Source organism: Carassius gibelio, chromosome A13 (genome assembly GCF_023724105.1).
Source record: "Carassius gibelio isolate Cgi1373 ecotype wild population from Czech Republic chromosome A13, carGib1.2-hapl.c, whole genome shotgun sequence".
Classification (NCBI taxonomy): Eukaryota; Metazoa; Chordata; class Actinopteri; order Cypriniformes; family Cyprinidae; genus Carassius; species Carassius gibelio.
In genome coordinates, this window is record NC_068383.1 from 2,860,239 (window position 1) to 2,932,327 (window position 72,089).

The 72,089-nt window shown below is 33.6% G+C and overlaps 3 protein-coding genes across 7 annotated transcripts in view; all 3 read left to right on the forward strand.

Annotated features, from left to right (window-relative positions):
- Nucleotides 1-244: 244 nt before the first annotated feature.
- LOC128025877 (potassium channel subfamily K member 12-like) lies at nt 245-30,398 on the forward strand. Its single transcript, XM_052612459.1, has 4 exons — nt 245-1,216; nt 1,492-1,562; nt 1,650-2,080; nt 22,566-30,398. Exons 3-4 carry the CDS (start codon nt 1,741-1,743, stop codon nt 23,456-23,458), a joined length of 1,233 nt encoding a protein of 410 aa, XP_052468419.1. The 5' UTR covers nt 245-1,216; nt 1,492-1,562; nt 1,650-1,740; the 3' UTR covers nt 23,459-30,398.
- A 24,646-nt stretch (nt 30,399-55,044) lies between these two features.
- LOC128025879 (golgin subfamily A member 4-like) lies at nt 55,045-61,867 on the forward strand. 4 transcript variants are annotated; one of them, XM_052612462.1, is made up of 4 exons: nt 55,045-55,286; nt 56,685-56,762; nt 58,476-58,577; nt 61,772-61,867. In XM_052612462.1, the coding sequence occupies exons 1-4, from the start codon at nt 55,224-55,226 to the stop codon at nt 61,850-61,852; spliced, it is 324 nt and encodes a 107-aa protein (XP_052468422.1). In that variant the 5' UTR covers nt 55,045-55,223; the 3' UTR covers nt 61,853-61,867. The 4 variants fall into 4 exon arrangements, 2 of the variants coding, with proteins under 2 accessions (XP_052468422.1, XP_052468423.1); XM_052612463.1 differs by having other exon boundaries at nt 55,050-55,286; nt 56,688-56,762; XR_008186279.1 differs by lacking the exons at nt 58,476-58,577; nt 61,772-61,867 and adding an exon at nt 57,124-57,658 and having other exon boundaries at nt 55,054-55,286; nt 56,688-56,762.
- An 885-nt stretch (nt 61,868-62,752) lies between these two features.
- The window catches only part of LOC128025874 (golgin subfamily A member 4), a 30,869-nt gene continuing 21,532 nt past the window's right edge, over nt 62,753-72,089 (forward strand). Inside the window, exons 1-7 of one of the 2 annotated variants that reach the window (XM_052612450.1) lie at nt 62,753-63,118; nt 65,820-65,867; nt 66,015-66,071; nt 67,109-67,207; nt 67,289-67,430; nt 67,518-67,714; nt 70,856-70,939. In XM_052612450.1, coding sequence (XP_052468410.1) covers nt 62,768-63,118; nt 65,820-65,867; nt 66,015-66,071; nt 67,109-67,207; nt 67,289-67,430; nt 67,518-67,714; nt 70,856-70,939 — 978 coding nt within the window. In that variant the 5' untranslated portion in view covers nt 62,753-62,767. The remainder of the gene's footprint in view (nt 63,119-65,819; nt 65,868-66,014; nt 66,072-67,108; nt 67,208-67,288; nt 67,431-67,517; nt 67,715-70,855; nt 70,940-72,089) is intronic. The other variant, XM_052612451.1, reaches the window with a different exon arrangement.

Below are 72,089 nucleotides of genomic sequence, written 5' to 3' on the forward strand. Positions count from 1 at the left end.
TGTATCAATCAGTACTTTGTTACCTACGCTGTAGCATGAAAACAGTGAGCTACAGTGTGACCTAACAATTCAGAAAACTACTGATTTGTGTAATCAAGCACTTACTGCATGAAAGACTCTGGATTTTAAACATGCCAGCCATTGCATTGCAGTCAGGCTCATCCATTACTGCGTCAGGTTTGGGGCAATGCTGGACACAGGTAATTATGCCATCGATTAATTTTCAGAAAGAAAAAACCCCAGCCCCACCTCTTGCTGTAACCGTGGTGCGCTCGAGCAGCTCTAATAGTGTAGTAGTTGTAGAAACGCGTGCCGCATCGTTTCCTCGTGATTCCTGGGGAGTCTGTGCCAACGCGTGCGCGAAATGGACTTACTAGGGAATGGAAGCAACATTTACCACATTTGTCACGTTATTGTCGACACGTTTCTCTTCAAGGCTGATGGTTTTGGCGGTTCCTTAGGATTTCGAGAGAAAAAGAGCGTGAAAAAGTGTCCCGCGCGCTCTTCGATTCAACATCTTCGCGTTTCCCTCCAAAACAACAAATTTACGAGCCAAAACAAAGACGAAATAAAACAGAATAGGCTGTTTGCTGCTCGAATGAAAGGCTTAGGGTGGAAAAGAGGGGGGTTGAATATTAAAAGCACTTAAGTGTAAAAATACATCTTTAATTATTGATTTATTTTTTAAACGAACACTAGCTGTGGATTTCATATTTTAAATTTAAATTTGATTAAGGACCATTGTTGTAAATTAAAAAGCATTGGAGATCTTCACTGTACTACTGTAGTGTAAATCATAGTGCGCACAGATTTGATCTAAACCAGATCAGCTTCATTGGGACTGCGGGTATCAAACATCCCACAGCGGATAGACTGGAGATCTGCCTCACAAACAAGTGCAAAAAATCTCCCTCAAATGGTCGCTAAAATGGTTGCATTTAGCCCGCTGTATCTTTCACTGAAGCTTAAATTAATGTGATTCACGTGCGAGAGATTTGGCGCAGCGACCCAAAGGAAGAGCTGGATGCTTCACCCGCAACATGGAAAAGCAGGAGGACACACTGCTGCATCCCAGAAATATAACACAACCAGGAGCCTTTGGAAATTCAAAGGATTTTAGCGTGCATCTGAACACTTTATAGGTGGATTTATGCGGATAAACAATCAATGCGATGGAGACGGAGATGGACGGAGAACTACTTTATTGAGCACGAGGGTGAGTCTTGCTATTTAACGAACTAAATCTACTAAAGCGGATCCACAAGTGGTGTTTTAAAAGACATTTACCTTAAAAAAAAAACTTGAATGATTTGTGTAGGTTATTTAGAAAGTGACAGTTTACAAGTAAATACGTAATTGACGTTAATAATCGACATATTGAGTTTTCTAAAACAGAAAGAAGAAATTTATTAAAGTCCTAAATCAGTTCTTTCTCGTATCTTGCCTGTTTAATGCAAATGATCCTATTGTTAACGTGCAATATCCTTGAAGAGCGGAGTTTCCAAAGCAGCAGCTCGAGAGGATCCGTGCCTTTGATAATGAGAAATGGATCAAGTGAGCTGGTAAGTGTATTAAATGAAGTCATTATCTCATGTAAAACTTCTCTGCTGTGTTTGATACGTATTATCCCATTATTAGCATGATCCCAGGAGGTCTTGGATTGTCCTGAAGGCGCAGCTCTAGAGGGTCCATGTCATTGCATTGGTCGCTGTCCACTGCGCCCGTGGTGCTGAAATCTGGATGATGCCGGCGCAGCGACTGCATTGCTGCCGCTCCCTTCACATTAACGAAGACAATGGGCGCTTTCTGCTGCTCGCTGTGCTCATCATCGTGTACCTGCTGTGTGGCGCTGCGGTGTTTTCCGCCATCGAGAGGCCGTCTGAGATGCGAGCACACCGGCGCTGGAACCGGACTCTCCTGAACTTTAGCGATACGTTCAATATCAGCTTACAAGATCTGGGCGCTTTCCTGAAAGAGTACGAGGCTGCGATTGCTGCTGGAGTTCGGGTCGATGCCCTTCGACCCAGATGGGATTTTACAGGGGCGTTTTATTTTGTTGGGACAGTGGTGTCTACTATTGGTAAGTTACCAAATGCAGGATTTTCTTTTGTGGGAATAACTATTCTTGATTATCCATGGTCTACTATAATATGATTCCAGTGCTTTTCTTAAAAGATACAGTAGTATACTCAAAAATGAAAATTTTTGCTCATATAGTTTCTGCAGTAATTAGTGCATTACTAACAGAGAATGTTCTCATGTTGTCAAAACTTTGGCTAAGGTTCTGTTCCAGTGACATTAATAGGACTTTGGTCTTTAATCGTGTTCTCAAAACATTATTATTTTAATGTTTAATGGAATTATTTATGGAATTGTTTTTTTTTCCTGAAATAGTTTAGTTTGACATTCGACTAATGCTTTACAAATTTTAGTACTTGTTTTAGAAAATTCAAAACTAATGTTGCAGTGTTTGCAAAATGATGAAATGCAACATTCCATTAGCATATAATAATAATAAAAAAAAATTCTGGTCATTTTGAATGTTCATAGAACATTTAGAAATAATGTTTTCATAACCTAATAGGAGTGTTGGCAAAACGTTCTATTTTTTAGTTCTATTTGTTTTTTGTTTTTAGCTGGGTACTGTGAGTATGGCTTTGTTTCTTCAGTTGATTGCAAAGGTACTACAAAATTTGAGGAAAACGAGAGCTGTCGAAACTCATTGCCTGAAAATCGTTTCAAAATCTCCTTTGTGCTTTTAGGTTTCAAACCTTATAAGTCCTGATAGACCAAAATTGAATATACAAATATGCATATATGTTAATTATACGTGAGAACTCTTGCATATAGTAGTAATATTATCAATATGATTTGTTTAGTCTTTAATTCATTTAAAGCTGTTGTGTGACTTTAGAGGACTTAGGATGCAAATAATATGGAATACTTATAGTGATTTTGTTTTTCCCTTTAGAGCTTGGCAGTATAAATCACTGTCTTCTTTCATTTTATTCAAAAGACATGTGAGAACAATTGGTTTTGTATTATTTTTGGGGTGAACTATCTCTTTAAGAGCTGCAATCCACTCGTATTTCACTCAGTTACTATGTCTAAAACCCTGCACATAAAAGGTTTCCCCAAAGATAGATATAAAATGCAATCTGTATCTATTTATGTGTGTGTTTTTATAGGTTTGTCTCGTCTAGTTTGCTTTTGCAGCACTATTTACCACTATTTACTACTGGGCTTATAAATGCAAAGTAGTACAGCAGCAATACATGTGCTGATTTATTTTTATCAGCAATAGCCTCTGGCACCTTGCTTGATTCCCTGACCTTTCATAGAAACTCACAGTGCACTTTTGCCTTGCCGAGGCAACATTTCCTTGCTCTCTGCAGAGACTTCACTTTTCCATTGGCATTTCCCCAGCATAAGTCCTCTGAAGACCAATAAACACCCTCTAGTGTTGACTCTCTCACCGGTACCAGGCTGCGGCTAAGCCAAGCAAAGCCAAGCCAACTCCCTGCTGGACTTCTGCATTCAGGACCAAGCCTAAGGCTTGCAGTTTGCTGTGGGGCTCATGTCCCAAAAACCAAATGTGCTGATGCCCACATGTCCTGGATAACATTTACCCTGTTATAGGTCACTAAAGAGCAAGTATCCCTCCGAGGCAGCCCTCTGGTTATTGTGTATATTTGCTTCCTACGGACCTTGGCTCCTGTTTTACACTTTCCATCTGCAGTGAGTAATCAATAGCCGTGCACTTTGTAGTCCTGAGTAATGTATTCAGCAGTACTTTCACTGAAGCAGCTTCACGCAACCTCAGATGCTCTACAGATAGCCGATGACCGCCTCCACAAATGAAAAATAGGGTGTAGACTGACAGCGAGGCCATTCTCTGTCAGGTTTGAATGCTACTCTCCCTGGCTCAAAAGCATGTCAGTCTGTGTTCCTCTGATATTTCGTCCCAGCAGGCAGTGGTTTGCAGATGTTTACACTCCAGACAGTGAGATGATGAAGCTGTCTGAGACATGCAGATCCACGCTTGGCAAACCCTGAATGCTATTGAGATTCTGAACACTTAATTATAATTAATTACGGAGACTTTAAAATAAGCTCCTTAAATATGAATTTGCTCATTTACTCATCCGTTCCAAACTCGATGAGTTCCTTTCTTATGTGTCAACTAAAGATGTTTAGTAAGTAATTTCCTATACAGCAAAAACTCAAAAAAAAAAAAAAAAAGTACCAAAGATTTTAAGTATAATGCATGACCGATCTTTTTTTATTTTAAACAAAGCTTTATTGTAACTACTATTTATTCTCTAAATGCCGTGTAAAACAAATGTGGTTGATTTACAGTACATTCTCGCAGGCAGAACCCTCTGTGGGGCTTCTAAAAGGCAACACAGTCTAGCAAGTATAATGATACTTTATTTAGCAGCTAAGCTTAAATTAATGTGTGTTTTGTGGATTCTATTTCCATCTCAGTCTCCAACATACCTTTAATCTCAGTGTGAAGTCTCTATTTACCTCCCGCCTCCAGAAGAGCTTCAAAGTCAGTAAATGTGAGGTGCTCAGTCTTTATCATGACGGGGGTTTTCTAGGGATGACGCGGGCACTTCCTCTTCATCTAAGCCAAACACCTGCCATTTCACACACAGTGAGACATTATTATAGGGAACCATTTATTTGCCAGTTAATCACTGTTTTAATCCATTTAATACATGGTTCATGCATTATGTGCAGTACTGTTCAAAACTATGAGATCGTCTACGATTTTGTAATGTTTTTGAACATTAAAAAAGTATTAAAAGGAAACCATGATTGATTTTATTCTTCATGATTATTTGAAAATTAGAGAATTCAAAAGAACAGCATTTATATAACATTATAAATGTCTTTACTCTCATTCAATTTCATGCATGCATGCTGAATAAAGACTTACCACAAATTTCTTAACATAAGTACATGGGGCAGAGCAGACTTTTAAAATGTATACTATATACAGGTGCTGGTCATATAATTAAAATATCATCAAAAAGTTGATTTATTTCACTAATTCCATTCAAAAAGTGAAACTTGTATATTATATTGATATATTACACACAGACTGATATATTTCAAATATTTATTTATTTTAATTCTGATGATTATAACTGACAACTAAGGAAAATCCCAAATCCAGTTTCTCAGAAAATTAGAATATTGTGAAAAGGTTCAATATTGAAGACACCTGGTGCCACACTCTAATCAGCTAATTAACGCAAAACACCTGCAAAGCCTATAAATGATCTCTCAGTCTAGTTCTGTAGGCTACACAATGCATGGGGAAGACTGCTGACTTGACAGTTGTCCAAAAGACGACCATTGACACCTTTCACAAGGAGGGCAAGACACAAAAGGTCATTGCAAAAGAGGCTGGCTGTTCATAGAGCTCTGTGTCATAGCACAAAATAATAGAGAGGTGAAGGGAAGGAAAAGATGTGGTAGAAAAATGTACAAGCAATTGGGTTAACAGCACCTAGGAGAGGATTGTGAAACAAAACCCATTCATAAATTTGGGGGAGATTCACAAAGAGTGGACTGAACCACTACGCACAGACTTATGCAAGACATGGGTTTCAGCAGCGTTTCGCTTCAAAAAGGACTGGACTGCTGCGAAGTAGTCCAAAGTTATGTTCTCTGATTAAAGTAAGTTTAGCATTTCCTTTGGAAATCAGGGTCCCAGAGTCTGGAGGAAGAGAGGCACACAATCCATGTTGCTTGAGCTCCAGTGTAAAGTTTCCACAGTCAGTGATGGTTTGGGTGCCATCTCATCTGCTGGTGTTGGTCCACTGTGTTTTCTGAGGTCAACACAGCTGTATACCAGGAGGTTTTAGATCATGCTTCCTGCTGCTGACCAACTTTATGGAGATGCAGATTTGATTTTCCAGCACGACTTGGCCCCTGCACACAGTGCTAAAGCTACCAGTACCTAGTCTAAGGACCATGGTATCCCTGTTCTTAATTGGCCAGCAAACTCGCCTGACCTTAACCCCATAGAGAATATATGGGGTATTGTGAAGAGGAAGATGTGATATGCCATACCCAAGAATGCAGAAGAGCTGAAGGCCACTATCAGATCAACCTGAGCTCTCATAACACCTGAGCAGTGCCACAGACTGATCGACTCCATGCCACGCCGCATTGCTGCAGTAATTCAGACAAAAGGAGCCACAATTAAGTATTGAGTGTTGCACATGCTCATCATTTTCATGTTCATACTTTCATACAAGATTTCTAAAAGTCCTTTCTTTGTATTGGTCTTAAGTTATATTCAAATTTTCTGAGATACTACATTTACATTTACATTTATTCATTTAGCAGACGCTTTTATCCAAAGCGACTTACAGATGAAGACAGTGGAAGCAATCAAAAACAACAAAAAGAACAATGATATATAAGTGCTAAAACAAGTCTCAGTTAGGTTAACACAGTACACGTAGCATGGGATTTTAAATAATATAATAAATAAAAAGAAAACAGATAGAATGAAAAAAAAAAAATTGAATTAGGGATTTTCCTAATAAGTTCTCATAAGTTGTCAGTAATAATCATTAACATTAAAATAAATAAAAATTTGAAATATATCAGTCTGTGTGTAATGAATGAATTTAATATACAAGTTTCACTTTTTGAATAGAATTAGTGAAATATTTTTTTTTTGATGATATTCTAATTATATGACCAGCACCTGTATATACTTAACATGAATACTAGTATGCACCACAAAAGAAAACTAGAAGCATGTTGATCAATAAAAGTTTAAGATGCATCATTTAAATCAAACAGAATAACCACTTTGTTAATTCAATTTTCATAGTCTGTTAGTAGAAGAGAATCCTGCTCAGCGCTTGAACAGGTTTACTATAAATAGAACCACTTTATGAATCACAAACATTAATTGGCTGTTTATGTTTACGTTTGCATTTATTTAATTAAGGGTGCAGCCTTTATACAGTATGCGGAGCTTGATAATTATAGATCAAGTGTAGTCTAGTACAGGGGTTTTATATAACCATGGATCGACCTAAAATTATCTCAAATTTTCCTGAAATAGTATACCAGTTTAACTAGTGAAAAATCAATATTACAAATATGTGTTAAATAAAATTTGGAAAATATTTAGTTTCTATTTTCATTAGATTATTACATCTTTTTTTCTGTACTGATAGATGCATTGCTTATTTAAAGTCGAGATGAAACTAAAATTGCAATCGAAATTTCTTCCCTATTGTGACGTATTACCAAGTGAAATGGCTTCTCAAATGAAAAAAAAAAAATGCATGGCAGAACTTGATTTTTTTGTCCATCAGGGATTGAATGGATTGTTCTAGTTTGTTAATTGCTATATTACACTGGTGCACACATCATCTAAATAGGATTACGAGGGCATATGAACTAAAAAAAAATGTGCACAGATATATATTTTATAATAAATGCTGTGAGGTTCCATTAAAATAATTTCTCCTTCATTTTTTTATTATTATTTTAATTTCAATCTTCTTTCCACATTTTTACTCTGTTTTTATCTAAACTTTTCTCTAGATCTCCCTTGCACCGTTTGAAACCCCCTAGTTTTGTAAGACATTTACTGTAGTTTATTTTGAGAACAGCCTGAGAATGAAAGCCTTGGATGTTGGACGTCATGTTGCATAAGAATCAAATTTGTCTCAGATGTTGCTCCTAAAATACCTTAGGAGAAACATAAATAGACACGGCTGAGTCAAGTAATTTGTATTGTTGTTTATGACGAAGTCATGTTACACATTTCAGTGTCTGAATGATGAGTTATCATTGCGACTGCAGTCTGCAGTGTATACTGCCAATCTTGGCTTTGCAGGCTTCTGGAGGAGAACTGTATTGCTCAGGAGATATATAAAGAGTTCTTCATTATGTTTAATATACATATCAAGTTTAGCAAATGAGCACTGTTTAAGATATTGCTGGGGAGAAACATGTGAGTCTTTTTCTTTAAAAGAAACATCTCTGTCTGAACTTTGGCTGAAGCTCTTCACTTAATCTTACTGTCACGTGGGAACAATTGAGATTTTAAAGAAGAACTCGGTTATGATTTTTATTCCCCATTGGAACAAAAGGAGATTTTTTGGCCTGATTTAAAATTGGCAAAGTTGGAACATTTTCTCAGTGTAAATGTCAAAAGATGTGGGAAAAAAGCTGAAAACGAGTTGACAATGCAGGTTTAAATGAATCTAGATCTGGCCATCGCCTCCTTTTGACCTGTGTTGCGACGGAGCTATTAGGTTTGGTTGGAGGACGCTGATAGAATAGAAGTGCGTACAGTATTCATGTGAGCTCAGACTATTACACACCTGTCTGAACAGAAACTGATTTCTGGAGACTCTCAGGAGAGACAAGCTGAAGCATGTTTCTTCTGGTTTTACTCATTAATGTTACCTTTTAAGAATATATCATGTTGCTTTTTCTTTTGCACACACTTTGTGTTTTCGGACTTTACAATCCTTTTTGTGTTCCACAGAAAAAGACAGCTAGCCATATTTTAAACATATTCATCCTCTTTAACTGAATAAATGTAATTGATTTCACAATGAACATGAATTTATGCTGATTCTAAGCAAAATGAATAAATGAATTTGGAAAATATGATTTAAATAAAATCAAATAGGTGCAAATATTTAATAATGACACTTAGTTTGATATTTTGTAGAGTAATGCAACAATAATAATAATTATTATTTTATATTAATACTACTACTAAAAATAATAATAATTGTTTATTTTATAATATATATATATATATATGAATATATATATATATATATATATATATATATATATATATATATATATATATATATATATATATATATATATATATATATATATATATATATTTGATTATATGCATTTTCTAAATAAAATTATTTAAATAAAGTAAAAATAGATTAAAATAGTTTATTAACTATGCCAAGGTTTTTTTTTTATTTTCATAATCATACCTATAATAGCTGTTTCATTTATGCATGACTGACAAAGAACCATTGCATTAAGTTTAGTAGCTTGGTGGAACAAACAATTTTCAATTACGATAGTTAAAACGTATAAATTGGATTTATTGAATATAAATATATAATCCTGTTTATATTTAAAACTTCACTTTATAAGTGCTATTACAGAAATCTGACCTCTTTCATTTATATATGACTGACACTTATGCATAACATTTTTATTTATAACAGGTTTATTTCTTTTTTTTTGAACTATGCAATCCAAATGGACAGAAACTGTTTTTTTTGTTACTGCGTGAGTAAATAATGTCCGGATTTTTTTTTTATTAGGGGGTGATCTTCTCCTTTAAAGCCGGCTGACGTAGGTCAAACAGACAGTTGTGTGAGTAAACCTCGGGGATCCCCATTGCAGACTCGTCTTTCTCTCATCGCTCTCTCCCGTGTCGTAGTAATCAGTGCAGTTGGCTCCGGTTACTCCTCAGTGAGCTGCGTGTTTGATTGGATCATGCATCATTGTCTCCTCAGTGATATTCTCTTCCTCCTCAGACTCATCTAGCAATATAACCTGCTTGGCTAATGCAGAGGAATGGATTGCCTCTTTTCCCCGTCCCTCTTATCACGCTCTCTCTCCTTCAATCTCATTGTGTTCCATCACATGCTGTTTGCACTGATAGACTTCACATTGCAGGTCAGAGAATTATGATACAATGATTTGCAAGTGTTATCCATTAAAATATCATCTGGGTCAATGAAATGCAGTGTTTCATTCAGAAGGGCCAATGTAGTTGCCAAGCTTCACGGCGGCTGTTTTTTTAGTAGTAGTTTACAGTGTACTGTATTCACTTTATTGTGTAACCCAGAAGTAAGCTATTTTCTGTGAATGCGCAAGACTTCTGATTCATTAGTCATTACAGAACGAGAAGAATTACAAAAGGCAATGGTAAAATGATCTGAATCATGTGAATATAATGCAATTAAATGAATTTAAAATAAATGAATGATAACATGATACTCCGAGAGTCCTCTATCTCTCTCTCTCTCTCTCTCTCTCTCTCTGATCTCTTGGGTTGCTCAGTAAAAACAGAGGGCTGGAAAATGTCAAAGTTAAAAATGGAAGAGGGCATGCAGCCACAAAAAAGGTGTGTGTGCTGTTCTCAACAGTGTTTACTCAAGCACAGATACTGAATGAGGCGAGACCAGACAGAATGTGATTACGTTTTTTTTTAATAGTTTGATTAATATTTGTTATTTACTTAGGTTCATTCTGGTTGGGTGGATCTTATGGCCGGGTTATATATTGTTTTAATGTCATTTTAATGGCAATTACTATAATATAGAGAATCATTTCACTTTTTATTTTTTGAAAGATTAAGGCATTCTTACGCTATTTTCTGGAAATACTGAAGATTCTCGTATCATTTATCATGTGTTTTAGTCATTCTGAGCATTAATTCTGCATGAAAAGGACACAAGCATCATAAAGCTATAGGTCATGAGACTGTTGTGATGCTTTCACCCCTCTGTATGCTGCTTTATGTTCATTTATGTTTTATGTTCTTTTGTATGTAGATATATGTTTGTAAAATTGTTTGGAACTGAATTGACTTTTTAAACGGTCTGTAATAGACACTGTTTAAAATAAAGATTCTTTATTTCCATTGATGATTCCATTAAGAAATTTTAATTTTCATGGAACTTTTCCATTCCACAAAAGGTTTTTTTTTATAGTGGAAAAAAATTATTTCGATTTGTAAAATGTTCTTCACACTAAGAAAAAAAAAAGTTCTGTTAAGAACTGTTCACTAAAGGACAAAAATAAAAATAAAAAAGCCCTTTTTGGATTGTTTATTTTTAATAGTGTCGCAAGAATGACTTTTGTTTGCAGATATATTCCATTATAGTGTCTGAGTATATAGATTCAACTTTAAACTATTTAAATAAGAGGATTTAAGCTTGCACCGTGGCCAAGAATGATTCGTAAACAGTTGCTTTTATGCATCATAATTCCTGCAAATCTGTGATGCTGAACTGAAGCTGGTCGTCAGTGAAATATTAAGATTAGCTAGATTTAAATGTGTAAAAGTAATGTGATTGTGATTGGTTTGCCTTTTCAAATCCTGCCACAACAATGTATGCAGTAGCTGTGGTTTTTAGTTATAAAGTCATTATTATGTGATTGCTAGGTTGTTTTTGCAAACATCACTAATGATTTGCACTACACAACTCATAATCTTTAGAGTGATCTTTGCATTTATAGCCACAGAGCAGTTGAGATAAACACAAAAACCCACGCAGTGACAAATCAGTGTCAGGAAAAGCCGCCCATCCCAATTCTACATTTATCTCTGGCCTGCATCCCCTAAGTCACCCATTCACATGCCCTTGATCCATGTATGTGATCTGCCCTGGCAAACACACAAAGACTGTAAATAAATCTCAATGCAGAGTGTTCCCATCTGAGGATGGCGTCTGCATACACAGAGGATCAATCACACACAGCACAGCATGAAGCAGACAGCTATTACTTTAAGTAAAACCACAGATTTGTTGTTGTCACAGCATTATCTACAGACCACGATAAACTCATAAACCTCCTCACTGAATGTAAATACACAGCAACTGAAATGAAACACAAATCTCATCAGCATCCGAGATATTGGTTTGATCGGAAAGGTCAATATTTGTAAAACTAATATTCTGAGTGACAAGCCAACAATCCATCATTAAAGGGACAGTACACCTAAAAAAAAAAAAAAAAACATTCACTCACTCTCATGTCAATAATTACAAACCTGTTAAACAAATAATATATATATAAATAGAAAGAGAGAGAGAGAGAGAGAGAGAGAGAGGGAGAGACAGAGAGAGAGCAGTTTTGACTTTCTCTAAAACATATACTTTTGTGGGGGTCAGTAATTTTAATTTTTTGGGGGTCAACTACACTTTAATGAGAAATGCTGCCACGTGAAATGTTTCCAGGAAAGCTGGCACACTCTCTTTTTTGAAGGAATTGTAGCTTGGCAACTAAACATTTACCTTTTAAATCAAAAGAAACCAAACCTACACTAAATTAGGAAGCAATTATACTGGGGTTTAGTGCTTTTATTAACCTGTACGACATTGCCCTTGTAGTCTATCATTGCTAAAAGTGGTGTGTGTGTGTGTGTGTGTGTGTGGCTTGTTTTTGCAATTTTTACTTAAGTGGATTTTTCTGTTAAAACTGAATCCTTGATTGAACGCTGGTTATTGCCGGGTTGCACCTGTCCTCGTTTTGTGAAATGGTATCGGGTCATTACTAAAGCGACCAGGAGGAGCTTTGCAGATCCTGCAGTTCTGACCATTATTGAAACTTTTGACTATCTTTTTATCACATTTAAAACTGTCTGGAGAGGCAGCTTGAGAACTCTGCAGTGCATCAGCATTATTCTTCAGATTCTGGGCATGGTGTTCCCTCCAGTGCCAGTGTAAATTTAGATGCCTGTTCTACACAGCATCGAAGAGCTTTCTTTTTATTTATTTTTTACCTCAACTGTGTAAAGTTCATTTCAGTCTCAGCTGGAAGACCTACAGACCCGTCACAAATTGCTCACTGTATTGCGCACGAATCTAGAAAGGCACAAGCATCAGTTAGATTACCTCACTGCAAGCAGCTTTAAGCAGCACAGGTTTTTGTCCAGGAAAATGATATTGTATTTAAAGCTAGTGGGTTAATATTACACTGTGTATGATTTACTTTGAAACAAAATAAATTGCTAGTAAATTTCATGAATAATTGTAAAGAAACGACAAGTAAATTAACCTGAAGAAAAACTGAAATAGTATTTCCTTGTAAAACATACTGCGATATTGCATTTACAACTTTACAGACTATACAGAATATGCTTTTGAGATGAATTGTAAATAAAACTTTATTATTGGATTATACTGTTTCCGTGTTTCACATTTAGTCCATTGTGTTACCGGCAGTTTTTTATTTATTATTATTATTTATTAATTATTTGTAAATGATAACATTTACTAACAATTTCTAAGTGTAAATTCCAAGTAAATCCTATACTATAGTTTTTGTCAGTGTGTGAAACCATTAGCACCACTGATGCATTTTTCTATTGTTGTTAACTCAGACTATTTCAGGTCACTTTAAGTATCTCATCTGGTGTTAGTAGCTGATCAAGATGCCCAAGAACAGTTCTGAAAGCCAGGGAGTCAGTCAGGGTCAGTGGTTATCTATATTACCAATTAACTAGTGATGGATAGACACATTTTTCTTAAATGCAAGAACTATATATGTGTGGTTTTAGCCATTAGCTTTGACCTTTTCCAGACTCTCCCTCTCTCTGTTTCACTTCCACGTGAACTCAAGCATGTCTCTGTGCTAATATCTCCAGCTCTTTTTAATTTACAGACAGCGTCATAGATCGAGTGCACTCCACTCCTGTTGGGAAAGAGCAGGACATTCGGAGTGTGTCATGAGCGCTATCCGAGTATGAATGAACTGGAATTGGCTCTCTAATGCATGATGTGTTTTATATGCTGTGCTCATTGAGTCACATGAAAGATTTTATGCAGATACAAGTGCTTTTGTTCAGCCTTTAGAAAATGCCCGGAGGGACAGGTGTGTTTGCTCTGGGAAAGGGCCACGCTTTGTACACTTTTGCTGAGTCTATGTTTAAACTGATTTTTGTATATAAAATGCCAAGCAGACATGAATGGGAAGCACAGACTACTCTCACAAAATTCAACCGTTCAGTGCACCAGATTTCAACAGGTTCTGCAGAACTTGTACGCAGAAACTTTCTCATAAAAAACGCATGTGTTTTAAGCACAATGTGTAAATTGTATGCTGTAATACCACGCTAGGCCACTAGGGATACCATGATATGGATCTCCAGTTTACATTTTTCTTAATAAATCATGTAGCATACTTAAAAAGTCATATACAAATTGAGTGTTTTTGTCGTGTTTTCGAGTTAAAATATCAAAAAAAGCAATGCTACATAAAAAATTTTCATACATTGTGTCTTTAATACATATTTTGACAGATTTTTTTTTTTTTTTTTTGTTAACCTGCAGTACATCCCTTATGAAAATTTACCATGGTTTTACTACAAATATATATTTCTGTAGTATGCTATGCAAAGTTTCAAATTGTCTGTATGCATAAAATACATGCACGATCTACTACATTTCTTAATTTGTTCATTGCAAGACTATACAAGACAGTCTGGAGCTTTGTGTCACAAACTTAAATAAAGAAAGGGCAATGCACTTCTTTTGTTTTATGCAGTATAAGGTTAAAAAGGCTGGAACCTTTTTGCAATAACATGGGCTTCTTAACCTTACGAATACAGCTGAGATAAATGCAATTCTTTTAAGATGTACTGTATAAAAATCTGTCATGCACGCGAGTAATCTTTCGCGGCATACTGCACAAACAACTGTAAGTTTCTTTGGCAGACTGTGAAAACAAGTCTGAGTCGATAAGGAAATAAATGCAGAAGGAGAGGCAGCACTGCTCAGTTTCTCAACTATAAATCAATGAAGGAACAGACGGGTGTTGAGCTCTCTGTAGTGCTCTGTGTAAAATTAAATACTGACAGACACTCGAACAAACCAGACAGTGTTCAGGCCTCATGACGACTGACTTGATTAATACGGCAACAATAAGTAAGAAGAAGCATAGAGTTCTGTGTTTGTGCTTCTTTGTAATGCCCTGTTAATAATGAGTGGCCATTAATTAACCATTTATTCAAAGAGAATGATGGGAATTGTAGTTTTGTCAGCTCAGAAGTGATTTTCTCACCCTCAAGCCATCCAAGATTAAAGTATGTTTCTTCATCAGAACAGATTTGGAGAAATGTAGCATTGCATCACTTGCTCAACAATGGATGCTCTGCAGTGAATGGGTGCCGTCAGAATTAGAGTCCAAACAGCTGATAAAAACATCACAATAATCCACACCACTCCAGTAATATCATGTGAAGTGAAAAGCTGTGTTTTTTTGTAAGAAACAAATCAGTCAATAAGCTGTTTTTACTTCAAAACCATAATGTTTGTAATTCATAATAAGGCATTGGAAAAGTCCATCTACTCTTGTTTTCTTCTCACATCAAAATCCATCCACATATTTGTTTAGAACTTTTTTGTCTTCATCTTATTTCTCTCTTGATTCAGACAAGATAACTTGATAACAAAAGATAACAAGATAACAAAATAATTTTAATTGAAGAAAGTGTTATGGACTTTTAGTTTTAAGTTTAAAAAGTGCCTTGATGGATTTTTTTTTTCTTTCCAACATGGAGCTTTTCTCTTTACAATATGTTACTGATGGACTGGAGTGCTGTGGATTACTTGTGGATTATTGTGATGTTTTTATCAGCTGTTTGGACTCTGATTCTGACGGCACCCATTCACTGCAGAGCATTCATTGATGAGCAAGTGATGCAATGCTACATTTCTCCAAATCTGATGAAGAAACAAAATCATCCTAATCTTGGATGGCTTAAGAGTGAGCACATTTTCAACTAATTTTCATTTTTGGCTGAACTATTTCTTTGACTGTTCAAGTGATAAAGCTGTTTACCTCACTCTTTTGAATTGCACCGTGAGCTTTTGGTTCAGATGCAGTGTGAATCTCTTTTCTAATGTATTCTGGGCTCTTCCATTCGTCCAGCAAATGCAGCGAGGTCTCTACTGTTCGAACGCTGTATGACTTCCTCAGTTCAAAACCAGCTTCACCGTATGCTCTCGTCAGGGTGCAGGTGAGCTTTTCCATCCAAACGCTGTGTGAAAGCCCATGTTTGAACACAGTATGGGCTTCGGACACAGTACAAAGAACCATTTAAACAAAGATACCAGAAAGGAAATCCTGAAAATGTATAAAAGCTTTTTTTAATGACTCTTACCGAGATCTCAAGGACAAGGCAGTCTGTGGGAACATAATTCTCTTATATATATATATATATATATATATATATATATATATATATATATATATATATATACTAATAAAGTTACTTTGTCAGACTTATTTTAGTTTTATTTATATCCAATTATAGTTGAAATTTCAAATGATCTTTTATTTTTGTATGTTCAGAGTAAAATAAACATACTTTCTGTATATTTTTATTTTAGTTTATTTTGAAGTAATTTTTGTTTTATGCTTTCGTGATTTTTGTTTTTTCTATTTCCATTTTGATTTATTTTCAATTTTAAATTAATTTTAGTTCTACTTCACTTATTACAAATTATTTAAAAAGATAGTCTATGTCCGGCTTAATTAATCATATTTATATACTTTTATAGTATTTTGTATTAGCTTTTATTTTTATATTTAAGTATAAAATAAACACATTTTTGGGTATTATTTTATATATTTGTATATTTAAATTTTAGACTAAGGTTGAAGTAATTTTTTATGCTTTTGTCATTTTCTTATATATATATTTATTTTTAGCTTTATTTTTAGTTAAGTTTTTTTTGTTGGTATTTTTAGTTTTCAATTGATATTTTAATATAAAAAAATATATAATTTAATAATCCTAAACATAAAAAAGGTATTAATTTAATATTGTTCATTTCAACTTTATATACATTTTATTAGTTTTAGTTAACAATAAAAATACCGCTCTCTGTAGGCGTTTGGCCTCTAACTATTTTAGAGAGAAATATTTAGTTGAACGCTTTAGAAAATGCTGGAATGTTTATGCTGTTTTTAATTTCTGTTTTTTTTTATTTATGCACATTTATATATAGTGTGATTTTGGCTCCATATGATGTCAGAGTCACCTAAAATAGATATTTATTGTTTCTGTGAGAGATAAATACTTATTTGATTGCAAAAATGCTTTATGCAGTATGTGAGAGATTTTGCCCCAGTCAGTGTAAGTGCACACTACAAGCCCAGAGCTTGTCAGTCTTTCATGATTTATAACTGTGACAAGAAGCCCCAGATCACAGCCAGATAACAGCAAGTTACAGATCCAGATGCCTAGTTTGAAATCTCTCCGATGTCTCTGACTAACAAAAGCAACAACCAGTGAAAAAGCATTGAGCCAAACATATCCAGCCCACGTCTCCCTAAGCTCTCCCTCATCTAGACCTTTGCTTTCTTTATCTTCTTTCTCCTGCTCTGAGTAAATCAATGCAGAAATAACTCCATGTTGTTTGTTTATATTGCCAGTTCTCGCATTGCTGCGCTCGGGATTCTGTCATGCTCGGTTGTGACTCATTATTTTATTGTTATTGTAGTCAATTTATAGCCATTATGTGTGAAAAGACCGGTTGAATCCACAGCTGTGGGTTTTGATCTGATGGCTTACATATAACAAGTCACCATATCAATTTCTCATAAACTCTATTGTGCAAAATCAATAAATAATAAATATGCTTCCATGCTCACTTGTAGGGTATTTTCCAATCTGCTACCACAAAAAAAAAAAAGTTGGAATTTGCATAAATCAGCATTTTAAAATGGTTTTGAGAATATTTTTGAGCTCCTGGCAAAATATCTCTTGTTGCACAGCTGTATAACTCTTTCTAAATGAGTGTTTAATTATATAAATTAATACAAGACACCTCAGGTGAATAAAGAAAAAAATAACTACCGGTAATATAAATCACCATACTTCCTCATTTCATTGATTACATTATTAATAATAATAATAAATAATAAATGTTGTTTTAAAAAATGCTATTAAATTAAATATGAACTAATATGCATACATTTCTAGAAGACAAAACTGAACATTGGTTACAAATTATAGCTTTATTTATTTATTTATTTGCCATATTAGAGTCAAATGTTTTTTATAATTATTATTATTATTATTTTATAACTCAATCAGAAAATACTGTCAGCAACTAGTAAAAAAAAAATCATCATGTTTTTAAGAATAAAATTTTAGGAATAAAAAAAAAATCAGGCAAATGATATATGAAAAAACCTGTTGTATGTGTTGAAATCTACAGATGCAAACAGATAAAGTGCAATTAAATGTATATTTTGCATTTTGAAAAGTCAAATATTAAAGTTTATATTAAATTTAGTTTTTTGGAGGTGACTATACCATTTTTGAGTACTGGTTATGTATATGGACAATTATTGTTCACTAGTTTTACCATAAATCTAGCTCATATGAGGAAACCTTTATGTTGGAGTTAAAAGTTTACTTCTTTTGTTCTTTATGCAATCTGAAATGCAGGTTTCTGTTCATCACCAAAACAAGCTGGTGTGCGTCACGTGTTTGTGTAACCGTAAGTAATTAGGCACATGATGTGTAGCAGGGCGAGTGAGGGGCAGATGGTGTAGGGAAAGCATCAGATACTTCTTACTCCGCTCCTCCTTCCCATCATCACACCCTGAACCCGTTCTCCGCAGACCCCCTGCACTCCAATCGGTGACTAATGATTTCCTGCTCGTCACAGGAAAAACACACCATCCCGCCTCATCCTCTCTGTATTTTATGTGTCCGGTTTGAGATCCCTGAAGACAGCAGGAAAACTGAAATGGCTTTTGTCCAGGGCAGGAAAAGTGCCAGATTGGTCAAATTAGGACACTTGCTACGTGTCAATGCAAACAATGACGTTGCTGTGTGCTTGCAGGGTGTGTATATGTTTTGTTTTCGTTTTTTTTTTTTTTTCTGGAGGTGCTAAATAGCTAGACTGTGCTGGCATATTGTGAGGCAAAGATTGCTGCGTGCTGCACTGTGTTTGGAAACGAGCTGAAACCATCTGCCGCAGTCAAGCGCTCGTATGCTATTAATTTCTTAAGAACACACTACTCTTACTGCATGACACACAAGCACAGAAACTGTAACATCATTGTAGACCAGGCAACATATTTTCCAAGATATAAGTCAAATTTCTTCCCATCTGATACATGTTGTGATATATATTTATATATATATATATATATACAAAGCTAATTATATTTGTAGTGCAGTGAAAGGAATAGTTCACCCAGGCCATTAAAGATGTAGTAGATTTGGAGAAATGTAGCATTGCATCACTTGCTCACCAATGAATGCTCTGCAGTGAATGGGTGCCGTCAGAATGAGAGTCCAAACAGATGATAAAAACATCACAATAATCCACAAGTAATTCACACCACTCCAGTCTATCAATTAATGACTTGTGTAGAGAAAAGCTGCGTGTTTGTAAGAAACAAATCTACCATTAAGATGTTTTTAACTGTTTTCGTTAATGAAAAAGTCAACTTGCCTGAAACAGGAGAGAAATATGCCCAGATCAAGCACTGTTAAGAAAACAGTCCAAAACAGTTCTAAACAAATATGTGGTTGGATTTTGGATTTTTCACTTATTATTTATTATATAATTATGGACTCATATTTTGGGGGTTGAAAGTTAAAATGTCTTAATGATGGATTTGTTTCTTACAAACACAACTTTTCACTTCACAAGACATTAACTGATGCACTGGAGTGGTATAGTAATGAGATTGGACTAATGACTTTCTGCAGATATTATAAACATCCTCTGGTGACTTTATGGAAATAAATGTGTTGTGAATTTTGATTAATGTTGACATTATTTGTTTTTGTAATTGTAAGTTGCTTTATTTTCTGAAAAGAGATTGTAGACCTCAAAACAGATGGCATGCCAGGAGTTATTTGTTTATTTATTTATTTTTTACTGGGGTGTATTGCTTCCATATTGCCACATTGTTTTATACTGGTTATGAAATATAATGGTTGGCGTTGATCATTTGCACACACTCCAGCAGATTGCAGCAGTTATGAATGCTGAGTTGTAATTCTCCTGAAAGGTGATCTGTCAGACTGTTGTCTAAAGCCCTGCCGGTTATTTTGGGTGTTTGCCTCTCTCTCTCCCTCTGTCCCTAAAGTCTCTAGAGATCCAGTCTGAAGTGTCGGCTCTGAATCACAGCACAGAATCGATGCTTCAGGGCTTGAGATAACTGAGAAATTAATGAGAGAGAGAGCTGGGTGGCCCTTGGCAGACGAAACCTCAGTGCCCTCTTAACAAGAGCATCTCAGCGGCACGCCAGAGGAAAAACGAGCGGGGTTAATTAAGTAGAGAGGTTAGATTTGATCCTGTTCTCTTTTTGTCTTATAAAGAGCACTGCTTGATTGCGAATGGGCTGTTTTCAGGAGAGCCTGTTGTGTATTGCCATCAGCCACATGGGCGCTCTTCTGCTTAGTGTTATCATTCATTTTTGTTGTGTAGTGTAGTATGTGCAGTTGTGTTTCCACAGTGTTTATTGGATATGTTTCTGCACAGTCTGTGGCATTGCTCTTTGTGTGTCTCCTGAGACTGAAGTGTTATCTAACACTCCATGGGCATGGCACAAAAGATGTACGTTTAATAGCACTCTGGGCTTGTCAAAAGAATTGGTTTCCTTTTTTTTTTTTTGTGTAAAATTGCAGACTCTGGTTAAGGCTGATTCAGCGTTTTTATACTTAAATAAAAGCACAAAATAATAATAATAATAATATAAACATCAACTAAAATAAAATAATTGTAAAATTCAACTTCATTTTTATTGCAGTTAATTTCCAAAGAAACATTTTCATTTAGTTATTAAAAAACCTAAAATAGAAACTGAAAAAAAGAATACAAATTATAGACATAAAAACACTCATTACTAAAATATACTAAAATAAATGAAAATTTGACAATCTAAAATAAAAAATTTAAAATATAAAAATGGCAATTATCAAAATTCGAATTATCGATACATAAATAACAATTATATAAAAAATGATTCATATATATAATAGTGTCTCGATACTAAAATAAGAGCAATTAAGTGATATTTTTAAATTAAGCTTGATAAGAAATTACTATTAATATTATTTTAATGTTAATAAAATAATTTCCTCAAGTTAATGTTAAAATCGTTAGCAGCTTGTTTAGATCATAATGGTTTATTGTATTAATTCATATTAATGTATGCAGATTTTTTTTATTATAGTTTATAATGTTTGCAAACGGTACAGCAGTAATATTTTTTCAAACTATTTATTTGTTTTTTACTCTAATAATTTCTTCAATTTTTTTCAGTTTTGTAGATAACTTCAAAGCTGCTTTATATTTCTTTAAGATGTTTATAGCATATTAGTGCGTAATTCTAGTAATGCAAGTCAATGGAAGATTAACAACCAAAGTGCAGGGTGACACTTTGGCACAAAATAGCCAATTAATACAAGCTTTTAACTAGAAACATTTGTGTTCACCAAACCTGAAATCTTAATGCTGGGTTTTTTTTCTGCCTGTTTTCTGCAGGAAATGCAGAAAGAGGTTATTGTGCTGTTTCTCTTTCACATTCTCCCGTTGTAATTTGTTATAATGACAAAAGTGTAAGTGCTTTATCTTTTTCTCCCAGCAATCCTTTAATTATTCAGAAGACTCTCAATACTGATGTGTTTCAAAGGACACAATTCTTTAGAAAAAAATCCCCTTTAATATATAGGTCTTTAAATCCATTCTAGCGAACAGTCGAAGACAAGCTAGTTTAATCATCAGGATGTGAATACTGCAGCATTGCTGAAGGTCAGCTGTCATTGTTATAATCACATTTTGAGGATATCTGCGATTTATTTTGCAACCCAGCAGTGACAGTCATGTCTAGTTACAGTGCTGGTGAAATGTTTTCTGTACTTTCTTTATATCCTTAAGCACTGTTGGGAACTTACTTTTAAAAGTAATGCATTATAATATTGTGTTACTTCATAAAAAAGTAACTAATTGCATTACTTAGTTACTATTTATGGGAAGTAATGCATTATGGTACTTTTGCCTGAACTGGAATTTCTGAGTAGTCAAATAATGAAAACTAAATAAAATAAAAGTAATAATTACAAAAAACTGTATGCAATATTTTTTAATAACTAATATAAATAATAAAGTTACTAAAACATTGAAAAATAATTATATCAATAATAATAATAACAATAAATGATAGAATAGTACAATGCATCACATTTCACACTAAAATGATAATTATATAAATGTATTTTGCACAAAGAATATTAATTACTATTATTATTATTAATATAATTATTTTTTAATTTTAGTTAAAGTTTTAATTACTTTATTATTTATATTAGTTATTTTAAAAATATAAATATATTTGCATATAGTGTTCTGTAATTATTACTTTTTTTGTTTTCATTATTTGTACTACTGTAAGTGAAATTAAATAAAAATGAAAATGCCTTTGCAACTAGCTGAATAAAAAGCTATTTTATTTTTTATTTCAGTAACGAAAATGTGTATGTTTTTAAAAATGGTTTTAATTAACAATAATAATACTGAATCAAATTTGTCATAGTAACACTTGTGTTGTTTCTTCCCTTGTATTTAAATAATTTAAAGCCTATACTATATATTTACTACTTGACTGAAAGTTAAAAGACTTAAACACTATTCTCATTCATCAGTTTTTAATAGATGCATGAATCTACCAAATAAATATACTGTATGTAAACAAATATTTTATCTTGCAAATAAAAACTAGGATGTTCTAACAAAGTCTTTTGGTTTTCTTCTCTGCAGGATTCGGGATGACCACGCCTGTGACAGTAGCTGGAAAGGTGTTCTTGATCTTCTACGGTCTGTTAGGTTGTGCGGCCACCATCCTGTTCTTCAACCTGTTTCTGGAGCGCATCATTACCCTGCTGGCCGTGGTGATGAAGGCCGTGCGTCTGCGCCGTCTGCGGACCAGTGGTCTCCTCCCGCCGGGGATCTGCCAGGACTTTGCTGCGAGTACGTTGCCCGGTTGGAAACCCTCGGTGTACCACGTGATGCTAATTCTGGGTTTATCATCCATCGTGATCTCCTGCTGCGCGTCGGCCATGTACACTCCAGTCGAAGGTTGGGCTTATCTGGACTCGCTGTACTTCTGCTTCGTCACTTTCAGCACCATTGGTTTCGGAGATTTGGTGAGCAGCCAGAATGCTGCGTACGGCTACCAAGGACTTTACCGCTTGGCCAACTTCATCTTCATCTTGACTGGAGTATGTTGCATCTACTCGCTCTTCAACGTCATCTCCATCGTCATCAAGCAGGTCCTCAATTGGATGCTGGAGAAAATGAGTTGCTTGTGCTGCCAGCACTGCAACAAAGCCAACGGTTTCTTGGGACGCCGCAATGCCATCAGGCCCGGCTCGCGCCTCAGACGCGGACGCTTCGGTCGAACGCCGGACTCGGACAAACCTTGCGACAGCGACACAGAGGGACGCAGGCTCTCGGGCGAGATGATCTCCATGCGGGACTTGACAGGATCCAATAAAATCTCGCTGGCCATTATGCAGAAACAGCTGTCGGAGTCAGCCAATGGATATCCCAGAACGGTTTGTGGAAGTTCACGTCAGAATGGCTTTTCCGGTGGCGTCGGTGCTTTGGGCATCATGAACAACCGATTAGCAGAAACCAGTGACTCTAGGTAGAAAACGATTGTTTTTAGTGGTAAAACCTCTCCAACTCTCTCTGGATGTTGAGCGATTGGGGTTGGCGATGTACATTTTTGAGCTTGTGCAGAACAGCATGGCATGCATGAACTGTATAGGATATCCTTTAGGGTTTTTGGATCGTGACTTGCTAAGATGTGTGCTAAGAATGCGTGCTAGGAAGTAACGGTGCACTCAAATCATGTTGGAGAGATCGTATTTACTGTATAAGTTGAAAGGACATGAGTGCCACTGAAAAATCACAATTACGAGTGGGAAATGAGAAAAGTCCCATGCTGGGATCGTTTCAGTGAGAAAACAAGTCAGATGCAATGAATGCAGCATCTGCATTAATGGCTCAAATTAATACAATTATTTATTTTTTATCTTAGTTGCATGCATAAAATACCATAGTAAAGTTCAATTACAATACAATTATATTTGAATAAAAACATAAAAAGCAACATACCTGATGCAAATTCTTTAGTCATAATTTTGCAGTAAAAAAAAGAATTAATGCATTTATGTATAATGCATTATAAAGTGTTCAAAATGTATTCAGATTATACCTTTTCGTAAAATGCATTATAATATTTGCAGGTTTGCAAGTATTTACATAGATATCATGTATTATAACTGTAACCACAGTTAGTCATGAGATCATACAGTGCATTACAATGCATTAAAAATACTATTATAAAGCATTATATATAAAGGCTTCAAAGATATTTGAATGCACATGATGTCGTAATTGCGGCTTTGCAACTCATAAATATGAATTCCCAGGAGGATTTGAATGCACCATATTATAGTAATTAAACGCCACAAACTCTGATTACCTGAATCATATTTTCTTGAATTTATCAACAATAATGTACTACCGGAGCTAACCCTAAACAAATGCTCTAAAGTTAGACTTGACTAAGTGGCTATTCATAGGAGATGAGTAGAGCTTGTCTAATCTCAAATAAGTAAAAGTAGCATTGTATTTACTTACAGCACACTCGATTTACAACTATGCACCATCTCCATGTCTCAAACATATTCATTGTTAGTCTTGGGCTGCATCCCAGTTTGCATACTTATGCTGTGCACTAAAAGTATGTACTTCTCTGCTCAATGGAAAGTCCATTCTCAGTATTTGGACAATTGGACAATGTCTCATGTTTGCACAGTGTCCCTTATTTTGTACAGTTTGTGTCTTAACATCCAGCTAAATTCAGTACCTGCATTATTATGTTTCTTTTAGGTTCATGCAACTAACAAAATATTTTAATCTATAATTCTCTGGCACTCCTTTTTGACAAAAAGTCAAAAGAGTATTATTAAAAACTCTCCTCTTCCATAGGGCAACACAACAAAAATTAATACTTAATTGTTTATTTATCAGATCTTTATGGTTAAAACATCTAAAAATCCTTAAAACAGCATGAATTTACTTAGCAATACTCCGCAACATATCAAAACTCACTGAACTGTCAGATTTTTCAGTTGTTTTAAATTATATAATTTTTAGTTATAGTTTTATAGTGACAGAATATACGAAGAAACAACACAATACATATATATAATATCTCATGCAATGTTGCTTTTCAAGTAAATGTATTATGTTTCAAGCATTATTGGAAAACAAAACTACTACTTAATACATTATTACTATTACAAAAAAATGTCAGTCTTATGAATCATTTCAACATCACTTTTGACCTCGAACACTATATGTGAGCTAGTATGCAGCATTAATTAAAGACACATAGAACAAGGCTTATTTCTATAGCTACAAATGATGACTTTATGCAGATTAGAGAGCTGGGAGGTTGGAAATTTGTACAGTATAAGCGACTGCGTTTACTGTACCCCTTCAAATCTCTGTTGTTGCAAAGAGAAGCCACTGTTTGAAAAGTTCAGCTGAGGGTTTTACACCCTCACAGTAATATGATGAGGTTCACCAATGAGCTGAGCAGAGGAACTTCAAAGCCAAACTATGTGCTTCCCCAAAGAGGAGAGAAGAGGAGCTGAAGAGATGGAGTGAGACAGAGTGAAGGAGAATAAAATGAAGAAGCCCTGAGAGAGATAGAGAATATGAGCCATCTATCAGCACAGAACTAGACTTCCAGCGGAGCTCGTGTTCATCTGCAGACCGAATGTTAGTGCCCTCAACCCCTCCTCTATCATCTTATTAACACTGTCTATATCCTCTCAGATGGTGTTTGCTACACCTGCCCTTGCTTGGTAGGATGCATAATATCATGCCTGGTGTTGAACACACTACAGAGCAGTCTTAGTTGTTGAATAACCATTTAGAAGAAGTTTAGGCAATTATGCAATGCTATATTCAGTGTTTCTGCGGGTCTTAAAAATCCCCTTAAAGCCACAAATGAAGGCCTTTAGTCAGAGCAGAAAGTCTTCAATTCATAAAGGCATGACATTATATGTTGTAGGCATTGCAAAAAATAAAATAAAAGATAGGTTATTTTTGAAAGATGTTCTAAATCAATATGACTATAAATCAAGTTAGATTTACTTGAGATGCAAATGTAAAAATGAAGTCTTGAAAATTTTAAGAAAATTGAGTTAATGCTTAATACATGAACAAATATGAAAAGCATAACTTTTTTGCAATGTACTGCAAGTTATTACAGAAAGTACATTTAGGTATTGCATAAGCAGAAACCCATATTGTAGTGTTTACATGCACACTCCTACACTGGTGTGCTTAAAAAGCACATTTGATTTGAGATTTGCATGCAATTTTGGTGAGAATTTTAGATGATTTTCTTCTTATTGGCATCAAAAACTAAACCAGACATGTGCAACTGAATAAAGTAAAACAAAAATGTGTGCTTAAATCTACAGTGAAGCAATCTGTAAAAATCAGTTTTGCTAAAATAGTTTACAATCTTCACAGTTAAAAGAACAAGTTGAGTAATTCAAGATATTAGATAATGCATGTAAATGCACTCATTAACATCAGTTTTCCCCATTATTTTGATTGCTTTGCATTTAAACTGCATAAACAACAATCTGTCAGCTTATCATCTGATCATTACATAGTGCCATGTAAACAAGACTTTCTTGTGTTGGTGGTTTAATGATTCGCACAAACTCCTTTTTATAATAATCACTATTTTATTGTGCATGTAAACAAACTCATAAGCTACCATAAAGTACATTTTTGAGCCATTCTGCACTCCCACTGGTTGAAGTCTAATTAAAGTCAAATGCACAAACAAACTCGCTCATGTTGCCTCAAATCACCAACTTTCATTGCAAAACTCTGCCAATGCAAACTCCCTTTCCCTCAAATGATAAATCAAACTGCTTAAACAAAACAAAGAATATTGGTTGAAGAATTTCAATAGCTGAGGTGTCATGCAGTATTTGTGTGTGTAGCAGACAGAAACAGATGCTAGTGTTCTGCAAACCCTTAAATCCTGACATGGTAAGAGTAGAAGAGGGAGAAAGACGGGAGACGAGAGGGAATCCAGTCCCTCAGGTGTGATGAGGAATCAGCACAGATGTAGTTTCCATTAGCTAGCTCTCTGCTGGTGATCTATAGCATCTCTGCTTAGCTCTCTTCTGCTCCAGGGAACAACAGCACGCATCTGCATTGACAACACACACACACACACACACACACACACACACACACACACACACACACACACACACTCCCTCCCTTAGCATAGCACAGTTCACACTCTTTAAGTGAATACCTGTATGTAACTCACTGTAAATAGTCAAGCTGAACAATTTCTGATTCTCTTTGCATATTGCAAAGGAAGAAGATCGTGGCTCTTGCTTATATTATACAACCTCAGGTAGTTTATTCTTCTGATGTAGTTTTTTGCATGCTACTATGGTAAAGCCATACAAGAGGCACTTGTATCTGTTATAGGTCTATTTTTATATTCAGATATGATAATGTAATATCTTGCGGTGATGGTGAGCTTTAAAGGAACAAACGACTTGATTAAATGTGCTTCATGTAATGAAAATTAGGGGTTGGCAGTATGAACAAAATATAACATATTATGAGTAAGATTCAGTACATATTATGAAATTCAACTAAAAGTTGTTTATATATTAAATTACAATAATGCTTATTTTTAGATAATCCATTGAATTAGAAAATGTTGATCATCTGATTGGTTTCTCTGATGTAAAATCCAGATTTAACTGATGACTGTTTTTTTATTTTTTTATTTGCTATATACTTATTTATTATTTATATACTATTATAGATTTATAAAAAAAAATATTTTATTTTTTTTATTTTTATTTTATTTTAATGTTATTATTTTGTGTTATTATTTGGTATCATTCTTATTTTAATGTATTATTTCAGTTCATTTTATTTATTTACAGGTTGTAATTTTAGTATTTAAATGTGAACTTCTAATATTTGTTTACATTTAATTTTTTTTGTATTATTTAGATTTTATTTAATCTTTGTTTTAAATGTTTGTAATAGTTCGTTTTAATTAACGAAAACAATGACTATACCGTCATACCGCTGACCCCTAAAGAAGCCCTACAAATCTCACATCAAATTTGTAGAAAACCACACGTTACATGATGAACATATCATTGCACATGAGTGATGCACATGAAAAGAGGGTTTGAGATGTAAAGCAGAGCTGTGCTAACAATGCAACTCAAAGAGAAGGAATGTGTTTTTACAAGCCTGAAGATGCATTAAAATATATCAAATAAATTTAAGTTTGTTCTCTTATAATGCATGCATGGATCAATATCAACTGCCTTATTTTGTTCCTCAACCATGTAACTATAGATCTGACTTACTCTGTACAGTAAATCTTTTGCATTTTGCAAAATGTATCTCCATTGATTGCAGTGGATCAAACTGAACTGAAGTCCGGGAATTTCACAGTTAACTATCTATCTATCTATCTATCTATCTATCTATCTATCTATCTATCTATCTATCTATCTATCTATCTATCTATCTATCTATCTATCTATCTATCTATCTATCTATCTATCTATCTATCTATCTATCTATCTATCTATCTATCTATCTATCTATCTGTCTTTTTTGTAGCCGTTGATACGGACTCAATTAACTCATCGATCATTATTCATCTTTATGTTTTTAACAGCAATATGAAGCCAAACAAGGTCGTTAGATTTTACGCTGGTGTGTGAGGTGGAAACCAGGTTTAGATTATGACTTATTGTTGGTAAATGCAGAAAAATACATCACTCTATAGAGAATGGTGTTTATAAAGGTTACTCTAAAGGTGGGACAAGTATTAGAAATTTCTGACACTTGTTTCATGTTGTGTCATGTTTGTGATCTCAAAATAAGATGATGTGTGATTTAAACATCTGTTTTAACTTAAAAATTGAATATTTAACATTTAATGTGCATTATATAATCAATTGCAGATAATTATAATGATGGCTCTTTTACATTATTTATGGCAGCTAAAACTATTAGTTTAAGAAAATTACTTCGATGCATTAAACAATATGCTGACAAAAACATATTATCCTCCTGATGTTCAGTCATTCTCAATGTATTCATTTCATGCAACTCTTATTATAAAAGCATGAATGTTTCTCATACCAGATGATGGCAGGTACATTAGTAGTTATGTGGAAAAGTAATGAAGGTTATGAAGTTATGAAGGAAAAGAAATGAATAATAATTTACAATTATCCCCCAACATGAAGATTGCATGTTCAGACAGTATTTTGCATTGAACAATGAAGAGATGCGCTTGACGTGCATATCAGATTTTGTAATTGTGATGACTGTGAGTCAGACGGTTGATATGAATTTTTAGCATCATTATATTTTAAGAAAGATTCCTTATCAGTATGCAGGAAGAGCAGAACAGAATAGTGTTCGCCTACTCAATCTGTCTCTCCTGCTCTCTTTATTTCTCTGTTTCTGCTGAAACATGCATGAAATGAGACCATCAGATCGGGTTCATATGTAATTCAATAGCTGAAATTTACAATGAAATAGCATTCCAAGCCCATTTTATTTTTATAACATGACATTTCTGATTGAAACATCAAATGAATTCAAGATTTTATCGATTGGGTAATAGCTGGATGGTGAAAAATGTAAAATAAATAAATAAATAAGACGATAAGCAAGTTAGCACATTTTGATGAATGGTTACAAAGTCAAACATATTTTTCACCGGAATAACTTTAATTAATGAATCATTCACAGCAGGGTCATTATAGTTAACTAAAAATAAAATTAAATAAAAATGGTAATGGGAAATTAAAATTAAATTAAAAAAGAAATCTATATGGACATAAAAAAAATTAATTAAAATGACAAAAATGCAATACTAAATACTAAAACATTAAATAAATGTAAAAATTTAAATCAGAAAAAAAAAATATTATAAAAATTATAAAATTATAAAACTATAATAGTATATTACTAATTAAATATCACTGGTTGTTAATAACAATTAGCATAAATATTTGCTTTTATAAAAATGTTTACTAATAAATTATTTTATTTTTTAAATACAGTTATTAAAACACTATACATATTTAAACATATATTAATATTCACTTTTTTTTTTCTTTGTCTTTTTTATTTTTTAAATAGGAATGCTTTTGGATTTCATGTTGACTTCAAATCAAATGACACTAGCAGTTTAAGCAGTGATTGAGACCAAGCAAAATGATCCCTCATTAGGACACCACTTTAGTCACCTGTGAGTATTTGGTCAGTAATCTAGACCTGGTTACCTGGTTATCATTCCTCACAAGTCTTCATCTCAGACTTAGGCCTGCCCCATGTTGCCTGTTGATTTACTGTATGCAAATGATCCTTCTGGTTGCAAGTTGCACATTTATAACAATGATTGTACTTTTATATTTATTTTAAAAAGATCATATCTAATGAGTCACGCATATAAGAAATTAAAATCTATTCTAAGAATCTCTCTGTCTTGTTTCCTTTCATACCTGGCCAATAATTGCACATGTTTCCATCTGTTCTTCTTTCTATTGTTGCAATTATTTCTAAATTGCCTAAAACGTCCGAGGTTTTGGCTTTGATTTTATAATTGCTGAAGGTAATGACTGAAAAGTAGTTTTGACCAATAGCGTGCAGGCATTGTACATAATCAGCCAATCGTGGCTTGAAAGAAGGCGGGATCTACAGATAACTGTCGCAATCTATCTATCTATCTATCTATCTATCTATCTATCTATCTATCTATCTATCTATCTATCTATCTATCTATCTATCTATCTATCTATCTATCTATCTATCTATCTATCTATCTATCTATCTATCTATCTATCTATCTTCAATTATGAATTATAATTGAAATTATTTAAAGACAGCCACGATTGGCTCAGTAAACCTCAGTTTAATAAAAAAAAGAAGAAGCAATTTTATGTTTGGTTTTCCTCCATTGTCCAGTAAAAAGCAGAGAACTGTCATTTTTGTGTACTGTTACACCTCTATGTTTTGATAAAAACCGAGCTGATGTTAGCTATTCAGCTGTTCTTATGGAGAAAAACTGCAACTTAACACTTTTCCCAAGCTCTTTGTCTCATAACAGTCTAGTGTGCGATGGCATGTCAGGAAGCATTTGTGTGTTTTCTGTGTGTTTCCCAGCACACGTATTGTAGCTTATGACTGCTCGACTGAATCTTCCCTGTGATGCTCATTCAATCTGAAGCAGCGCTTTCACTCCATCCTCCTCCGTCGTCAACACTGAACAAATTGTTTTTCTGCACTAGCTGAGGCCGTGATCCTCGCGCGCGGAAACAAGCTGTGAAGTAAAACCACACTGACTAGCCCTGAGCGAATTACAATCAGTCCTACACAACCTGAATAATCACAGCCTGCTAGTCAATAGGTCTTTTGTGGGCTCGCATTAGACAGAGATGCATACCATAATAACAGCTGCTTACACCAGGCTAACACACATCATCACTGTAATGCAATGCAAATCATTGTGTTGTCACAGAACTGTAATTAAAACAAAACCAGGAATTGCATGCAAGAAGAAATGCATGGTTGAATGAAATAATTGTCATGCACCTAGCAGGGATGATTTGTGTATACTCTTTGCAAATCAGGTATTTATAGATTTTTCTTTATGTAAACAAACTTTTATTTTGGATGTGATTAGTTGCGATCAATTGATTTGACAGCCCTAATACATACATACATACACATATATTGTGTGTGTGTGTGTGTGTGTGTGTGTGTGTTTGTTTATCTAATGTTATTTTAAAATATTTGTATATTTGTATAACTTTATTAATGATGCTGAAAATTCTGATTTACAATTTACAAATATGTTCAAATAGTATCTTAATTTATAAAAATATTTCCCAATATGATTTTTAGTTTAATAAACAAGGTATTTTGCAGCTTATTTTCAGTAATAGAAAATGCTTATATGTTTACATATTTTATTATTTATGAATATTTACATAGTAAAATGAACTCTTCAACAGATAAAGGATTTTTTTTCATGATGCACACTGTATATGCAACACTGCATGGATCGTTAAACTGTCCTTTATCTGTGTTATAACAGACAAGCACAGACATGGTTTGATGCTTCCTCCTGATTAACGCTGCTTCACAACCAATATACCAGCTGGGGAAACACAATACTGGTTTTAGCTTTATTATCACGTCGAAAGAGGCAGAACTCATACGAGTGCTGGAGCAAAATGAGGTTTCATTAAGCAGATGCTTTGCTTCGGGGACCAATTTTATGCTTTGAGATAACAAAAAACTGCTAGACATTACAAATGTATTTGTGCAGTACAACATTAGCCAAGACCAGAGCAACGAAGCTGAAATTATACTTCCACAGAAAGTGCATTGAGATGTTGGTGTTTGACTGTTACTAATCCATTAGTCACTTGCAGTTAGAGATTTGAACAAACCACTAAAACTCAGTTTTTTATGCTCAAATTATGCATGAGACCTCTAATCATTTCTCTTATTGAAGAACGGGTTGCTATTACTTTTCAAGGCATTTCACCTGACAGATATTAAAACAGTGGAAAAGAAAGCACTATAGTTTCACTATTAGCATCCACAGCATTTTACACAGAACCTTTTTCTATTAGAAATACTTTATGTGATAATTTACTTATTTAAGCATTTATTTATATTCTGTACTTATTTAATTTTATTTTTATTTTATGCGTCTGTCAATTTTTACCTGTTTGTATAGCTAGTCATAAATTATTAAATAATTTATGAATATTCAATTAATTATTATTTAATATTAATAATTCAATTTTCATTTATTTCAAGACTGCATTTTTGCTTGTTTACATAGCTAATAATATACACAATTAATATAATTATTATTTAATAGTAGAAAAGTAGTTTATTTATATATACTTCAAATATTTGCAATCTAAAAAACAGTATCTACGCCATTTTTTGTTAGAACGGATCACCATACTTCTTTTTTTTTTTTTTTTTTTTTTTTTTATCAAAGTGGGATCTTTGTGTGTGTGTCTCAATTTTGATTCCCCCATCAGACCAATTATTTATCTCAAAGTTTCATTTTCATATGAAACAATGAGGAAGACATAATCCGAGTCTTTAGAGTTCAGAAGTTGGGAAGTTTGACTGAAATGTAACATTTTTGCTGCTTGAAATGCACATTCAACTTTTTTTGTCTCTCGCAAGCTAATTATAGCAGCTTATAACTTTGATAACAGCAGATATTTTGGTTTGAAATGCTCCAGCTGTCTCAAGTTCAGAATATCCCAACACTTTTAATCAAATAGCTTGAACTGTAGCTTCTCAAAAATATAAAAGGCAGCCGTTCTAGACTGCTTTTCATGCTGGGTTTTGTTAAAACCTGTTTGTTTTTTGCTGTATTGAGTCAGCATCAGTGGCTAATTAGTTCCTGACTGGCACCGGTCAAGGAGGAGAAGTGAATGAGATCTAAACATGGTCAAACTTCAGAGTAGTCCACACCATTATGTGCTTCCAAAGCTGCACAGTCTTCATCCCAGCACGTCAATTAGCGTGATCCTCCTCACAGACCCGTCAGCTCATTCTCATCACTGCTTTACATATCAAATAAAACTTCTACATGTGAAGTGACTTAATGTCCTCGACAGACTAACGGTGATTCCTGACGGATAATGTATGTCCCCAACACCCACAGAAGAGCTAATGTGAAAGTCAATGCAGGGACAGGGCAAAAGAGAGCTGCTAAATACTCTGATTGATGAAGCTGTTTCCTCAGCAGCTGTTTGCCAAATTAACACAGAACTAGAAGAACCTGATCGCTGATTATTGCTGATCAAGCAAGAGAATTAGAAACCAGGTCCATCATTGAAGGGTTTGACTTAAAAACTCACCTCAAATATCCCTTAAAACCATTTGCATTTTGTTTTGATATGTTTATGTATTTCTAATTAAAATGAGAAGTTTTGGCATGACAAATAATGTGCTTTTTTATTTTTATTTTTTATTTGTTACGTTTATTTTTTCCTTCCTTTCATTTTTTACCTTCCCTTTAATTTTAATTACTAAAATATTTGAATTTATATATCTATTTGATTAAATGTTTATTATGACTTCTTTTTTTTATTTGCTAATTTAAAGATTTTTTTCATTCTTATGATTTTTTACCTTTTATTTATTTATTTTTTACAATTAAACCAATAAATTAAGTAATTAAATATTTATTTGACTAAATATTTACTCAACAAATTTATTTATTAAAACTGTAAGAATATTTTCTTTTTTACTTTAATTTTGAATTATCCTTTGTTTAATTTTAATTATTTAATTATATTTATTTGTGTATAAATTATATATATATATATATATATATATATATATATATATATATATATATATATATATATATAATATTTATATATACCCATTTGTTTCTCTTTCTTTCTTTCTTTCTTTTATTTAAACCAGTGTAGACTTTAGCAAGACAATGCAATTAACTCTTCTCTGGATCAATGTTTAATAACCCAGGCTTAAAAAGGCTTTAGTTCAGGGTTAAGCACAGTTTGAAAAGCCTTATTCACCATTGCACGACATCAAAAATCAGCTAGCCTCCGGGACACAAGCCAAAAGTGTAATGAGATTATGCTATGCCAGCATTCCTGTTTTGATGGGAACGTATACATCCCATGATAAACTGAAAAGTCTATAATGAATGCTTTCGTACGATGCACAAACAGGTATACTCTGAAGATAAATGAGATTAGTATGGATGGTGGAGATGAATTAAGTGAAATGTTATGAATGCAAAGTCATGATATCAAAGTAATTGCACATCCAGCAGTCTTTACTGCACCTATTTTGTGGATTTATCGGCTGTCATTTAATGTATATTTGGCATTTGTTTCCTTTCACAGCTGAAACTGCCGTGATAATGAAACCTGAGCGCATAATGGAACATTAAAAGAGCCAATCTGTATGGTAATTCCCTCTTCACACACACACACACACACACACACAAACACACACACACACACACACCCGTCTTCGTGCCTTTCCTGTCTCTTCGAACAACCAGTTTCTCCACTCACGTGTAAAATCTGTTGAGTGTTAATAGTCGCTATCTGACAGAAGTGCTTCTTTAATTCCCTGAGAAACAGCTGCATTACGATTGAACACTTGTGCATTAACACACTTTCAGCAAGAGCTTCAGCTCTGTCAAATCAGCTATAAAGATGGGGTAATGTTTTACGTTTTTTATGTGTTATTAATTTTGTACTGCTTTCAAATTGCATTAAATTACATTTTTAGTTACTTTAATCAATGGTTTTGATTTTTGCATTTGTTTTATACTCATTTGTACTCATGGGGACAGATTTGTAGAAATACAGCTTTCCTTTACTTGCTCAGCAATGGATGCTCTGCAGTGAATGGGTGCCGTCAGAATGAGAGTCCAAACACCTGATAAAACACATAACAAAAACATATTGTAAAGCCAAAAACTGCAAGAAACAAATCCATCATTAAGACATTTTTAACTTCAAAACATTGCTTCCAGCTGAATCAGGAGAGAAATATGCACAGATCAAGCACAGTTTAAAAAAAACTTCCAAAACAGATTTGAGAAAACAATAAAGGATGGGCTTTTTCACTTGATGAAGCATTATTATGGAATATGGACTTGTATTTTGATCAGAAGCGAAAGTTTAAATTTATAACACCTTGATGGTGGACTTGTTTCTTTCAAACATGCAGCTTTTGGCTTCACTAGACATTAACTGATGGACTAGAGTGGTGTGGATTACTTGTAGATTATTTGTTTTTAGCAGCTTTTTAGACTCTCATTCTGATGGCACCCATTCACTGCAGAGGATCCACTGCTGAGACACTGATGCAATGCTACTTTGTTCCAAATCTGATGAAGAAACAAGCTAGTACATTTTCAGCAAATGCTTTGATTGTAAGTACTTTGTTGTAAACATTTTCTGTTTGTTATTAAAAAGTCAAGGACACACTGAAATTATTTTTTTCTTTGTAATGAACATTTCTTCAAATATATTTTTTTCAGCATCTTGGGCTTTTCCATTTTTCAGAACCTCAAAGGTTCAACCTTTGACAAATTTCCATCTCTTAAATTCTACTTTTCTCATCTCTGTATTTTTCCCCTGAAGAGAGCACAACATGCCTCACCAGAAAGATCTGCATTTATTTGATGGATGGCCTGTGCTTCAGCAAAGCAATGTTCTTCTGTGCACACCAGCCTCGGGCGCAGCACTTTAGGTCAGAGCACGAGTTGATGAACTGTGTATGAATATGCATGCGCAGTCAGGAAGCCACAGCAGCTGCGCATAAACAACGTTTGCCGAGCATTGACGATAGCAGATATTCTGCACTGTTAGGTGAGGTGGATTCATGCATGTTTGGTGAGAGATGGGAAAAGGAAAGTGAGTGATATCCTGTTTTAACACCGGAATTTGTTTTTCATTGAGTATGAATTTGTTAGAGTAATATATTCATTCATTCTTTATTACAAAGGCACAGGCTTTATGCAGCTAAATCAGTAAATAGTATCAGTGTTGCATCAGGAAACAGAGTCATTTATGATCAAGCACCACAGAATTTCAACCCCAGAGCAACAGATTTGAAAAAAAAGGCTTTTTTGTTTAATTTAAATATATAATTGAGTTAGTTCTGCTGTATTAATTATATTTACATTCATAACAACCATGAAATTTCTCTTTTGAAAGATGCATGTTGAAAGGGGAACCACATTACAAAATGTACAATCGATATTTTTGTTCTTTGTCAAAGTTGAGAGTAATTATGTTTGATTAAAAAAGTTTCAATAATGAATCAGATTCAATATTAACATTTAAAGCTGGATTATTTCATTTCATTAAAATTATCTTTCTGGAGTATTTATAACTGGTTGATATTCTGAGGATATTCAAAACTTTTAAAAATAATTTTGTTTTACATTAAAACATCTTTGTATTACACACACTAAACTGAATTAAAAATGAAAAATTTAAATTCCGTCTTCATTAACTAACTCTCATGCCATTCCAAGTTTTATTTCTTTCTTCTGCAGAAAACAAAACAAAATGTTGGAAAACAGACAACACTGGAGCAGTAGTGTAGCCAGAAAAGAGACTGGGTGTGCATATGAAAATCTGGGTGTGCCACATTTATTGTCAGATTACTATGCAAAATTATGGGACAGTATTTTTGTCACACTGCTTCCGTCCAACTATACTCCTAGTGTTAATTTGCAGGTCATGTCAAAATGTAGTTAATTGTTCAATTTAATCATTTTCTTCCAAATACGATAATTTTGAACTTTAGCTATTTCATTTTGTTTATTTTCATTACAATGTATTCACTTTAAATAAATGATAATATATAATTATAGGATTAAAATGAATTGTAGTTGCTCAATATAGATCTTTTTTTCATGTTTTTGCAATGTCTGGGAAGCCAGAATGCGCATTCATCAACAGAAACATTTATTAGCTGAACCCTGTTTTTTTTTTTACGTGCCATTTATAGCAAGCCATATTACAGATGATATTACAGATGCTTTGTCAGATTTAAGTTAAAGCGCGTGCCGAACCGTGTGTGGTTAACCGAACGTTTTTTTTATTTTTTTTATTTCAGCGAACCGTGCCATCCCTATTACCTCAATAATCAATCACAGGCCTAAAACAATCATGCCCGAGCAGACGGATATTAGTACATCTCATCACACCGGCACCCGCGTCTAAATCAGTTGTATGGTCTGGTTTTCAGTCTAAAACAGTTGTGTCAAGTATAAATGTCTCGTCTGTTTTGGGAGGTGCGCGCGCAGTCAGCGGAGGCTCGCACCTCCCAACTCGCACCTTTTTTTCTCAGATTTTGAAAAATCTTCGCGATCGACTTAAAATGCTTCCAAGATCGACTTGTCGACCGCGATCGACGGGTTGGTGACTCCAGATATAGCGACCAACGTTTTTTGAGCAAGCATTGATTATGCGTGACACAGTCTCAATTTGTGGGACGCATTGGGCTTCAAACGCTTTGCGCGCACGCGCTACGCGGGACGGGTGGTCACCCTGGCACACCCGTCTAGAGTGTGTCCACCTTTGTGTGTGGGTCCATGTACATGCTGAATCGACAGGTAAAAAAAAGGCTCAAGTCCAAATATTCATTTATCACCAATTAACTGTTTGACAAACACTTCCTGCTTCGATGTCCAGATCTGAATTTAAAAAAATCTCAAACATGCTACGAAGTCCCGATCTGAATCAACCGAGTCGCGAACAGGCTCCGAAAGTGCCGATCTGAATCAACCGAGTCGCGAACAGGCTCCGAAGTGCCGATCTGAATCAACCGAGTCGCGAACAGGCTCCGAAGTGCCGATCTGAATCAACCGAGTCGCGAACAGGCTCCGAAGTGCCGATCTGAATCAACCGAGTCGCGATATATATATATATATATATATATATATATATATATATATATATATATATATATATATATATATATATATATATATATATATATATATATATATATATATATATTCTAAGTAAACAACAATAGGCCAAGTTTAGTAAACATTTTTTATTGAGACTATAAAAAATAATTCTGCATCTATTTTTAGGTGTGCCAGCTGCCACTGTGGGTGGCACAGGCACACCCTGGCACACCCATGGCTACGCCACTGCACTGGAGCATGCTGTAAAAAAAGAACATGAGTAATGTAAATAATGACATTGACAGCATATTCATTTCTAGGTGTATTTTCACTTTAAATAATGTTGCTATGTCCACTGTCCTGATAATAACAGAAGTGAGTCCTGAGGACACACACAGGGCTCAATCGGGAGCGTTTCCTGAAAATGACCCGTCCAGTTACACAGTCTAACCATCGGTCCTGGTCAGTGGGAAAAATAGCCTGATCTGATTGGCTGATGAGCTATTCTGGGTCAGTGGCTGGAGAGATAACAGGATGTGATGTGTATAATGATGATGTATGATTTTGGGCTCTGTCGGCTGATTGGCTTCCTGCTGTCAGCACACATGACAGGCTGTGCTTGCCGTCCACGTGTGCCCTTAACACCCTTAACACCGGCCATACACTGACCAAGTTATTTCTGCAGAATAATGACTGGTAGCAAGAAAGTTTACAGACTTATGGTCTCTCATTCTTTAAGAGTTTGTCTTCGCTGTGACACTGATGTGTGTTTACATGCATGAATATATATGGGATATTTTGGTTCGTTTCAGTGTGACTAACTGATTTCATTATAATGGTGAAAACATTGGCAATCTGTCCACACCAAAACATGTTTCTGGCGAGAGTCCATTAGACAGGTGCTGTATTGATCCCAGATGGAATGTTTAGTGCAGAACAACAGGATCAAACGAGTAAACATGTGCTGCTGCACAAACACATACTGTACAGTGCTGTTCATTAAACACGTGACTTTTCATGAAAATTCTATAATTCAAGATGACCACCATCATATGACGTCATAATATGCAAATTAGACAGAAAGTCTCTATCTTTTATCAATTTTAAGATATAGCCTTTTAAAATTAAGATGACAAAATCGAATGTTTTAGGAAAAAACCTCTGGCGCCTAAAGGGTTAATATTCAGCAGAAAACGTTAAAAATGCATCAGAAATGTTGCAAACATACCTAGATAAACTTGATGTTGGCTTGAGAAAGCCAAGTTAAAAGGTGTTAAAAAGGTTGATGTGCGATACCACATATTTTGTTTTCGATACGATACCTATACTTTTTAGTATCAGCCAGGATCGTCAATATCGATACCGATACTTCTAAACTAAACTTTTAGATTATGAAATGTATTTAATTATTATGAGTACAATGGGTTATAATACCTACTTCACTTTATATTTGAAATGCATTTTAACATTCAATACGCCTTAATTGCAACTTACTAGGTTATATTTTTTGTACTATATTAGATGGAATGGGCTGATGGGCAAATAGCTGTGTTAAGAGGCTCATATAGGGTTCATGATATTTAATTATTGTATCATTATTGTTGTTGTTATTGTTATGATTATTGGACTTTAATATTAATTTGGTTAAACTTTCAATATTATTGTATTATACCAAAACACCCTAGTTTGCATAGCATCACCCTTGCAAAGCAGTTAAATATAATCTCTTGTAAACTAGTGGGTAGATGTTCCATAACAGGCCCCCACATCTGTTGAAACATGCCACTATCTCCCTAACAACTGCAGTTATTATCTCCATAGGAATTATTCTGAAGAATCTCTCGATACCAGAGGGAAAGTGATGGGGGTCTAGTGAATCCACTCAATTAGAATGCATTATTTAACAAGTAACACAAGCGCATCACAGAGTAGAAACTGGTTAGCAGAAAAAAAAAAGGATTTTGTTGGTAAACCAAGTTAAAAAACAACAACAGGGTCCTTGTTAAATGTAATTTTAAAAAAAATATCCCCCATCTTCCGTGCCTCTCCATCCTAGAACTTTTTGAACTAGAACAGTGCATGAAAGTTTCCATTTCACTCTGGCATTCATTGCATAATGGACAGTGATTACTATTGGACCAGTCTAGTTCAAGTAAACACTTCTGATAGATTTAACTGTATCTACCAAGTCACCACCATCAATATACATTACTCATTGCTGAGCTCTTTCTCCCAAGTGCGCCAAATATGATTAATACCACTGTGATCTATTAAATAATAAAGAAAGTAAGCTTTTGAAGTAAGGTGTTGTGTATTTGTGACTTTCCACAGAAATCATTTATTTCACAGAATACTGTTTTTATTATCCTCTTGCATTATCAACACACTATTTTCCTTTTTAACACCGTGAAGCTGCTTTGACAGAATCTGTATTGTATGAAGTGCTATATAAAAAAAGGACTTGACAATTGCTGTGCAATTGTTGAGGTGTTCTCTGTGGTATCTCATTTTTGTTAATAACATGTAATGAAGCTGACAGCTTACTTCAGCTGTAATTTGTCAAGATACAAGCTGTCCACAATTTAAGAACTCCTCTGTGAAAAGCATTTCCATCCAGTGAAGATCAGCCGGATGCAGATGATCTCTGCATCATCTCTTTGTTCTCCATAGCACTTTCTGTTTTAATCTTCATCTTGTTTGGTTTTTGACAGCATATATGACGACTTTTCATTTCCATACTTTGACACAAATCTTCCAACAGCTATTTCTTCCAGCTGTAATACCACGAATGGCTGTTTGTTCACTCCTCACTGATGTGTGTGTGCACTTGGATGGGTTAAATGCAGAGGAGCACATATTCTGAGTACGGAACGCCGTACTTGGCCACACATCACTTTTACTTCCACTTTTTCTATCTGCAGCCCGTGTAGCGCCTGTGATTTTGTCGATGCAATAGACATCTATTTTTGTTTTGCCTTGGGAATCATACAGAAGTACAATAAAAAGGTATTTTTGGAGCCTCTGGAAACATTTATTGGATTTTAAGCAATAAAGATGCTCTCACACATACAGATTCTTCTCCATAGTCGAGCGAGGACTGAGAGACGGACTGTACAGCATCTATCACTGACAGACGACTGAATCCTTCAGATCCAGGGTTGGCATTGTTGACTTGTGTGAGAAAAGGTTAAAGGTTGACATCCCTCACCCTTGTTTATCATAGGTAAACCAGATATGATGTTTGTCTAGCTGTACTTGTTTGCCACAGGGGACTAGTCATTATTTGTTTGAGTAGAAGAGTAAAATGTGGTGTGTATTTTCTCTGCAGATCCTTCTGAAGAAAAACCAGCAGCTCAAGATTATTTTCAACAACACCCCTGATGATTTCAGTCTGATCTGAACCGTTTAGTTGGCACTAAATGATTTATGAATCCATCACAATTTAATGTGACTTCTACTTCGGAGCAGTGTGAACTATATCGGATCCAAAAGTAAATCTGCAGGATGTAAGTGCTTCTTCTCATTTCACATGCAAAGATATTTAGATGTATTTAAAGTTCACTCATTTAATTCTGAAGGTCAGAAGAGGGTTCAAACAGGTCACGCAAAATAATTTTTATGATGTTATGATTTTTTTAGTACAAAACTTAACTAGCAATAATGCAGTTGGTGCATTAGTTGACATGACCCTTAAAATATTTTGTAATCTATTTTTATTGATTATCATATGAGATAAGAGGCTTTTATGGCTCGTGTAGTGATACAGCGAGAATATGGAGGAAAAACACCTCAGTTTTATTCAGAGGCTCAAACTGAGTAAAAAATATGAAATATGATGCAGATGCTGATATTTCTATAAATAACCTGCAAATAAATAACAGTTGTCACGCTGTACTTCAATTAGTAAGATGATATTTAAATGGTTAGTTTTAAAACATATAATGCAATGCAATACAATAATGATTGATACTTATAAATGCCTGATGTAAACTTAGTTGCTTTAGTCCGGTAAGTGTTCATAAAATATGACTAATAATTCTTATGTTTAATTATGTTTACTTTAATTTACTTTATGTAAATCAGTAAAGATTTCTCAGCAAATGAAGCACAACTTGAAGGTGGCTGTACAATAATACTGAAATAACTTTAACTTTCAATCAGATGACAGAAGGCATGGAATAGATTGTGTGCAACAGGTTTTTCAACAAAATTCTGATCATGTTGAAACCTTAGAAATTTGCATATTAAATATGATATACGTTAAATCATGCATGCACAAAGCATGACTGCTGTGCGCTTAATGTACAGTATATGATGAAGAGACCCTGAGGCTTACATAATGCAATATTAATTCATTTGTGTGCACAAATGAGTGTAGAAGGAAGTGTGAATGCTTTACACTATCTTTTCATCATATTATGTGCATATATGTATGATAGCTCAGATAACACAGGCTAATGAATGACTATTGCACAACATTCAACTCTCTTCACTCTAATCTGCTCTGCTTCAGTGTAGTACGGACTTCATGTCCTGCTGATAAAGTCTTGTTGGTTTTAAACAGCCCGTTTAATTAGCCACAATTAAATCAAATGAGCATTAATGTACCATTCACAGCGCTTGATCAAACATTACACATTAATCAGTTTAAACTCCACTGAGGCTGAACCAGGTGCAGCTACCGAAGGTTGTGAAAGAAACCTTTGTGTTCATAAACTTCACACATGTTCCAGAACAGTAATTCAATTAAATACGTTTTCATTCAGCAGGTGAACTGTGTTCTTTAAAATAGCTCCCTCACAATTAATAAAACAGCTGAAAAACATAAATGCACATTTATGAATTTTCCTGCGTTCTGGTCCATCATCATCTGCAGCAGCTTCAGTCTTCAGCTGCTCTTCTGGATCAAATCTGTGTGTTGTATTGATGAGAATGCAGGAGGCTTGAATGATGTGGCTTTTGCGCCGCAGGCAACTGAAAACGAACAGCATTTGGCACATGGTACCAATAAACATTAACAACCACAAGCTCTGAAGAGTTTTCATTCCTGTGCACTGATGAAAAGAAACCCTTTGTTTTATTTCATTTACTGACAGTTTTTCCACATAGTAGAGCAGCAGTTGAGTTGCTAAGGTTTGCTTGACTGACAACAGTCAACATGCACTTTTATTGCATTTCCTTATTATCCTTTTGCACAAACAAGAACCTACTCACATGCATCACCACTATACAGCATTCATGTGTATAGTGTTGATTTTAGACCAATATTGGCAAAGAGAAAATTTCATGCACTGGTCAATTGTACGATTTTGTCCTGTTTGGCTTTTCAAAACATGCTGATTCAGACTAGTGGAAAGAAACATCTCATGTACATTGCATACATTTATCTATTTGTGTCTGTTTCGAAAAGCCTGTTTTTCCGAATGAGATTTTTCTAATGCACTTCAGGAGCACTTTACATACACCAAACGTTACAGTTTTTCCCCTATGTATATTCTGAAGGTTTTTATAGAAGGGCTTCTCCTCTGTTCCCTCTAATATGTAAAAAAAAAAAAAAAATGACACAAGATTTTTGAATCTGACATTATTCAACGTTCAGATTTCTGTTCTGGAATTGTGCTTATTTAGTTAGAAAATTCCTCATATGTGTATTTAAACAAAACATGGCATACAAATTTTATACAAACATATGCTTGCAATTGCAATTCCAAATGTAATCAATTAACTGGAGGAGTATGATTTCTAATGATTTCTATTAGTTAAAAATGTACCTTTGTTATCTTAGCAGAGAGTATAGAGACCAGAATGTGTTAGAGATTTAGGGCTGAGTGATTATGATTAAGAAATAACGACCTAAGAAATACAAAAACAACTTGACAGTAACTAAACAAACATCTGCACTTCCGTTTTAACAAAATATCTTGTTTGAAACTTGCTGTTATTAAAACATATTGAATCATAGTGTTCTCATTAATCAAGCCAAACATTTCAGCAGAACCAGTATGTGGTGATGGATGTGTTTGTTCATTACTCCTTCATTAGTGTAATGTTTGTGTCTGAATATTGTGCTCTTGTGTTGTTTTGTTTATCCACCTTGTTCTTTTAAAGGAACAGTTCACCCAAAAACAAATATATTCTTATTATAATGGATAAAGGACTCATATCTTAGCCAGAAGCAATGGTTTAAAAATAAAATAAAAAAGGTTTTAATGATGGATTTCAAACATAATGCGACTTTTAGCATCACAATTCATTAATTGATGTGTTGGAGTGGTGTGTATTAATTGTGGATTATTGTGATGTTTTTATCAGCTGTTTGGACTTTGATTCTGACGGCACCCATTCATTGGTGAGCAAGTGATGCAATGCTACATTTCTCCAAATCTGATGAAGAAACTAACTCATCTAAATCTTTGATTGCCTGAGGGTGAGTACATTTTCAGCAAATTTAAATTTTTTGGGTGAACTATTCTTTTAATATAAAACTAAATAAACGCTACTTCAGGCAGAACTGTGTAATTTCTTCTAGTTGTGCCAAAGAAATTGCTAAAATAATTCAAACTCGCATTCTTAGGCGAACTATCATTTTTAATCAAACATAAATGTGGCAAAGTTGACTTCATCGACTCATTGTTGACTCTGAATGTTGAATAATGGAGAAAGCATTTTAACATCTCATTTGAGCACCCCTCAGATACCGAGGCCCTCAAAAACATACTGTTTAATTAATTATCAGATTTAAAAGCTTTCACGTATGTGCAAAAGGACTTCTTATATTCCAGTAGATCTTAAGATTCTCCTCCATCTCTTGTTGTAGTTGATCTGTGGAGTTTAATAAAAAGCGGATGGATGTATTCTCTCATGGACATTATTTCAGCAGTGTCCTCTTGCAGTGTCTAGTTCCTGTCTCAGTGCTCTGCAGAAATATTGATGGCGTCTAGTTAAAAACCAGTGGGTGTTGAGAGGCATAAAGCAGGTATTGATTGATGTGTGTCAATGCTTTAATGAGAAGACATACTGCATGACCTTTTGGCCCAGTATTGAAAATGTAGTGGAATTGAGTTTTGTGTCTTCAAACCTGAATAATCACACTACATATAAAACTACTTAAAGGAACACTCCACTATTTTTATTTATTTATTTTTGAAAATAGGCTCATTTTCCAACTCCCCTAGAGTTAAACAGATGAGTTTTACCATTTTTGAATCCATTCAGCTGATCTTTGGGTCTGGCGGTAGCACCTTTAGCTTAGCTTAGCATAGATCATTGAATCTGATTAGGCCGTTAGCATCTCACTCAAAAATGATCAAAGAATTTCTATATTTTTCCTATTTAAAACCTGACTCTTCTGTAGTTACATCTTGTTTTAAGACTGACGGAAAATTAAAATTTGCGCTTTTCTAGGCTAGGAAATATATAGAAACTCTTTGATCATTTTTGAGCGAGATGCTAACGCTCTAATCAGATTCAATGATCTATGCTAAGCTAAGCTAAAAGTGTTACCGCCAGACCCAAAGATCAGCTGAATGGATTCAAAAACGGTAAACTCAACTGTTTAACTCTAGAAGAGTTAGAAAATGAGCCTACAGTAGTTAAAAAAGTGGAGTGTTCCTTAAATATTAAATAAATAATAATAATAAATTCTATATTAGCATAAATTTTAGCCTCAGACATATTTATATAATTTAATCATTAGAATGCAGTCTAACAAAATTATTAGAATTAATTTTGAATTAATTTTTAGAAAATATGTTCTATTTTATATTGTTTAATGAATAATAAATAATTATTAAGGTTATAATTACCATTATAAATGTGAAAATTTATAAATCATGTTCTTATTATTTAATAATTAAAATGCAGTATATTTATTGAATTTAATGTAATTATCTTTTCTGCTGAATATAATTTATAGAATCTGTTTAATGAATAATAAATAGTAATACAATTTCTAAAGAGTCTTTTTCTCTTTTTCTCTAAGGATTTCCAATCCTTTTGAACACTTAATTTCCATGATTTGTTTGTGATTCAATCGATAAGGGTTTGTTATTTCGAAAAGCAGATTAAAGTACATGTACATTACTGCTGCAAGACCAGTTTCATTATATGAGGTCAAAAGTTGCCCTTTTTAAATGACCACGATAATTGTTTTCATGCATCATCAAGTCCTCAGAAAGAGCAGTGTGAAAGAAATTACAGTAATCAGTTAAAGCAGACATATTCCACATTTACAGCAGTGATACATCTCGATAAATCTTCCAATCTAATGCTAGCACTGGAGAAGAGCTGCGTTATGAAAGGTCTCAGATGACAAAAACTTTGGCAAGAGTGTGCGGTTGTTTTTATTAATCTAATGCAAATATCTTCTTGAGTATGTTTTTCCTGAACACTAGATTATGCGTGAGAGGCCGCAATAGGTCAGATCTAAAAGTACTTTTATTATGGTAAAGCCTGTGTGTGTGTGTGTGTGTGTGTGTGTGTGTGTGTGTGTGTGTGTGTGTGTGTGTGTGTGTGTGTGTGTGTGTGTGTGTGTGTGTGTAGCACGGGGTGAATTGAGGCAACAATATATCCAGCCTGTGATTCAAGCTCACTAGTGGTCAATGCGTGACCCATCATGCACCTTTCAGAGGGACTTGTTGAGATGCAGAGGAGTTTATTTATGGTGTTGCCATGCACCTGCCCCATATTACAACCAAAAGAGTTTGACCTCACTATTTGTATGTTAAACAAACATTTCAATGCTTTTCTTAAATCAATTTCTAGTAAAAAATATATTTTTTTTTCATATTTTGTTTGTTTGTATTCCTTTAACAGGAAAAAAATAGAGTAAGTCATATATATTATATTATATATATTATTTTATATAATTACTATTATTTTTTTACATTATTTCATATTTATTTATTTATTTATTTATTTATTTATTTTTATTTTTACTTTTATTTTTACTTTTATTTGTATTTGTATTTTTATTTTATCTTATTTTAGGTGTTTATTGTGTTTATTTAAGGTAGTGTGTTTTATTTTGTATAATTTTTTATGATTTTGTTTTTACTTTTTTATATTGGTTTTGTGTACTTTACACGTAATTTCCTGCTCTTTTTTTTATAAATATTCTCTGCAACAACTTAATCTGTTTGCTTACATTTCTATAAGTGCAGTGATTTACGATGCCTAAGTTAAGTGAAGACTGATATGAATAAGCGGATTATGACGAGTATCTGTCTGAATGTCTGATGTAGTTGTGTGTCAGTGAGAGCTGGATGGTTGTGTTGGGTGAAGCTGAAGCTGAAGCTCCTTCATGCATCTGTTGTTTGAGCTGTAAAGCATCACTCATCTCTCCCGTCCTCTGAAATCTCCCGCACATCTCTGACTCAATGGAGCAAAAATGCTAATGCTTGAACGAAGCTTTCCTCATTCCAGGCCTGAGAAGAGTGTGTGTAGGTGTTTAAAGATATACTGTGTAAACATTAGAGGTCGAGAAGCCAACAGAGAGCATGGATCACTTTTTCAGCGAGACTTTATCCAAGAGAGTATCTGCTTTATTCAAACATACAGTAACTGCATATTACTTGTTGAGATATAGGATCATTGAAATAAAGCTGACATAAAATTATATATATATATATATATATATATATATATATATATATATATATATATATATATATATATATATATATATATATATATATATATATATATATATATATATTAATATTTAAATTAAATTAATGCATTTATCAGACGCTTTTATCCAAAGCAACTTACAGTGCCTTCAGGATATCAATTTTTACATAAACATGACTTACATAAAAATAAAACAAATAAAAGCTAATTCAAACTAGTATACTTTGAAACAATTTTCACTGAGAAATTGCTTGTAAATTTCACAAATAATTACAATATATATGATAAACTACATTTCTGCAGTAATAAACTGCAACATATATACTAGATTTTAAAATCAATAAACTGCAACATATTATAAATTAGAAATGGTTCTCCTGTAGAATTTGCTTGTATAATTCTAGGGCGTTGCTGTGCGGTTGCCAGGGTGATTTGAGTGATGCAATGAGTTGATCTGTGATGTTTTGCTGCAGATACACAGCTGTCATATTTGGGTTTGGGGTTTATTCAAATGACTAACCCTTAGTATAAACTAGCTTTAGTAAGTAACAAATGATTCTCGGTGTGATTCTGATCTCTCCACACGCAGTGACAGTCACCGCGGGAACATCCGCCTGACAGCGAGCCGATCAATTCTCCTCAGAATAACGAGTCTCCTCGAGGCTCCCCGCTCCAGCTGACACTCTGTATTGTATGAATATTTCATAGGCGCGGAAGAGAAGGTGATGAAAACAATGAATAATGTTAAAGGCTGTTTCCTAGAGGACACGAGCGGGATCTTTTTAAAAAAGTTAAACTTCCAATTCTCTATGCGAGACTTGCATATTAGTAACATTAAATTAGATACGCAGTTTATATATTTAATGGTACAACGGCTTGCCATATCACACTGGGGATTGTGGGATTGATGGCGTGTTGAGAATGTCAAGAAAAGATCACTAATGTTCAACTTGAGCAAACGAGAGGCGAAAAACGGCTGTGCGTCACAAACGCTGACGTCTGTCATGAGCGTCTGTAAATCTGCTGATGATGCTGGATTTACTGCTTAAAACATATCACTGTCGTTAAATTACAGTTTGCTCAGTTTCGTTATGGTTTGACTGGGGCTGGGGTAATAAAAGTGTATGGAATTTACACTCTATATTTACTTTGGGCAATTAAAAAAAACGCTTAAAATTGACACTTTTTGTGGAAGAGATTTATTTGCTCTTTAGACTCTCTCTTAGAAGAAAAGGTTCTATAAAAAACCTTAAAAGGTTCTAACAGGCGCTACGTATTTGGAATCCCTAACAGGTTCTATATAGAACCCTTTTTAAGGGTTCAATTAAAAGAAAAAAAGGTTTATGGAAGCTTTTAGGGGTTTATTCATTATCATTTATTTTGTCCTTTCCAGATTAAATATTTAATATAATTGACAAACATCAAGATCCTAAAATGTAAAAATGTAATTCACATAAAATAGTCACCCATGAATTACTATTACTGAAAGAATGCTACTGTTATTTCAAATATTCAAGGCTTTAAATGTACAAATCAACGTTAAAACACCAACCATTTAAAAAATCTCATAAAAAATGAAAACAGAGTTTCACCTACAGGTACATATTACAAAATAAGTCCATTATAAAATTACATTAATCTGTCACTGATAAATAATGCAAATATACAGATTCATCTAAATTCCCATCAGGGTTAGAACAACATCAAGTACCTCAAAACTACAAATCCATATTAGTATAACTCACAATCGCGAATCGTTTGAGTCAGTTTGGGAGTTCGGAGTGTGAATCATTTGAGTCAGTTCGGGAGTTCGCAGCTGGTTTGCGGATCAATTGAGTCAGTTCGGGAGTTCAGAGCGGGATCGCGAATCAGTTTGGGAATTCAGAGCGGGATCGCGAATCATTTGAGTCAGTTCGGGAGTTCGGAGCGGAATCGCGAATCATTTGAGTCAGTTTGGGGATCGCGAATCATTTGAGTCAGTTCGGGTGTTCGGAGCGGGATCGCGAATCATTTGAATACGTTCAGGAGTTTGTAAGTGGGTTCGCGAATCATTTGAGTCAGTTCGGGAGTTCATAGCGGGTTCGCGAATCATTTGAGTTAGTTCGGGAGTTCGGAGCGGAATCGCGAATCATTTGAGTCAGTTTGGGGATCGCAAATCATTTGAGTCAGTTCGGGAGTTCATAGCGGGTTCGCGAATCATTTGAGTTAGTTCGGGAGTTCGGAACGGAATCGCGAATCATTCGAGTCAGTTTGGGGATCGCGAATCATTTGAATCAGTTCGGGAGTTCGAAGCGGGTTCGCGAATCATTTGAGTCAGTTTGGGAGTTCGGAGCATGAATCATTGGAGTTAATTCGGGATCGCGAATCATTGAGTCAGTTCGGGACTTGGGAGCGGGTTCGCGAATCATTTGAGTCAGTTTGGGGATCGCGAATCATTGAATCAGTTCGGGAGTTCGTAGCAGGTTCGCGAATCATTTGAGTCATAATAGTAGTGTGCGTGGCCTGTGTGCATTTTGAGTGCGTTCTTTCACTGCATTATTAGGTGTATTAAAATGCATTTATAAATGCATGAGAATGATCACAAAATTCAAGATATGGGGGTTAGAAACACTTCATGTAGTTAATCAATATCACATGAAGAGTGCCATTTTCGTTTTTCTCCAAAAATCAGCATGATTAAAATGTGATATTAAGTTTCTTAAAAAAATAATTTAATTACAAATACAAAATGTTGCAGAATAATGTGATATATGAATGAATAATAGTCTAAAGAACCTTTGTGCCAAAAGCGTTCTTTCTTGTCATTATAGAACCTTTTTAGCATAAAAGGTTCTTTGGAGTTGAGTAAAGAACCCTATGGTTCTATATAGAACCCCAATGAACCCTTTTTTCTAATAGTGTAGGCATATGCATGAGTTTTCAATAAGCTAAGAGATAACAGGAAATCTATCTGATGTGTGTATGTAAGACAAGTGTGAAACATATATTATTTTAGTTTCTTAGACATCCTGGCTACTAAGAAAATCCTAAAAAGAAAATTCTTATAAACTCCTCTCGAGGACATGGTTGGACATATGTTGAATGTGCATCATGAGTGGATGAGATCAAAGCATCTGCACTCTCTCACGCTCAGCTCGGAGGATTGTATGATTGTTGAACTTTTCTTGCATGAAAATAAATATTCAAAATACTTTTGTCTCATTCATTATCTCATTGTGTCTTGTGTCTCATTTATTAAAATGGAAAATGAAATTCTAATGCATATATAACAAATTTACTGATGATATTGAATGCAATCGTAAACTACCCCCACCATAAATTCCTCGGTGACTGGATGTTATGCATTAAGATAATGGCCATGTTGTTTTCCTGTCTTTGTATTAATGATGAATTTAATGTTTCTGACATAAATCTGCGGGAATTTGATTTGATGAACCTTAAACATGACATGTTACTTACAGAAATCACGTTTATGTTTACGCTCAAGTGAAGATGCATGGATACCCTGTGGTTACATGAAGATGGATGTTATCTGACATTGTGATTTCATTCTTTAAATGTAAAGAGGTCAAACCGAAGGACAGAGAGAAGACTTAAGCAAAGCTGACATGTTGAGTGCAGTTGGTAATTCACATGCACATGACACATGACGTGCAGTACAGTATGTTGAGTTTTAAGCTTGTGTTATGTTTCTGTCCTGTATGCACAATTGCATACACAATTGCATATTTTATTCCAATGTTAATTGGTTTTCATCATTTATGAAGGTTAACTCTTTTGCTGTGTTGAAAATCCTTTAAATAATTTAGTGGTCCTGGCCAAATATAAATTTTTGATTGCAATTACCAAAAGTGTAACACATTTGAGGAAAAAAAACACCAAAAAAATAACTAATTATAATAATTTTAAATAAATTAATAAAATGTATTTTACTTTGTCAGCAAGTTTTGGTCCGATGCAATAACATTAACTATCATTTTCGGGGTGGGGGAGAAAAATAAAAAGTTCCCCTACATAGGTAGGGTTGAAATTTTAACTTATACATTCTTAGGTTTTTTAGATAAGTGCGTGTTTTTTATTCAAATATTTCCTGTTGTCTTCAAAAACATTTCAACTTTTATAATATGTTGTATTCATGATAAAATGTATTGCTCTCAACATGCAACAAGAAATGCATAACTGTTTAAACTCTAACATGATAACATCTTTTACACAAAAAATGACTGTAAGCACATTATGGTGCAGGATATTAAATCTAAGTCTGTACTGGTCCTCGCGTTTCTGGATACAGCTTTAGGAACTTGCAGCATTCAGACATTGATAGATTGTTTACCGTATGCAGCCAGTGGTGACATTAGCAGGATGAAGGATGGACACAGACCTGCAACCTGACAGAAACCTGCTGCTGATCATTGATCACTTATGTCGCTGATGCATTATGTCCATCACTATAAGTACTCAAACTCATGCAAAGGAGGTTATCAATGCAATACACAATACTGATACTAATGACCTGTGCTTTTGGTGTAAGTTTATTGGGACTTTTCATAATGAAATGCAGGGCTATAACCAGTGTCAATATATTAAGTGAGTTGTTATAAATGACCTGCTCTTATCATCCATTACACTATTTGTGCTACTGGATCCTAGTGTTGCATTTGACACTGTTGCACACAACATTCTTTTGAGTAGACTTTAAAATTATGTTGGCATTAGTGGAATTGCATTGGCTTTGTTCAAATTTTTCTTATCTGACCATCATCATTTCATAGCAGCGAATGATGAGATATCATATCGATCACAAGTACAGTATGGAGTACCACAAGGTTCAGTACTAGGACCGCTTGGTGTTTGAAAAACCACTGTCTAAACCCTGGATGCTCTGTCGATTCTTCATCATTATTTAGGTGTGCTATCTGGTAGCAACCTTTCCTTTGAAAACCATGTTTTTAGCATTTGTAAAACCACATTTTACCAGCTAAAAATATATATCTAAATAACGACCTATGCTCTCAGTGTCAAATGAAGAAACGTTAATCCATACGTCCATGTCCTCGAGATTAGATTATTGAAATGCTTTATTGACTCCAACTGGTCCAAAATGCAGCAAGACTAGAAAGTATGTTTTCTGTCAACTCTGCACTGACAAGCCTGGAATTAAACCATACCATGCTGTTTCCGTCTGGCCAGAGCCAGAACTGACCCTCCAAACTGAGCCTGGTTTCTTCCAAGGTTTTTTTTCTCCATTCCTGTCACCAATGGAGTTTTGGTTCCTTGCCAATGTCTCCTTTAACTTGCTTAGTTGGGGGCGCTTAATTTCTGGCAATAATGTCGGCTTGATTGCACAAACACTATTGGAAGAGAGCTGAACCGGATGATCACTGAATCATCAATGAACTGACTTTAACTGAAAAGTTGACTGTTTGTTTTTGTCATCTTGCATTATTGATAAAAAAATAAATTGAAAATAGAAAAAAAAGAATTGAAAAAAAGAGCAAAAATCTTTAAATATTTAACATAGTCGTTGATAAATAATGGGTTTTCAATTACAGAATCTTAATATTATGAAACACTGATGTGATGTGATGTTTTATTAGTGTTTTCATAAAGACTATTGCTTTTGTACAGTTATAGTGTGCGCCCTCTACAGCTTCTCAAGAATAGGTACAACATTAAACCAAAAAGAAAGAAAAGTTGAGGTTTGGCTTTAATATATTGGTTGTTTCTGCTAGACAATTAGATTAAATGGAGAGCAAAACTAATGTGTTACAGCACAAACTGAACAGATCATGTGTGAATATGCATTACCTAGACTTCTCATCCGTATATAACATGTTGTTTTTAACAGTATGGCCCATAGTGATCAAATATTTATGGCTCATTAGGCAGATACTTGTTATCTGAAGTTAATTACAGTGCCGTTTCTGCACTGACCATCCCTGTGGAGAAACCTGGTGCTTTGCTCACAGTTCAAGTGGGTAAAACTTCCCTTGTGATAGAGTCTGTGACCTTTAACCACTGAGAAAGACCACACAAAGTGTCTCATGCTGAATGTAGTTAAGAATGAGAAAAAAATTAGGCCAGACTCTCATTCCTAATGAATACACTGGGAGATAATTGTTAAAGACAGGTTAAAGGTTATTTATGATCATGCAAAGTGTGTAATTATACAGCCAGTTTCAGTTTACTTGTGCAGTAATTGGGTTTACATTACAAAAACACAAGCAAATTTATCATTAAGGATCATTCATGCAATCAAAATATAAAATAAACTTTTCTGCCAAGTCATTTAAGTCAAATTATGATATGCACATAATTTCATTGAAGTTTGGCTGTTTATGTTTGTGAATAAATAATATAAAGCATAACCGGCACATGACCGACTTTCAGTGTTGAAATGTGTTTGAATTAATGTCAGTTAATTCCTACTTATAAATCAACACTGAAATGTTAACAAGTGTTGTATGCTGTCTTCAATAAAATACAACATAATTATCTGCCTTTTAAATTATATTATGTATTTTATTATTATGCCTGCCTTTTAAATTATATTATTATTTTATTAGCATTTTATTATATTGTGTTCAATTTATTTTAAAATATAACTATTATTCTTGAAAATAATATGTAGACTATATTATATATGGATATAATATACGCAGACATGTATATATTTAAGAAATATACAGTATGTAATATATATATTTATAGTTATATATAAACCACATATAAATATTAACATATACATGCAAATATTTCTTAAATATAAACATGTAGGTATGTGTGTGTGTGTGTGTGTGTGTGTGTGTGTATAGGTTTTGATCATAAGACCTCTTAAAGAATCAATATTTATTTATTAAAATAAACTATTATCAGTAACAAACTATGTCTACTACAGAAATACTATGGTATTCTTAGAAAATACCTTGTTACCCTGGTACATGAATTTAATTACCATGTTAGATTTCACAGTTTTTTTTTTAATTTTATTATAACGTGTCGCACAGCACCGTCTCAGTTCATGTTCTACTGAAATAGCGAATCAATAATTCACAATCGTCCTTTCTGAGCCTCTCGTGGATCCGTAGCTACTCACTTTTCCTCCACGTCAGCTGCATCTGCGCACTGCTCTCATCCACACATACACATAAGTTTCTTATTCTGTTAAACGTACAGTAAAATCGTTTCTAACGTGGCAATAAACGCATGGAGTGATGTTTAAGAAGCTGAAGCAGAAGGTGATCGAGGAGCAGTCTCCTCAGCGGAGCAGCGCGCAGGTCAGTGCAGCGGTTTGTTTATGTAGCATATATGCTAACAAAACACAACATCTATTACAGTTGTGAAGTCTAACACTCTTATTACTGTATTAAAGATTTAAATGACATTGTTTGCTCTTAAGTTCATAAATAAACTATTGGATTAGTTATACACTAACAAAACAGTACCAAGAAGCAATATTGACCATGGTGTTGTTGAGTGTTACCGTATTAATTCATAAGTATAATTTCATTGTGCTATCCCCAGCTGCATTTTCAAATATTATTATGGTACCGCCATTGTATTTAAGACATGTACAGTGGTGTTCTTAGAAGTTACCTTATTAATACCACGTTTCCACGATCATGTCTTGTCTGTCAAGTACTTTAATGAGCCCCAAACCAGCTCGACCTGTTACCAGAGCCCAGGCCCTTCAGCAGGTTTCCCTAAACAGACTTTATACTGAGAGGTTAAACTTCTACTTCAGCTGAAATTCAAGTCTGTTTGGTTTAATTATTATGTGAATTTTCAGAGTGAGTCTGAAAAAAGTCATTTATATCTATCTATTGTGTATCTTTTTCTCTTTATTATATATATACACACATATATACATATATATATATATATATATATACATACATACATATAAACACATATATACATATACACACACACACACACACACACACACACACACACATATATATATATATATGTGTGTGTGTGCGCGTGTGTATGTATATAAACACTGAAAACATATTGAAATATAATTTTATTTGGTTGTATCCATGTTGAAATCAATACAGTTAAACCGGTTTAAACTCTGTCCTGTGTTAATGTTACAAATGAATGCATCCTTGTTGATATATGTATTTTTGTGTGTGTGTGACCTCAGACCACAAAACCAGTCATAAGAGTCAGTTTCTTGAAACTGAGATTTAGATATATGTAAGCTGATTAAATAAGCTTTCCATTGACGTATGGTTTGTTAGGAGGACAGTATTTGGCTGAGATACAAATATTTGAAAATCTGGAAGTTAAAGGTGAAAAAAATATATATATTTATAAATATATGTTAGGTAAAAAATGTTAGCCTGAATGTACTGTAAGTTGCTTTGGATAAAAGCATTTGATAAATGCATAAATTTAATTTCTAATTTAATTTAATATTCAGCCTTGCAGCGCATAAATAAATGCCATCTTAAAATGTATTCAAATAGAAAACATTTATTTTAAATTGTAATAATATTTCACAATATTACAGTTTTTACTGTATTTTTTTGATCAAATAAATGCAGCCGTGGTGAGCAGAAGAGACGTCTTTCAAAAACATAAAAACTGTAATTATTCCAAACTTTAGACCAGCAGTGTAATTGGTGCTCTGATTGTGATTGTCGTGACTTGATGTCTGTGTCCAGCAGGTGAGTTCAGGAGAGAGGCGCGCTCAGCCCCCTTTGTTGAACCAAGATGCCCCGTCCTCCCCAAGTGACCGAGAGGTGAGAGTTCAGCCCTCATTGTCCTCTCACTGCTCTTGAGTGCATGTAAACATGTGCCAGATACGCCCTTTAACTCTTGAGTGTAGAATATCTGAACTGTTATGACCAAAAATACTTCATACTGTCATAACACAGGCTTTTAAAACGATAGTCAACAATGTAAGGTGATCTTTTGGTGTTTGTCAGACGTGTGAGATATGCAACGTGACTTTACAGTAAATCTATACAGTATAGCTATACATATTAAACGCGCTTTAAGTGTATAAATACATTTTGGGCCTGCAATTGGTCTAGGGGAAACGAATCTGATTTATTATTCTGTGAATTTAAAATGTGAAATGATCTACCTCTTGTTTTACAGAGAACTTTGTGCAGAGATTTCAAATCAGTTTGATAATCTACAGCTGGTTGGCTACCACACGACATGCTATTATTGTACTACTGCGATCTAATAATAGTCTAGATTTTTCAGTTTTGTCATTTCTGGACCGTGACATTAAACCTTATTTGAAGCATGAACATTTAAACATGATAAATAATGATATATGAATGCATCTTCTGACTTTCAGAGACTCTGCTTGGTTTATCCTTTGGCGCTTTTTCACGAATTATTGATGTTTGTCCTCTTTTATGAATCGTAGCTTAAATAGAATGTACCTCAGAATAAATATATCTCCATTGAAGGGAAACTGGTTTACTCTTCAGTGAGCTGAGGTTATGATTGCACTTTGTCTTTCAACCACATTTTCTGTTTGTATTTCTTTTTGAAATTTCCATCAGATCTCAGAATAAATTCATCATCTCAGCATTTCCAGGACTCAACAATAAAGATTTATTTATTTATTTATATTTGATTGCACTGACAGCATTTTTACCAGTCCATGACAATTAGTATAATAACACCAATTTCTAAATGTATTTATGTAAGGATTGTTTAAAAAAAATGTATATATATTTTTTTAAATTTATAAAAATGTATATATTTTTTAATGTATATATTTTATATATTTATTTTTAATAAGTAAAATATATATATATATATATATATATATATATATATATATATATATATATATATATATATATATATATATATATATATATATATATAATATTTATTTAATATTTAATATATTTACATAATATTCATATAAAAAGTGATTATATTTATATATTAATTTAATGTAATAAAATAGAATAATTTATATAATAATATAATTTCAATATTGTATTTATATCATATATTTAAAAAAAATCTTTTAAATATTATTGTGCTATATTTCTCTAATATTTTTTAATTCTTCATGAAAAAGTCAAAACTTCACAGACATATTTAATTCAGACTTAATTCAAAAACTTCGCATATCATTGTTAAACGTAAAATAAATTGACAGCACAGCTTTGTGGACTCCTCTTTATTTTTGAGCCCTAATTTCCTCTATGCCAAAGACTGCTAGATGTACCTTTTTGATGTCTCTATACACAGAATATATCAGGATTTGATGCCAGTCCCATTGAAGAGAATCAGGTTTGGTAGAGACCTCAAACAGCGTCGCTCTGCAGCTTCAGTGTGAATGGGCTGTCTCAACTCTCTCTCTGTTTCCACAGATGTCCTTCTCTCATCCTCTGGCTCTCTTTCTGTCCTCTCACTCATTGTGTTGTTTTCTCATTGCTCTTCATTAATGCGTTGACTCGTGTGGGGGGGTCGTTCAGCTGCTGGCTGGGATGATAGCAGAGCCTGCTTTTCTCTCTGAGTATACTATCTTTGCTCTGGACCACTCAAAACGACCCAAAGCGGCCCAGGTGCCCAGTGCGGTGAGTCTGTCCTCTTCCTCACCCCGTCCCGTCTGCGATGCCTTTGGAGGTTATGGGCTATAGAGGAGGCCTGCTGAGTAACACCCTGCTTGCAGCTTTTCTTCTTGAGCGTCTCTGCATAACTCAAAGGCATCTCGCTTCTAACCCCTGCATCTAATATCTTGCGTTCCTCGTTAGGCCTGATCTGTGCGTTTTCGGACCTCGGAATGGTTCCTCTAATTTGGCATCTCCAGGAATGAATGTTATTCCCGTAGTGTTAGATAATGCCTTGGATTCCCTGACTCGTTCCCTAAGTAGTGTCCTCATAGATTGAATGTACCCTTGCTGTTCCCTTTGAGTTATTTTGATTTCCTCGTGAAACTGATTTGGCAAATTCTCTGTTTAAAGGTGTTTCCAAATTTGAAGGTCCTTTTGCATGACTCGTATCAATATTTCCCAATGAATTGTCATGCTTTAGTTATTTTACCCTAATTTACTTTTGAAAAACAAAGTTTGAATAATTTTAAGGAGGATCTAACAGTTAAGTTAATCAGTTAAGGGTTAGGGTTAGTTAGGGTTAAATCTAACACGCATATATATATTATACACTACTGTAAATACAAGTACATACATTCATTGGCTTTCTCTATGGAGTCCTAGCTTGGCAAGAATTGTCAGAGAATGAGAAAAATGCTAATTAGACACAACTGTGTACAGTTTCTTAACTGAAGACATTATTATTATTATACTATTGAATTATTTATTGATATTTTGAACATTTTAGGTGTTCATTTTAAAGTTTTTGCTTTGCTTATTATTATAATTTATATAATAATTATTATATTTTTTTTCATTATTATAATAATAATTATTATATTAAAATCTGTGCTGTTGTTACATTAGCCAAGGCACTCTTGTTTTAGTATTATTTATATACTAATATATTTTTTAATATATTATTTATAATTTTAAGTTTAAATGTAGGTTTTAGATTTTTTTTTTAAATAATTTATAATTTTAAGTTTGATTATAGGTTTTAGATTTTTTTTATTTAATTTATAATTTTAAGTTTGATTATAGCTTTTTTAACCATTTTAAATGTTTATCTGTCAATATTTTTATTTCCATTTTAACTTTATTAATACATTTTAGTTCACTTGTCAAAGCAGCATTTCTATTTGCTTAGAAATGTAACGTTTTTTTAATCAAATGTATCATTTTATTGTAGCTTTATTTCAAATAAACACAAACTATTTTGAATCATGTTAGTTAACGATGTCAGAAACACTGCTCTGAAACAGAATAAGAAGCCAGTATATTGAACCCTTTTACAGTCCTGTGTATCTGTCATTAGTTTTAGAAAGCAGCTTTACAGTAAGACACTTCACACGGTAACAGACTGCTCTTCCACTACATTTACTGTGATTACATTTACAATCCTCCACACACACCTGAGCTCATTACACACACACCACAGCTGACACACAGCACCACCAATCACATCAAACAAACACTGATCATGTGATCTGCCGTATTACTGGCCTCATTATCATCTTCATTGGGGAGAAATGTGCAGAATGGTATGTGTCCTTTACACCTGAACGCTGTGATGTGGAAACATTTGTTTTTCAGCACATAGTCAAAGTTTCCTTGTCTGGCAATACACTACAATGACATGCTAAACTGTAAATGAAAGCACGTTTATTTGCTGAAATTGTTTGTGTATGATGTAAAGGAAACTGTTGGTTTCAAAGTGCAAAATATCTGATAATGCTGTCTTATTAGTTGTGTTTATAACGTTTGGCCTGAAGTGTTTGATTGATTGAAGGATTGCCGCCTTCTACATGTACAGCAGACAGAAAGCGAGCTTCACTTGTTGATTTTAGATTTAAATACTTTAATAAAAAAGTTTGCATCAAAACGCTGTTTCCAGCATATTGCATTAATAGATGGCTCGATTTTTACTGAAATACTGTGTGCATTTATTAGTCTTCTCATAATCAAGTTCTTCGTGTCTTGCTGTTTATCAACTGAGCAAAGCAACAGTGATTTATGATCTCTATAGGAATGCCTCCCACAACTAGATTACAGTTTAATAGTTATAATAACTATATTACTGTCAAATATAGACATCTGAGCCACGTGTAAACTGCAATAATTATAAGATAATTATTGTAATTATTATTATAATATTAAGAATTAAAAATATTATCATTGTAGTTATTAGTTGTAGTTTATATAATAATAATAATAATTATTATTATTATTTTTACCATCAGTATTCTTAGTATTATAAATAATATATTTTATCATTATTACTAGTAAAATTGTATCATTATTATTATTATTTATAATATAAAGTATAACAATAGCAATAGTATTATTATCATTCATATATTATTATTGTTATTATTAATTGTATTAGTAGTGGCAGTAGATAATAATAATTTGTACATTTTATTATTGCTAATGCTCTTATTATTATAAATGATAATATATTTTATTATTAGATTATATTTGTATTATTATTATTATTATATATTATAATATTAATAATACTAAAAAATTTAATATTTTTTATAATGATAAGAAAAACAACAACTACAGTTGTATTATTATTTTTATTATTATTATTATTATTTTAACTTGTACTATATTTAATGTTGGACTGTAAAATGTAAATTTTGGCTAAGATTGGGACAACATTAATTGGACGTTAAACAGTAGATTCTTGGAAAAGAGCCTTGTTGACCGTGTTATACCTGAAAAAGAAATAACTTTACAGTGTGTGTGTGCTGCTTTTTAACATTTGTATTGAAACTCATTCAGCTCTGAAGTAGAACATCACGATCATGTTATAAAGTGAGAAACATTACCCATGACTTCTTTCGTCTGCCGAACTTATCAATGACAAACTCTCACGCTCTCAGTAACCAGCTTCTCTTGCAGATTAGCTGCTAGTGTAGTGCTGCTGTGTTTAACTCCTCGTTTGTGTAACGCAGTAGTAATGTTTGTGTTTAACCCCATGTGTTCCTCTCGGAGTTGCATGAGGTTAGGGTTGGTGTAACCAGAAGCCCCTGCATTTCTCATAGCAAAGCTAATATTGCTCCCAGAGTAATCGGGGTGCAGCACGATGGGCCGGAGGAATACTAACCTGACTTGTTGATTGCAGAGACACACTTTCACTCATGTTTGTGGCTTCTGTTCTGATGCAGAGCGTTAAAGCAGCCGGCAGCTCTCCGAGAGGCAGTCTGAACGGAGATGAAATTGCTTCTCCTCAGGCAAGTAATAGTTAAAGTGCCTTATTTGTGTTTCACATGCATGAAATGTTAAAAGTGAATCTGTTCACATTGCATCTGAAGTGACCAGATGACATGCATTGCAGATTATTTGAAACACTAGAACTATATACACAGTGATGTAGATTTATTTTTATTAAAAGAAATACCTGCTGTTCTTTAAAACTTTCTGTTCATTAAGAGTTCTTTAAAGAATAAATCATTTTTTACAAAAATGTGAAGGAGCACCTCAGCAAATCAAAATATTAGAATGATTTCTGAAGATCATGTGACTGAAGAATGGAGGAGTGATGCTGAAAATACAGCTGCGTATCAAAAGAATAAATTATATTTCACAATATATTCGAATGGAATACAGGTATTTTAAATTGTAAAAATATTTCACAATATTGCTGTTTTTAATGTATTTTTAATCAAATAAATGTAGCCTCGCTGAGCAGAAGAGACTTCCTTCAAAAATATAAACAATTTAACAAAATGACTTTAGCACATTACTGTATGTGCCAGACGGACATTACATCTCCCTTTAGCATTTTTTAATGCCAATTAAACACATTTTCCCTCAAAAGAAGTATTACGTGTAAAATTCTGTAGCATAATTCTTTTTAAATGTACATTTTCATAAACTTCATCAAATTATGTTTGCGTAAATACCAATTCACGTTTATCATGTTTTGTTAATTATATAAATAAAAATGTGACATTTAAAAAAATAAACAATTATATAATAAACATTAAGTATATAATTTATTGTAAATATATATATATTTTATTTATTTATTTATATTATATTTGTGATTGTTCGATTTAGCTCATTTTTGTAGTTGTTTTTGTATTTCTGATGATTGGTCATTGCTGTCATTTTTGAGTAACAGGCTTAATCACAGTTTGACAACAGAATCTTCTTATTTAATGTCTGATTGTTATGATTTGGGATGCTTGTGTACTCCTCAGTCTCTGGCCCAGAAGCTGCAGCAGAAGGTTTCTTCGGTGGAGTCTCTGCTCCGGGGTTCGGCCCGCGGTGAAGGGCTCTTTCGCTCCGGCTCCCGGGACAGTCTGGTCCGAAGCTCCTCCAGAGAATCGCTCACTCTCGTCGGAGAGAACGAGGCCCAGACGACGCCGGCGTACGACCCTTCGTCAGACGTCGAGAGCGAGGCGGAGGATTCGCCCGGCAGCGTCGAGAGTCTGTCTAAAGAGCAGCTCTTGAACCGCCTGCACCGGGTCGAGAGGAGCCTTGGCAACTACAGGGGGAAGTACTCCGAGGTGAGCGTTCATTTCGGGTGATCTGATCGGTTTTGATCAGTCAGACTGATTGCTGATTGCTGATCAGATTTAATTCTGGGGAGGGTCTTACAGAAACTGTACATATAACACTTTTGCAAAAAGTCAAGCTTCAATATTTCTTGTTTTGGCACAGTTTTTAGTTGTTAGATATGAAGCTCATTTCATCACATAATAAAATAATAAAGGCAACTGCAACATTTTGTCTCACAATCCATACTATTTCTTTGCAACTGCGGGAAAAAAAAGTCAGAATTATGAGATTATGAATCATGAAACAAGGTAAAAGCAATTAACATTTTGTTATGTCTACTTAAAAAAAAAAAAAAAAAAATTAAAGCTTGTTTCTGCCAAATATTAAAAAAACACAATTCTGAGAAAAAAAGCCTGGATTATCAGAAAAGTCAGAATTGGCAAATGTTTACTCCCATTTGCATAATTACTCACATTTGCAAATTTTTCTTTTTAAAAAATTGTTTTTATCCGTGGTCGATACAAGCTTGTTATACTATAAATAAATTTTTCCAATTGTATCTCGCAGTTCAGAGTAAATTTTTATTTTATTTTTTATATCTCCCAATTCATGTCTTGTAATTCTGAGTATATATCTCCAATTCTTAGGGAATAAAGTCTGAACTGTAAGATAAAAAGTCAGATTTACCCCTTTTTTTCTGTTTAGGCTACAAATGCATTATATTTTTGGCGTATGTGGCCTTGAAGAACTATCATAAGCTGCAAATAGCTTTTATTGTTGTTTAATGTAAAAGCATTGTCTTATTGACACATTTAATTTTTTTAAAAGAAGCATTTTGATTCATATTTATGAAGTTTATGATCTCTCCACCTCTTTATGAGTCTGGATAGTTGCCTGATATTATTGCTTTTTGTACACTTAATGAGTTTGTGTGTGAAGCAGAGGTGCTGACAGTTATCCTTCAGAGCTGGTCAACTTTTATCTTGTCAGTCTGTGATCTGTGCAACAGAATTGTATTTATACATCAAATGCAATGCAACACTATTTTAGATGCTTCTAGTGTTGACTGTGTAGTTCAAAAGATTTGTTTCTTAATTACTTACCAGAGGTTAGCAGATTGCATTAAATCAAAGCAATGCATACTTGAGATGGAAACTGCAATCTTTGTTATCCATTAGTAATTTAACCAGAAATATTGCAAGTTGCATGCTCAGACAGACTTTGCTGACATGTCCAAATAGCCACCGAATCTTAAGTTCTTCCATTCCTGATGCATAGAGTTAAATGCAAATTGAAGCCCAGACTGAATATAAAAGCTTTCTGAGTTTTAACTGTTTTAGTTTTCATTAAAGCTCTTTGGCTCATTTGCAATCACTGTGTTCCCTCTGCTGTAGGGTGTTTCCTGAGATAATGGCGAAATGATAAATCGATCAAATTAGCTGCATATGGTTAAACCCTCATTTAGAGATCATTTGTTCAAGGAGAGCCCAGGCCTGTATTACTGCCTGTGCATATTAATCCTGATCAGATAATGCACTGCTCTGACAGTATGTGGATTATTCGTCACTCGGTCCACCTCAGGAGGATCAGGTGTTAGCATCGTGGTGTAATTAGTGATGTGTCCCAGATAACACTGAAGAACTTCCTGTTTGGAAAAACACATACTGTACTGTAAACATGGCCGGGATGGAATGGATCATCTTTGTTATTCCTGAAATCATGTTAATGTAAAATAAGACCCGCTGATATATGAAACAGTGTTATTATTAAAAGCTATTAAAATAATTTTTAGTAATTGAAAGAAAGCAAAAAAAAAAAATATATATATATATATTGAAGATTGGGGGGGGGTTATTTGAAAGATATTATTTTTTAATTTTTTTTAACAAAAGTTAGAACTAATTTAAACAAATTGGCAACTAATTCAAATACTAAAGTTAGTTAGTATACTATAGTTCAAATACTAAATCCATCCTAAAATTACTGAAATTAAAATGGAAATAAAAAAAATATTAAAGCTTTGTATGGGTAGATGGATGGATGTATGGATGGATATATAACTAATAAAAACTACAAAATGATAAAATACAAAATTGCAAACAAGTTTATATTAAAACATAACAAAAGTAACTAAAAAAGACAAAGATTTAAGTGTAAACTGGTAACTAACTGAAATACATGCATTTCTGCTCAAGTGCTGAAATGATCAATTAATCATAACATTGTGCAAATTAAAACATGAATAAAAATCTGTTAATGTAACAAAACTACAAAAACTGAATATGTAAAACCCTGAAAATAAAAGCTAATTCAAAATATTAACAAGTAGTAGTGTATAAATAATTCTAAAATTGTTTTGATTGATTTGTTGTTTTTGTTAATATTATTATTATTATTAAGCACAAAACTTTCTACTTTTATTTTAGATGTATTCTATTTTATTTTAGATTATGTCAGAAGGACCTTTTCAAATATGTTTTTCCAGTAGTATTTTATTTAGCTTTATAAAGTTGCACTAAAATGAGGAATTGTTCTCCTGCTTTGAACTAGTGAAGTCAAGCCCGATGCATTGACTAGTGGCAGAACTAATCAATAGTGTAGTTTTACATGCCTGTGGTCCCTGATTTGGGCATGGGACCGTTTGATTCGTGAAAAGAGTTGATCATTATTAATAGACTGATGTTTTTCTCTCTCTTTTTCCTTTCTTAGTTGATTACGGCCTACCGAACTGTACAGCGAGATAAAGAGAAAACTCAGGTAATGTCATATTCAGTCAATAAATGATAGTTTAGGTGCAGCTGGAGGAATGTTTTCTTGATGTTTTTCCTTTAATGAGTCGCTCGATTTGCTCTGCTGTGAGGTTTGGAGCTGATATTAGTCTGTCACTCTCTCTCTCTCTCTCAGGCCATCCTCAGCCAGAGTCAAGATAAAGCCCTAAGAAGAATCGGAGAGCTCAGGGAGGTTCGTCTGGAACACATTAATTCTTCATCACAGCTCTACCGTCAATGTTTTTCTACCTCTGATATCTCTATTAGTCTTCGGTTCACACGGTGTATTTAAAGGCAGCATGAAACAGCGTTCACAAAGCAGCGAACGTCTGCAAAGTGACATGTTTCAGAGATATGGTCCAGAGTTTCAGATGTTTGCGGAGTGTAGGAATTTGTCTGCTTGCTTCTAATGGATTGTGTGAGTGATGGGCACAATATATGAAATATTGGAGTAAAAAATAAAAATAAAAATAATAAAATACAATAAACCATGAATAAAATAAAAATAAACCATGCATGAAGCGGTGCTATTATAGTATACCATATGAATACGATTTTATAATATTTTATTTGTATATTTTCATTTTTAGTTAAGGTTTTACTAAATATGCTGTTTTTGTAATTTTTTGTAGTTTTATTTTAAAAACATGTCTATATTATATATATATTTATATATATATTTATATATTTTAGTAATTTAGTTAAATTAAAAGAATACATTTATGAAAATAAATGCTAGAATATAATAAATATTTTTGCTAGAATAAAATAAAGAATAAATAAAACAAAATAAATAAAAATATATGTTTTTTATTGTATTTAATTAATTTGATAAATTATATATATATATATATATATATATATATAGATATAATTTTTGTTTGATGCTGTATGATAATTGTATATAATCAGTTATTTGTATATTTTATTTTATATTTATATAATTTTTTACAATTCTTTCAAATAGTTATTTTTATATAATATTTTATACATTTTATATATATATATATATATATATATATATATATATATATATATATATATATATATATATATATATATATATATATATATATATATATATATATATATATATATAAGTGCATTTCTTTAAATACTTCAAATTATTTATATAACATATGCAACATAAATATAGGACTTGTAGATTTAAATATTAATATATAGTTTTGAACAATATTGAGACATTGAGCCCTTATCTCTCCTCCTCAGGAGCTTCAGATGGACCAGCAGACCAAGAAACACCTGCAGGAGGAGTTTGATGCTGCTCTCGAGGAGAAGGACCAGATGATCACTGTGCTTCAGACACAAGTGTGTGTGTGTGTGTGTGTGTTTATCTTGTATTGTGCATCTCCTAGTCATCTGAGGTGATACTAAAGCTGTTGTCTTCAGGTTTCTCTCTTGAAGAAGCGTCTGCAGGCGTCTGGAGGTGTGCTTTCGTCAGAAGTTGAGACCTCTCAGTCCACAGATACGGTTGATGCGACCTCTGACATTCAGAGCCCCTCGAAAGACAACGGCTCGACGCTTAACACAGGTGTGTGCAGGTCTCCAAGAACACACAACGTTTTTTCTTTACACCAAAGTCATCTTTAACCTGTTTGTGTTTTGTGTGTGGGGCCAGCAGAGGGCAGCGGAGAGCCGGGCAGCGCGGTGGACCTTGAGGCTCTTCAGAAGCGAATCAAAAGGCAAGAGAGTCTCCTGCAGAGATGTAAAGAGATGATTCGATCCAGTAAAGAGCGCAGCGCTCAGCTGAGCAGCGAGAACGAGGTTTTACAGCAGCAGCTGCAGGAGAGACTGCAAGAGCTTGAGAAAATGAAGGTACTGAGACATTAAATAAAACAAAACATGAACAACATCTAGGTTTTGGTTAGGGATTTATTCATTGGTAGCTGTAGCATAGTGGTTAAAGAAGGGCAGCAGGATCAAACGCTATATGAGGTTATTTATTGAGCAATCTACATTGTGTTCTAGAGCAAAATTACAAAATTAAATTTTTTTCTTATATTTTATTAGTATTTTTTTTTAATTAATGCAGAATTTGTTGTAGTTATATTTTTAACTTATATATATATATATATATATATATATATAATTCAGTATTTTGAATTTTTTTGTTGCATTTAATTTATACGTGGTTTATTTTATTATATTATAATCTTTTAAATTTTGTATTTTATTGATGCAGGGTTAATTTTAGGTATTTATTTTTTAATTTAGATTTTTTATTAATTCATACGTTTTTTTTTTACATATGATTAATTTGAGAACATTTGCATGTTTTATATTTTATTGTATTATATTCTAATTTATTAATAATTATAAGTTATTCATAATTTATTATTATGTTAACTATATTAATTATAATTTATTTGACATTATTTTATTCACAAATGGTTTATTATTTTTTTATTCATTATATAATTTTATATTTTATGCAGGATAATTTTTTATTTACATTTCTTTATATATATATTTTAGTTTATATTACATTTTTTATTAATTTTATTCATCCATGTTTTAATATTATTTCATAATGTATTATTTTATTTGATTTAATTCATGGTTTTGTCTTGGGTAGTGTGTTTGTTACTTTGTGTGTGGTAAAGAGGCTGGTACAGATATATTTGTGTGTGTGTGTGAGGTAGCGGCCGGATGGCTGTGAGTGTGTTTCCTGTGGATGTGTGTGTGTGTGTGTGTGGGAACAGTGCTCAGCAGGACAGTGAGAGCAGAGGTGAACCTCTCTCTGAACCTCTCTCTGTCTCAAGCAGTGTTCGGACACACATTCCCACCGTCACACTCGCTCACACTTAAACACACCATCTGAAGCTCAACTCCATGATTTACTCTTCATTTACTTTCCTTCATCACTAAATCATTTCAGATTTATGTGAAACACTGAAGTGCTGTTTTAAATTGAACTTTTGTGTGAAATGTACAAGCAGTTTCTGAGTGAAGAGTGTAGGGATGTTAACCAGTTAACTGTTTACCGACCGTTAAGAATTTTGAATGATTAACACAATCAGTCATTTATTTATTTATGTTCAGTAATTTATCCAAATATTTATAAAGGTTTGCTGCATGGTTAAAATATGATGCAAGTATTAAAAAAAATAGTTTTTTAGAGAGGAAAACAAGTCATTTAGGCTTATAATAAGTTGCATTTTACTATTTCATTCAGAAATAGATCTAAATGGAGATGCAAAATGTTTACAAACATTAAAATAAACACTGTAAACATAGCTGGGCTATTTTAGTTCCCCTCACTCTAAATTAAATTCTTTCAATTAACAGTATTTACAAAAGATCAAGAATTCAAATGGGCCTTTAAGAAGTTGTATCAACATTTGCTACAAGCCAAAATGAATTAATTTAGGCTTAAACTATCTGGAATCTGAGGGCGCAAACAAATCAAAACATTGAGAAAATCAACTTTAAACCATATTAGCATATTGCTAATAAAAAATTGGGTTTTGATATATTTACGCTAGGAAATGTACAAAATATCTTCATGAAACATGATCTTTACTTAATATCCCTTATGATTTTTGGCATAAAAGAAAAATTGATCATATTGACCCATACAATGTTTTTTTGACTATTGCTACAAATATACCCCAGAGACTTCAGACTGCTTTTGTGCTCCAGGGACACATTTTATTTCGATAATGAACAGGCTGCTTTGTCAACGTAACAAAGCTTAAAGGTCTTTGCACATAGAGTCTGAAAATTTTGCATGTGTTTTAAATTTTTTCGTATTCCCCATCCTCTCCTATCAAAATGCATGCTATGGATGCGAGAATGCACAAAACCAAACATGATCTGGATTTTTTAATGACTTTGTTAGTTTCGGAGGCAGTGTGTAAATTTGGGACAAAAAAAAACAACAAATCTTAGTATTTTTAACATGTCACAGACACTTATCCTTTCTAATTTTAATTAAATTCTAATTGAAACAGTTTACGGTTAATAATCGGCTAACGAGCTTTGGTTGTCGATTGGGAAAAATAACCGAAATGCAGATCCCTGGAAGAGTGTTATGATGTTGATTGGTGGTTGCTATAATGTTTTTTAGCATTTTATCACAGACCAGACCAAAATGAAACGTTAAATTACATTGAAAAACCTCTTTGTCAATAAACTACGAAGTTTAAGGTATCATTCATGTCTGAAGCACATAGTTATGCACCAAAATTACATTTTAATTGTCTGTTCAGATCGTTTCAACTATAATAAACTATAACATTATTAATAAGTAATAATGATGCTTGCCTGTGCAAACACCACACATTTATATAAAAAGTGTTTCAAAATTAATTAAACATGAAACATAAAAAATATAGATATTATAAAATAAATACAAATCAAATAAAGCATTTTCTGTGTTTTTATTTTGGTTTATTTTGTGTCATTCAGTTGTCTTTGAATAATTTCTGCGTAATATGCATTTACTGTATATAAATACAAAAAATAAATTTTTCAAAAATATGTATTAAAAATAACAATGAAGTAATACATTTTATTTAATTTTTTTTTACTTATTTCCATTTAGTCTCGTTCGAATGTCGATTTTGATGCCTGTGATAAAATTTTTTTTTGATGTAATGACCTGGTCATGAAATTAAACCATTGCAAAGCCTTAAATTACATTGTTTTTGGCATGTTGCAGTGCATCAAGGAACAGATAAATACGTTTTTTTGTGTGTAGCCAGACTTATTGAATGTGCAAAGAGATCTTGACATTAAACCAAACCTTTTTTTCTTTTTTTGCTAGTCGAAGTTTCAGGTCAGTACATTTCCAGCTGGCCGCTACGTTTCCAAGCATCTCACTTTCTAATCCAGGTTGTCTAGACCAGCTGGATCTGGGGTCTTTATGAAAGATGCTCAATGAGTGTTGATGTATAGTAATGTATTGAGATCCATGGAGGCACGCTCATCGTCTGTCTTCTGTGTGTTCACCAGGAGCTCCACACTACAGAGAAGACGAAGCTGATCACGCAGCTGGGAGACGCCAAGAACCTCATCGAGCAGCTGGAGCAGGACAAGGTGAGCAAGAAACAGGACACGCTTCGTTTTGCTCCTCAGAAGGGTTCAGCTATGTTGTGCGTCTGCCACAGGACGGTTTTTGAGCCAGAACGAGTGGAAGTATAAATTCCACTGGCCCTCGAAGACAAAGATGAATTATCCCGGAAAGGCTTTTTAAAATGATTGGAACATTTTTTTTTTTTCTGTTGGTCTCTCAATTTGACATGTTTGTGTATAAAAGTAATAGTGGAGATAATGTATTGCTTATTATTTTAGAATAATGGTGGGTAAATTGACCAATTAAAATGTATATTTCTTTATAATAATTTTTTTTATTGAGTATGTATATATAATATTATTATTTTATTATTATTATTGAAGTAATTATAATGAAATATTTAATATATATATATATATATATATAGATCCATATATATATATATATATATATATATATATATATATATATATATATATATATAGATCCATATATATATATATATAGATCCATATTATTGGTTATTTGGCTGTATTAAATATTATTGTTATTATTATTTAAATATATTAATGTTGAAAAATTATATTTGTATATATAAATTACATTTTTCACTGATAAAATTAAATAATTTATACCAATAACAATGTATACTGTAACAATTAAATAAATTTAAACAATGTATTATTACAGATTTTTATTCATCTTGGTTGAAAGTTGATTTTGCACCCTGTGATCAAAAAATAGTCTTTGAGATGTCATCTAAGTGAAATATGTGATATATGGAGAGCTGTCTGTTTGCAACAGAGTTGTGATCAAATCAGTCATGTTTTGTTTAGCCTTTGACCTTCACTCTGCAGGATAGAGATCATTGCCACTTGGGTCATTGTATGGAATGTGAAGAGCACAAACAAACGTCAGAAGCAATTAGAGGTGCGTCCTCAAACTGAGCGCAGAACCTGCTGTACGGGGCGAGAACCTAGTTTGCAGGAACCTAGACATAATCAGTAGTGGATTTTGAAAAAATTAAAAAGTGGGCCGCAATACTGTGGTTTCGTTTTTCAAAATCACCATTCCTCCTAAACTCAAAGGAGCATTGCATAAGGATCAGACCAGAAGATGAACATATTGACTGAAAATCTGGGATGAGTGCATTTAATTTTTGTGTGAACCACC

Excerpts from the sequence above, each read along its gene's own strand:
- LOC128025877 (XM_052612459.1), top strand. The coding sequence starts at position 1,741 with ATGATGCCGGCGCAGCGACTGCATTGCTGCCGCTCCCTTCACATTAAC. Across the intron at positions 2,081-22,565 it reads GACAGTGGTGTCTACTATTG|GATTCGGGATGACCACGCCT; the intron begins GTAAGTTACCAA and ends TCTTCTCTGCAG.
- LOC128025879 (XM_052612462.1), top strand. The coding sequence starts at position 55,224 with ATGTTTAAGAAGCTGAAGCAGAAGGTGATCGAGGAGCAGTCTCCTCAG. Across the intron at positions 56,763-58,475 it reads CCTCCCCAAGTGACCGAGAG|CTGCTGGCTGGGATGATAGC; the intron begins GTGAGAGTTCAG and ends GGGGTCGTTCAG. Across the intron at positions 58,578-61,771 it reads CGGCCCAGGTGCCCAGTGCG|AGCGTTAAAGCAGCCGGCAG; the intron begins GTGAGTCTGTCC and ends GTTCTGATGCAG.